Source organism: Euphorbia lathyris, chromosome 10, assembly GCF_963576675.1.
Source record: "Euphorbia lathyris chromosome 10, ddEupLath1.1, whole genome shotgun sequence".
Classification (NCBI taxonomy): Eukaryota; Viridiplantae; Streptophyta; class Magnoliopsida; order Malpighiales; family Euphorbiaceae; genus Euphorbia; species Euphorbia lathyris.
In genome coordinates this window covers 13,080,360-13,152,448 of record NC_088919.1, presented here as the reverse complement: position 1 = coordinate 13,152,448, position 72,089 = coordinate 13,080,360, and the positions used below count along the sequence as shown (strand labels likewise).

Sequence of the window (72,089 nt, the reverse complement as noted above, 5' to 3'; positions counted from 1 at the left end):
TCGTACAAAATTTAATCAGGTCATGCTTCTTATTCCATTGAATTACAGTTAGCTGGTAACTACCTGAAGGAGAAGCAGACATCTTTTGAGCTTACAGTTTCAATGTTTCCAACTGCTGATGAGATTGATGGAAGTACTGAAGCTGTGGCACCTTACATATATGTGGGTCAGTTTGCTAGATTACTTGAGCAAGGAGATGCAGTTATAATGCAGCCGTAAGTCTTGACTAATCAAAACCCTAGTATGCTTTAATTAATCTGTGCACCTAATGTTAGGTTTTTTCTACTTTGCAGTCTTACTGATGAAGAGTACGTTCGTTATGCTATTACAGAAGGGAAAAAATGTCAAGATTCCTTTGAAATTATTGCTCTCCATAAAAAAGCTCATGAAACATATGTAAATCTCAAAGCTCGAAGGATGGCTTCTCTTTGTGGTTTCCAGATGGGTAAGGAATATTTTGCAGTCGATGACTTGAGTAATGCAAAACAATTTCTTGATGGTGTTGCAGCTCTATACCGACAAGAAGGGTGGGCGACTTTATTGTGGGATGTATTGGGTTTCCTGCGAGAGTGCTCTAGGAAATCCGGAGCAGTCAAGGATTTTGTAGAGTACTCTCTTGAAATGGCTGCTTTGCCGGTATCTTCTGGTACAGGGGTACAATCTTTCAGATCTAAAGAATGCGGTCCAGCTGGTCTCGCAAGTGTTGCTCGGAAAGAAACTATACACAAGGAGGTTTTTCAACTTGTAGGTGGAGAAACAGTTGATGATGATAAAAGTGTTCTCAAAGTAAACCGGGATAATCCTTTGCATCTTGAGATTGACCCTGTCAGTCCCCTCAGAATTGTTCTTCTTGCTTCAGTTGCTTTTCATGAGCAGATGATTAAACCGGGTGTACCAACCTTTGTTTCGTTGTCACTTCTATCGCAATTGCCTCTTACAGTTGATATTAATCAATTGGAAATGCAGTTTAATCAATCGGAATGCAACTTTATCATCTTGAGTTCTCATAATCCTCCCTCTACTCCGCCGTCAAATGGAAAACAAGGTTGCCATGTTGAAACTGCTCCTTCTCTGACACTTCTTCCGAACAAGTGGCTCCGGTTAACGTATGCCATTACACCTGGTTAGTTAATTTCTTATATAATCTTAAAATGTTTTCTATTTTTTATATTTTCATTCATATACCAAAATCCATCTCTACTGCTAGGGCTGTTCATGGATAACGTAGACACCGGATTAAAATCCAATTACTTAAGTCCATGGTTTGGTTGTTAAAAACCAACCAAACCCATAGATACTCCTTAGAGTTGGATCGGATTGATTTTAAATATTTAGAGAATGTTTATTTATTTTCTATTGATTATTTTAATATGGCTGTCAAAACCAATACAAAACAATGATCCAACCCAATCCAATCCAATCCAAAAAGAACTACTTTAATAATTTATTTATTACATTGGATTGGTTTCCGATAGAAAACAAAATACAGGCGCGGAAAAAGATTGAAAACTGCCAAACAGTAGTCTATTAGATTGAAGAACTCAAAGAACTAATACGCTGCTAATGAAATGAAAGACAAAGATAGAATAATGAATTGAGCCTAAACTCAACCCCCACAGGATAAATGAGCAGAGCGTAACTCAATGAGCCAAACAACATGATTTTGCATATTCTCTCCCTACTGATATATATATATACTAACTACCACTCTCTCTCTCTCTCTTCACTAGTCAGACCCTGAACAACGTGTCCTCAATTCCCATATTACCCTTATGCCTATTAGCATATTCTCTATCAGTTTCACCCGACTTTGTTATTTTAGCTGGGTTAAATAATTCAGTCACTTTTATACAATTCCAACTTTTCCAATACAAGAAATTTAGATAGACCTTCTTCAATTTTAATTTAATTAATTAGTTATTATTTTTTCCAATTTTTTTTTCCTTTGTTTTCCTACGTTTTTTCATTTTCCTTGTTTTTCTCGCTTTTTCCATCTATTTGAGAAAAACGGAAAAATGGAGAAAAGGGTTAAAAACTGAGAAAAGGAGGAAAACAAGGAAAACTCTAAAAGAGGTGGAAAAGCGAAGAAAAAAACAGATAAAATGAGGAAAATAAAGTAAAACAGAGAAAACATGAAAAAAAGAAGAGAAAAACAATAAAAACTGAGAAAAAACAGGGGGACGAAAAAATGAGAAAACGGAGAAAAAGGGGGGGGGGATGGAAAAACAAGGAAGATGGGAGGGAAAACAAAAAAAAATGAGAAAATGGGAAAAAGAAAGAGGAAAAACAGAAAAACGGAGAAAATAGAGAAAAAAATGGAAAGAAACAGAATAGAAACGATGGAAGTGAGGGAAAACGGAAAACAGGAAAGGATATAGACAAATGGAGAGAACTATAAAACCTGAGAAAATAGAGAAAAAACCTATGAAAACGAGAAAAATGATAAAAACTAAAGAAAAGGGAGAAAAAAGGAAATATAAAGATTAATTACTAAAATAAAATTAGAGTAAGTTTATCTAAATTTGGTGTGTTGGAAAAGTTGGATTCGTTTTGGATTTGAATTATATAATCCAGCTTGGCTGAAACCAATCCAATTTAATAAGTAGATCATTAAAGTAGCTATTTTCAATCTGGTTATGTTAGTTTGTTTGATTTATGGTGTGTCTGTATGCTCTTTACTTAACAATGTCATACCTACTTTTGATTCCATACAGAAAAAAGCGGGAAGCTGGAATGCATATATGTTGTTGCGAAAATGGGACCTCACTTCACAGTTTGTTGCAGTGCTGAAAGTCCAGCTTCTATGGATGATTTACCTCTTTGGAAGTTTGAAGACCGCGTGGAGACTTTCCCGATAAAGAATCCTGTTCTTGCATTATCCGGTCAGAAGGTTACTCAGGTTGAAGAACTAGACCCACAAGTGGATCTTATTTTAGGTGCTACCGGTCCTGCATTGATCGGAGAATGCTTTATAGTTCCAGTTACTGTTGTCTCCAAGGGTCATTCTATCTATTCCGGTGAGTTGAAAATCAATCTTGTGGATGTAAAAGGAGGTGGATTGTTTAGTCCTAGGGCAGCAGAGCCGTTATCTACCGAAAACCATCATGTTGAGCTTCTTGGTGTTAATGTGCCTGAAGGAAAAGATGATTCTCAAACTGCTGTTGATGAAATTAAGAAAATTCAGCAGTCATTTGGTTTGATGTCTGTTCCGGTTCTACAAAATGGAGAATCATGGTTCTGCAAACTCGAAATCAAATGGCATCGTGCGAAACCGATTATGCTCTTTGTATCATTGGGCTATTCTCCAGAAGAAACCGAAACATCTTCGCAAAAAGTGCATATCCACAAAAGCCTGCAAATCGAAGGGAAAAACGCTATGCTAATTAGCCATCATTTCGTGCCACCATTCCGGCAAGATCCACTTCTGCTCTCAACCCTTAAACCTGTACAGGATTCTCATCAACAAACACTGCTACCTCTTAACGAAACAAGTATACTAATTGTCAGCGCCAAAAACTGTAGCGAAGTGCCTCTGCAGTTACATTCCATAGCTATTGAGGCAGATGATGATAACGGAAAGTCATTTAAATTGCAATCCGGAGGCGGGGTTCTTTTAGGCCCCGCTTATCTCATGCCAAGGGAAGAGTTCAGAAAGGTTTTCACTATAATACCGGAGGCAGGATCGTCAAAACTGAACTTAGGATCCGCATCCCTAAAATGGAGGCGAAATTTTCAAATTGAAGATCAGCCTCAGTCTCATTCTAAGTCTAATCCTTCTCTCGAAGCGGCTTGGGTTTTGACTAAACACAAACTTCCTGATGTAAATGTAGAATTGTCTCCACTGATTTTGTGCTTAGAATGTCCTCCTTATGGCATTCTTGGAGATCCATTCACATTACTGGTTAAAATCCGAAACCCGACGAAGCTGCTTCAAGAGGTGAAGTTTTCGCTCGCGGACGCTCAAAGTTTTGTGTTATCTGGATCGCATAGTGATACAGTGTATGTTCTTCCGAAATCAGAGCATGTTCTGGGCTACAAAGTCGTCCCACTCGCTTCAGGTTTGCAACAGTTGCCGCGTGCTACCATAACATCTGCGAGATATTCAGCGGGATATCAACCATCTACAGCTGCGTCTAGTGTTTTCGTGTTTCCGTCTCAGCCGCATTTTAAGATGACTGATATAGGAGGAGAGAAAGAGGTAGAATCTGTTGCAGCTGAGTAGTTATTTTCTGGTATATATTTTTCAGACACTATATGGTTATTTTGAGGTTAGTGGAAATTTGATTTGCATTTCAGGAAGATAAATTTTTTTTTTGTACTTATCTATTAATATAATTAAAGCAGGATACTGAGGTTGCTGATGTGTCAAATTTATAGAGCTTATATGCTTATGTGTAATTTTCATATTATTAATTTTCATCTTTTAGGTTTTATTTATTTTTAATTTTATCTACTGCACTCTCTTTTGTTGTGCTTGAACTGCTATACCCATTTTCTCTCAAAACCGTTTCTTCTACATTACTTTAAAAAAACCGCTACACCCACCGTCCACGGATGAAGTTGAGTATAATCGGAAAAGAGGAATTAATTCTGCATAGGAAATCTTCAAGAGTTTGCGGTTGGTCTTCATCAGAAAGTAAATAATCTGAAGTTTATCCGCACAAATCTTCATTTTCTTTTCCTTGGCATGTTACCAACTTGGTTTGCTCAAGGTCTCTCTTTATTCTTCTGTGATTTCGTTTTTCCTTTGGATTATTTTGGTTTGCTGGTAAGTTTCCCTATTTCTGTGTGATTCCCCTCCCTACCCTCTATTGTATTGTTTCCCTATTAATTTATAATTTAGGTTCTAATGGCGTACGAAGTTGATTTGCTTAATGAAACCCTGTAAGGTTGGATCTGCTGCTGATATTGTCCAGATGTATGAGCTCATTGTTCAAATTGAGCATCCACTTGCCTATCAAGGTTATGGGGTAACCTCACTTTCACTTTCCCTCATTTTGGATTCAATACTAATTGAACTCCTGATTTAGCTGATGGGTTCAATACAGATTAGAGGTATCCACATTTTCTTATTTTTTGCATAAACGATGCACTATGGAGAAAGAGCTCCATCTATTCTATTTCGAAGCTATTTCTCGCGTTGCTGGTGAGTGTGCTTCCCGTTGCTGTCTCTCTCTGAATTTCAGTGATTTGGTTTTTCCTGTTAGTTTGCTTCTGATATGTCCTTGATATTCAATTTTACTTTTGTTATGTATTGTTTTCAGTTTTATTGGAATTAAGTTTCGTTGTCCGAATATTATCACAATATCTAAATAAACAATATATTTGCAACTTCCTGCAAGGTAATATCTATAAGTGTTAGTATTAAGATTAAACTCATGATATCAAGACCATTAGTTTCTATTTTCAGAGCTAGATATATATCAGATGGGAATATCAAAATAATCACCTTTGTTTTCAATACTTGCTTCGTAGCTGCAAAACCATACTTACAATGGTTAGAAAACAAATGGCAGAGTTTAAAACTACTTATACTTCTCCCATTATTTTGCTAGACTTAAATAGAAAGGATCAAACCCTTCACAGCTGCAAAATGTTATTTGATTTTCAATTTTACTTTTGTTATGTATTGCTAGGTTTGATGTTTTCTTCTTATTGCTCTGTTCTGAAAAGCTTTCGTGTTACATGTTTAAACATCAGTCTGTTCTTTTCATTTCCTTTGTTCTGCAATTAAAGGTTGCAAAGAGGAACTGATGCCTCAGAAGGAGAGATGGCTGGAGGCTCTGAGCGTCCCCAAGTCGAGCATAAGAGAGTCGAGGAGGAGGGTGTCTGTGGGTAAAGTTTCTAATTTATAATTAATTTTGCTTCACAGATTTTTAGGGTTTGGATTTTTGGTGAATCAAATACCACGGTCTGATTACAGATGAATCATGATTAGTTAATAACGTTGATTGATAACATTGTGAAAAAATGGCTGCACAAGGTTTTATGAATTCATGTCAAGTAGACCTTGTTTGTTGTGACATTTAGCATGACTTGGTTGTAGGGTTTGATGTTTTCTTCTATTGCTCTGTTCTGAAAAGCTTTCACATTACATGTTTAAACATAAGTCTGTGCTTTTCATTTTGTTTGCTCTGCAATTTAAGGTTGCAAAGAGGAACGGATGCCTCCGAAGGAGAGATGGATGGAGGTTCCGAGCGTCGCCAAGTCAAGCGTAAGAGAGTCAAGGAGGAGTGTGCCTCTAGGTAAAGTTTCTAATTTATAATTAATTGCTTCACCGATTTTTAGGGTTTTGATTTTTGGTGAATGAAATACCACGGTCTGATTACAGATCAAACCTGATTAATTACTATTATTGATTGGTAACATTGTGAAAATTAGTGCACAAGTTTTCATGAATTCATCTCAAGTAGATCTTGTTTGTTGTGACATTTAGCATGACTGGGTTGTAGGTTTTGATGATTTCTTCTTATTGCTGTGTTCGGAAAAGCTTTCACATTACATGTTTACCTTAGTCTTGTGGGAACATGGTGGGGATGAGGATAGGGATAGAGATAGAGATCCTTGTTCCTGCCCCATCTCCTCGCCTCTGGTTTAGTTCATTGTGTCCATGGTTTAGTTCCTCGTATAAGGAAAAACAAAAGCAAGAAAAATGGTCGAAAATAATGAGATTTACCTTCAGTTTGGCAGCCTTCTGTCTGGAAGAACTGATACTTTCTTATAGAATTGTCTCACTCCAATAACGGATGTATGGACAAATAGGATTTGGTGACAAACTTGAGGTCCTATGATCTGATAAAGAGATTGGCCAGTAGACTCAAAATTTCATGTTCCAATGCGGTTGGTTTTTCACAAACTGAAATTGTTCCACTTGGTATGAAAGTTGGTTCCTTCTTTGGTCTTAATGTAAAAGAAGTTGTCTTTCCATCCCGTTGAAGATGGCATCCGGTTTACGAAGAAATGATATTCTTTTTTCTTGTTAAAACTGTAGTGACATCCCTCAACATCTCAGATATAATGGCCATATGCCTGAACATTCTTTCCCATTTAGTTTTTGGCCCCGTTTGGCAATTCTTTCCCAGACCCTAAAAGCAGCTTGCTAAATGCAAAACTGTTTTCCGTAAAATCTGGGAAAGGTACAATTTGTAGCTTTTGGGAAAGTAGCTTTCACAATTTATCAAGAAAAACTCATATTAATTATTACTTTTACAAAAATGGCCCTAACTTTCAATATAACATAATATATATATTTTTTTTCTCGACTTTTAATTTTTTTAATTTTTTTTATCATGCACTTACCAAACACTTAGCTTTCATTATCTTCTATGTCTGCTTATTATTAATTTGCGGATTTTTTCTTCAATTTGACTGTTCTGTTCTGCAATTCAAGGGTGCAAAGTGAAGCTGATGCACCACAAGGAAGCTCCAAATGCCACGGAGTCAAGCGTAAAAGAGTCAAGAAGAAGCGTGCCTCTAGGTAAAGTTTCTAATTTATAAGTGCTTTCTTCACCGATTCTTCGGGTTCCGAATCAAATACCCTTGTTAGCGTATCGATTTTTTTTGCAAATCAGATACCTCTGTCTCATTTCCTAAGCTGCAATCTTTACTTAATAAACTTAAAATTATACATGATAAACATATTTTTTAGTTATTGCTAGCTTCTGTTCCGCTATTAGCATGACTATATTACTAACTTTTAACACGATTCTTGAGCAAAACAGTTTAGTCGCAATCGTGAAATATTATGAAAAGAGCCAGGTTTTCCATTTGCTCTCTTTCATATTTATTTTAACCACATGTGCTGCAGCATTTCTAATTTTACACCTGTTGGTTAGGATGGTGAGTTTGAAGTTTTAGAAGTGCTTCGAGATTACAACTCCTTGAATCTGAGAGCTATTAATTCTGGATTCATATCAGCTTCATTGCTAAACCCAAGAATGCTGATGTCTCTCCAAAACACTTATTTGGTGAATTGGTTAAAGATGATTGTCCAGGGAAATTTCATGCCACATACTGCTCTACATTTGAGCCTAGTGATGACCCTGGTAATGCTAAAATTGGGATAAGGGACCGAAATAGGTTTAAGGTTTTTGGAAAAGGATTAATATAGGCTCCACGTACAAAATAGTACCAATGTAGGTTTAACGTTTAAAAAAGAGTACCAATTTAGGCCTCAATAACAAAATGTGACACGTCATTCATATTATTCGGTTAAGTTTTAATTTCTCTCTCCACCTATAATTGACAGAACTTAACATAGCAATATAAATGGCGGGTCACGTTCCGTTATGGATGCCTAAATTAGTACTCTTTTTTAAACATTAAACCTATATTGGTGCTAGTTTGTACATGAAGCCTAAGTTAATACTTCCCAAAAACCATAAGCCTATTTTGGTACCTTATCCCTGTAAAATTTGCATTGCAGCCTTCCCGTATGTCATATTACAAATTAAGTCTCTTGGTTGCAACTGGGGCAGGGAATCCCTATTCCCTTAGAAGGATTCGCCCCAATAGGGACTGGGAATCCCCGTTATGTGGGGATGGGGAACTCCCTCCCACCCGCATCATGTCCGCACAGGGATTCTTAAAAATATGTATGTGTGGTAAATAATGTACATTGGACAATCTGTAGTTCATATGTATTCTTAGTGCCAGGATGGAGATCCCCCCGGTCCTAGTTACATATTCATAGTAAGTGCAGTAAATTCCATAATCTGGAGACTCTTGCCATTACTGCAATTTTTGTATTGTTTTGGTTGATGTGAACTCTCACCTTGACTATGCAGGATTCAACCACGGCTGTATATTTTGCCCGCCTGATCAGAAATTTCATCCTACCAATGGATATTGTGTTGGTCGTCTACCATGGTATATACCGAAAAGGGTATTTGGTCCTTGTCCTCCGAGATAGTTGTCGAAAGTGGTATGTGTTTAATCAAGTGACTGACTGGTATCAGCGCCAAAAACTGTAGCGAAGTGCCTCTGCAGTTACAGTCAATAGCTATTGAAGCAAGATGATGCTAACGGAAAGTCGTTTAAATTGCAATCCGGAGGTGGGATTCTTTTACGCCCAGCTCACCTCATGCCAAGAGAAGAATTCAAAAAGGCTTTCACTATCATCGCGGAATCCGTGTCCCGAAAATGGAGGCGAAATTCTCAAATTGAAAATCAGTCTCAGTCTAGTCCTCTGGAAGCAGCTTGGGTTTTGTTTTGACTAAACACAAACTTCCTGATGTAAATGTAGAATTGCATTGATGTTTGTATTCAAATCATTCATTTTGTGAGGTAAAGAATGAAGAATTTTTACGAATGAGTCTTATTTAGTGTTAGGGCATTCAGTGTTAGGGTCCGTTTGATTTCGTTGTTTGTTTGGTTTTGTTGTTTGTTGTTGCTAATAGGTAGTAAATATTAGTAGTTGATTTTTCTATTAAAAACCGTTATTTTGAAATATTAGCTAATTGGCTAATTCTAAAACTAATCCAATCCTAATAAAATTACTTAAATAAATACTAATAATATTTATTCTATGCAATTAATTATGATTAGATTAAATTGAATTATTCCAATTAAATAAATAATACTAATTAAATAAATTGACGTATTAGTTTAATTAATTATTCATCAAATGAAATTTCATTAATTTATAAATTAATTAATTGCATCATGTAAACTAAGGGAAAATTACAAAACTGGTTCAAATGGAAGGTTCATTTATATATTTAGATGAATTACTCAACTCATTATATATCTAGACTATTTATTACTTTGCCAAAACACCTTTTGTATATATATATAATACTTAGAAATTTTTTACTCTTTCTTCTTTCTTTTTTCCGTTTGACTTCACATTTTTACAATTTGTGAAGTCTGCAAAGATAATACTACTTCGCAGAATAACTTTTTCTTCGTTTTCGCAAAATGCAAAGTAAAAGTCATGTTATTAAGTAGTATTACCTTCGCAGGTTTCGTAGTTTGCGAAAAATGCGAAGTGGTATATAACATTAAAATCATAACAACAAGAGTGCAACAATAATTCTAACATTAAAATCATAAAATTATCAAAATTTACAACAAGATTACAATGATAATTATAACATTAAAATCATAACATTATCAAAATTACAACAAGATTACAATAACTCAAACCCTGAACTCTAGAATTTTGCTAGAACAGAATGATTAGCAAAATGTTCTTAAGGCACACTCTCTCCTTAGTGTGCTCCCATGACATTTGGGTGAGAGTGTGTTTCGAGAACATTTTGCTAAGAAGCAAAAGGAACTAAAATATTGGAATGCTTCCGGGCTTTACAGAAGTAAGAAAAATTGGCGGCGTCATACATAATGAATGATCTTTGGGATGATAATGATGATTTGTCTTTTTTCAGAAGCAAGAAAAATCGACAAGTTCACCATCTTCATCACATCCCAATCACCCCTCACTGTGATTGATGTTTTTGTATTTAAAATAATAACGGATCACTGTGATTGATGCTTTTGTATTCAACCTTCACAAAAATTAAGTCATTCTAGGGAAATAATGAAAAAAACGCTTTGCAAATAAAGAATATGCGAAGTCTGTGAAGAAAAAGACACTTGGAAAATAATGAGTTTTACTTTGCAAAATGAGATTACATCACATTTTTGCGAAGTCTGCGAAGAGAAAATCGAAAATGGTGAATTTGCTTCGCAAAAAGCGATTATGCGAAGAGAAAAACAAGCCAAAAAAGGATGATTTTTTCTCCGCAGAATCGCTTTCTGCGAAGCAAAATCATCATTTTCCAGGTGATTTTTTTGTTCGCGACTTTATAAAATGTGACGAAAACTCATTTTGCAAAGTAATTTCTGCAAAAAGATGAAGATGAAACGTTAGATACTTACCTTATTTTTGCATTTTGCCATTGAAAATCGACAATAAACATATGATAAACGTAGAAGAATGTTGAATAACGACGCCTTCAATTCGTACAAGACGAAAGAAACCAAAAGACAAAACATGAAACAAGAAGATGAAAGTGCATACCTTCACAAAAACAGAAAGACAAAGAGGGAAAGAAGAGACATGATGAGAAGAATTTCTTGGTGATTCACACAATATAAAGGAAGGGGAAGATGAAAAGATAGACATCAAAGGGAGATGAAACCGATAGAAGGAATAGGAAGATGAAAGGTTTGTGGTATTTTGGAAAAATTACAAATAAATAGTCTAGATATGTAATATGTTGGATAATTGATCTAAATATGTAAATGAAGCTCCCATTTGGCCAAATTTTATAGTTTTATTATAAACTAATTAATTAATTAAATACTCAACACCTAAATCTATTAATCAATTAATTTAATACAAAAATTAATCAATTAATTAACCATCAATTAATTATTTTGACATTTTTAATGGGTGTTAAAAAATTGAACCGGACCGAAATAACCGTCCGAACCGATGAATTTTGGGTTTTCGGTCTAATAGGTTCGGTTTCCAATTTAAATATTAAAATATATCGGTAATATCGGCCGATTCAGGTTTTTTTTTTGAAAAAATAACCAAAATAACCGAAATGAACTGAAACAGGATTAATTAAATTTATTATATATTAGTTATTTTAATTAGTTTTAAAGGTTTTTAATTGGTATAATACCCATTTGGTTTCTAAACTAGGGTTTCAAAGTCAATTAGGACTTTAAACTATCAAAATCATCAATCAAGTCCCTAAACTAATAAAAAATCATCAATTGAGTTCACATTCTAAAAAAAAATCATTAATTGAGACCTCATCGAAAATCATTCGGTTAAATAATTTCCGACCCTCTTCCACAAACCCATATTGAACCAACCAATAAGGATTATTACCGTCTATATTAAAGAGTCACAGTTTCTAATTTTAGGATAAGTTGAGGACTCAATTGATGATTTTTGCTTAGTTCAGGAATGTGATTGATGATTTTAATAGTTTAGGGTCCTAATTGATTTTGAAGCAATAGTTTAGGCATCCAATATGCGTTTTTAATTTTTGACACCCAACCATTCATTTCCCTCCTAAAATGTTAAAACCCTATTTTTATATCCAACAAGTTTGAGAGTGTCTGTTGGTTAAATTAGAAAAAGTGAACAGCCGTTTGAAACTCGGAAGAAGGGTTTAGACAAAGCCATTATGCAGATTGACGATGAGGCCACTGATTTTCCTAGAGGTTTTCTCGATTCTGATGTTGCTGTTTTTCTGCTTGATTTTTGAGAAACTAAGTTAATTCGGAAACCAGAAAGAATTAATCTCTGAATTGTGTTAGTAAATAGTGGACTTCGTTGTAGGAAAAAAAAAACGAAACGGGAACGCGATTTAGTAAATAATGGTTGAATGCTTGAAATGAATAGTGCCTAACAAAATGTGCGAAAAGAAGAAGAAGAAGCTTTGCAATTTTATATGCATTCATTGAATCACATAAAAAAGTTCAGTTAAGTAATCTGCACTATTTTGATTCAGGCGGAGGAAGCTCACTGAGCCACAGAGAACGCGAGGAAATTCGTGCAGAAGTTGATGCAGGATTTAAGGCTCCGGAGATGGTTTTGATGAAGAAAAAAAAGGGGAAAAAATTGCAAACTAAGAGTCATTCTGAAGCTGATGATTTTGGTTCTCTTTTTGGTGATCGCTTGACCGGAAAACTTCCTAGATTTGCAAATAAGATCACGTCAAAGGTACTGACATGAGTTCAATCTTGCCTGCGTTATTTAAATTTTTTCTTGTTTCTCTTTGTTTGTCTATATAGGTTTTAAAGTATAATCTCATATCGTCACTTAATTTGGTGGTTGTTCAATTTGGTAATAGAAGAATTATTGTCTAGTTTTCATGTTTTCATCAACTTAAATGGAGCTCATTAGTATTTAGGGGTTAATATCAAGTGAATGCTGTATGCTAATAGACAAAATTGATATAGATAAAATCAATGGGTTAGGAGTAAGTTGGCAGAATGGAGGAGAATTCAGATTCAGATTTATTATTTGTGTATTCTGGATTAGCATTTAGATCCAGTTCATTGTATGTTTAACTTTTTTTTTTGAACTTGGGAAGAGGGCTTCTTCATTCTCCAATTGTTTAGGCTTGTTACAGCTGTAATTAGTGTAACTAGATTACTGATATACTGAGCAGTAATATAGCTCTCTACTTAGCAGTAATATAGGCCTCTGTTTAATGGAATTCACTTATGCTAGCTATTGATTTATTTCTTATGTGAAAAATGATGATCCAAGGTTAATTTGCCCTGTCAACTTGTTAGTAGCGTGTAATTTAGCCAAATATTTGCTTATATATGCCTCCTTTGGTGTCATTGAGATAAGATAAGAGATGTCATTTCTAGTCTATCTCGAGTTGAGCGTAATCAAGTCAAGTAAAGCTGATATGATAAGTTACTTGGTCCTGACTAGGTTCCAAAAATCCCTGATTGAAATTCAAATTCAATTCTCAGTGCTAGTGCTACATTGGAAAGACTTGCTTGACTTGGGCATTCTTGAAATCTAAGAAAAGCTTTATTGCCAATGCCCATCCTTTCCCTCTATGTTCCGTCAACAACTGAAGAGCTTAAAAATTAATCGAATTTGGGAAGATCTATTCAGGACCACAAACCTTAAATCAATGAAGGGAAACATTAAAAAGTTGATATATACTAAAAAATATAAGAAAGTAATATATTCATTTATCCATGGAATGGAACATCTTAAAATTAAAATGGAGAACATCAAGGCGAGATAAATAACTAGGTTCAAATCTACACATCTAGAAAAGAATCAGGGCACAAATGGAGTAATATAAAAACTCCTACAAAATAACTTGAAAACCTAGGAAATTAAAATGCTCACCTGAAAAGTATTTATGCTTAAGATAATGGATATGATTTAGTATTTGTAGTATTTAGAATTTGTCACATCTTAAAGTTAACTGTTTCCATTTATGATTTTATATATTTCATTCTTTAGTGTGCCTTTTGTCGCTCAGGCTTACCCTTGAACCTTGCGCTTAGGCTCCGTGGTCCTTTTGGGCCTTTAACAAACTATGGAAGAGAGATGAGCAACAAAGTACAGTTACTTTGAATTTAATTATAGAGAAGAATGAGCCAAGTGAACCTCTTAGGTTACAATATTTTAACTCAAAATTATGTAGTTTTGATTGAACTGAATAAATAAAGACTAAACATGTGATGAAAGGGTAAAATTAGTAAAAGCTCGATTAGGTTTGTGCTTATGGGCATTAAGTCGACTATTCTGATTCGTAAACTTAATTAGCCTATGAGCATGACCGACTCTTGTTCAGGTTTGAGTGAATTAAACTTGAGTGTGAATGTGTTTCGAGCCAATGCCAAATAGTTCATGTGTACCCTGATATATTTTGACTCTTAACATATTATTTTCAAGTGTTGTTTTTTTCTACTACACTTTTGAGAAAACAGAAAAGTTGGCTATAAAAACATGTACATTTTGGACTAAATTAGCCATTTACAAGGAGTTCAGAATTAGCCTATGAGATGGATTTATTAATTATGGACTAAATTAAATTCTTGTATGCATAGTTATCAATGGCGGCCTCAGGCACAAAAGGCGCTAGGTTCCAGGTATGTCACCTGAGAAGCCAACAGGCGGGCACTTTTTAAGAGGCACTCACCTAAGCGTGCCTTGCCGGAGGTGTGCCTGGCGCAATTTTATAAAGATCTTTGTAGGTTTAGGATTTTTATTTACTTTTGTATTGTTTTGTTTTGTGGTTGGAAGTTCAGTAATATGTTTTATGTCATTCATAGAGCTGAGCATATATCTTGTTAAGTTCTCTCTAAATGTTCTTGTGGCTGTTTGGGCGGCTCTCTTTTATGTATTTGAGGTATATCCGTAACTAGGTCTTGTTTATTGGAATTATACTTCTATTTGTTTCAGCTGTATCATTTCTTCTCAACAACATAAGTTCCAGATATATGTAGAATTTCTCATATCTTTTCTCTCTCTGATTTCATTGTTGAACAATTTATCTCTCAAGTAGTCCAGTTGCAATATTGAAGTTAATTAATTGTCAAAAACTCCTTGGCGGCTTATGCAGAATATTTCTGCTGGAATGAAGCTTTGGGGAGTTGTTGCAGAAGTAAACGAGAAGGACCTTGTCATTAGTCTTCCTGGGGGCTTACGTGGACTAGTACGCTCCATTGACGCCCTTGATCCTGTTTTAGGTCGTGATGTTGAGGTATATATTATCTCAATTATTCTTTGATTTTTTTTATCACTTTAGTCAATCATTTCTTCATCGTTTTGTCATATTCCTCTTTTCAGGGCGTCGAAGTTAACCTTGGAAGCATATTTGATGTCGGGCAGTTAGTTTCTTGTATTGTCTTGCAGTTGGATGCTGACAAGAAAGATGATAGAAAAAGAAAAATCTGGCTTTCTTTGCGTCTTTCGTTATTGCAGAAGGGCTTGTTAAATTCCATTCAAGAAGGGATGGTATGATGAAAATATGATTTTATGTTAGCAATTCTTCTTCTTCTTATTATTATTATTATTCTTATTTTTCTTCTTATTATTATATAGAAAAACTTTTAGTTTCATTATCTTAATCTCATATTGGATGATGAATGCTATGGTTGAGTTATCTGAGAGGACATGCTATTGTAAATTGGGCATGTTGAATGGTGGTCCTTACCACCTTGAAAAGATATTGATAGACCATTTTCTTTCCGACTTAATTGTGGGTTTATGAATTTGTGAGGGGATAAAGACCAAATTTAACTAAACATTTGAAGGGAAGTGTAGGTTATCTAACCTACAAAATGGTGCAAATTTAACCCCAACTTTTACAAGCAAGATCAATTTTAGCCTCAAGTTATTGAATTTTCAAAAGGCTGGTTTGACTTATTTAACTGTCACTCCAGACCTTCCTAACATCAATTATGTCTATGATATTTAGTGTGTTATTGACACAATTACAAAAAAACCTCTTAAAATGCTAACAACTAAGTCAATCACATAAGTTAAACACAATTTTTTTTTTGTCAAAGGTCTAAGATATTTACCGTGTTACTAATATTACACAATAAAAAGTGTACGAAATTGCTTTAGTTTATTGACAAACTTGTTTGGAAGGTCCGATTTGACAGTTAAATAACATTTAAACCAATCTTTTCAAATTTTCAGTAACGTAGGCTAAAATTGGTCTGGCTTGAAAACTTTAAGGTTAAATTTGTGCCATTCCGTAGGTTAGGGCTAAATCTGTACTTCCCTTGTAACATTAGGGCTAAATTTGGCCATTATCCCAATTTGTGAGTAGCATTTACAAGGTATAACTGCTAGAGGTATGATGGGTAATAGGTTCTTATAAGTAGAGTCCTTCTGTTTCTACTTATCTCCAGCCAATCTTCACGATTACAGGTCCTCACTGCATATGTGAAAAGCATTGAAGATCACGGCTACATGCTCCATTTTGGATTGCCTTCTTTGAAGGGTTTTTTGCCAAAGAACAGCCCTAATGGTAACTATCTTCCTTCTTAGTGACTTGATAGTGTGACTTGTTTTTTTAGTATCTTATCATGTTTTCACGACTAATATTATAGTTAGTTGACTTTGGTTTCTGTTTTAGTCTTCTTTCCTGTAGCTATTTGAGAGTGCTAATCTGTATGTTTGTGGTTTGTGGTTGTTTGGTTTCTGTTCAGTCTTCTTTCCTGTAGCTATTTGAGAGTGCTAACTTGTATGTTTGTGGTTGTTAGAGGTGCGCATTCCTTGTAGATTAGACAAGGAAGGGTTGTCCCAGGTTCCTTGTTTATGTAACTTGAACTTTTTTTGTCTTACATGCTCTTGTAAGCTGAGTTTGATTTTATATATGATTTATTATTGCCATTTTGGTACATTAGCTTTAATCTTCTGTTTTATGTCAAAGGAAAAAAAAACCCATCAGCAACGTATACCTAAATGCTAGAGTATAAGTTGAGCACTTATTAACGGAAGGTTAAGATGTCGTCAGTGACAATAATGCATCAAGAACTAGAATAATTATCTGTAGGTTGAGATAATTAAATTTTGAGGGCACTGCTAGCAGCATCCCAAATTTTAGCTTAGGTTGCAGAATTATTCTCTGTACTGAACCTTATAGAATTGTTTACTTTGTTTGGTTCTGTTTTGAGTTTATCTTTAAGAACTTGTCATGGAGAATGAATAGAAGGTTTTTGTTTTAAGGACTTGGAAACTGCTATTTATTGTTTCTCATGATCTCATTTTGAGACTGGTGTGAAAAATCATTAGAGAAAACCAATGCTTAGATGGTATATTGATTTCACATCTTTGAAAATGGTTAACAAGTTGTGTTTAGGCTCAGGATGAGTTGTTTTCTGTAGGGAACCCATTTTTCTTGGCCATAATAACCATTCAGGACCTTTTGAGACTCCACTCTAAAAGGTGTCGAATGTATCTTTTGTAGATAAGAAGAAAATTTACCCAATTAACCGTTATTATGTTATCTGTACCATCAAGTACACATTTTGTTTTAGCTATTACATCGTCATATCAAAATTCGCCTTTTATATCCATTCTTGGTCGGTATATCTTGTGTAACATTCCTATCTTGGTCTTATGTGTGTTGGTTTGTCTTTGAATTCCATTGATGGCTATTTCATGGTTAAATAGAAGTCAGCTTTTACAACCTTTGTTGCTTGATGTTCCCAATTTGACAAAGTACTCATCCTAACTTGATTCTAGAGGTGGCATTTAGAATCACCTCTCTTTGCTATTATAGAGTTGCATAGAAAATAAAATGTGGCATTTAACATATTTTTTGTTGCTTGATTTCCCTAGCTGTCAAAGTCCCCTTTCCTGCTGGTCCCTTGTTAAGATGTCTCTTTAAAGTCTGTTTATTCTGTTTTATTTTAACATGATTGAGAGTCATACTCTTGCCTATTGGGCAAAGTGAATGAAATCTGGCTTTGACGAGTTAGTTATTGAGTTTCCATTTGCAATGAGTTGCATCTAGAAACACTTCTCTATTCATCAGTTTTCAATCTATTATCTCTTATGAAAGTTCTGGAAATCTGATATTGTTTCCTGTGGTATAGTTTCTTCATTTCTCTACTTAACATGGGTAAACATATGTTTTTTGGGTATATAGAAGGTATTTGAGTTTCACCGGACATGCACAGATATTTACTTCTATTAGACGTCCATTCCCAGAGTCCAAGTAACAAGGTTTTGCTGTATGCATGTTAATTCTAACAGAACAGATTAATTTAAACAAATATAAAGACTTTATTGATTTGGTTTGATAGAGTTGCTGCTTTCATTATATACTGCTTTCAACGTTTGTTGAGGGGCTCTTAGCCCCTGAAGCAGCACATGCTTGAAGTAACAATTTGGCGCTCTGTCAATCTCGGATATTAAGTCTATATAATATTCTTTAGATAGCAGGATAATGGTCTATTCTTTTATAGAATCACCATGTGCACGGCACACACACACATGTGATATCATGCTTTGAAATCTATATAATACTTATAGCAAGTGTTCTTTGATGGTTGTAGACAGCAGCTCTGCGGAACTAAAAACTGGACAACTGGTGCAAGGGATTGTTAAACGAATTGATGTGAATATGGTTCATTTAAGTTCTAACTCTGATGAAGTTTCTAAATTTGTGGTATGTGTAGTTTTTCCACTATTCCCGGTTCTCCTGTTTTTTCTGCTTTTCTAACATTTAATTATCAATCTCTTATCAGTTGAAGGATCTCAAGGGAATATCAATGGATCTTCTTGTTCCAGGCATGATGGTTAACGCCCGTGTACAGTCAACCCTTGAAAATGGGATTATGTTATCATTCCTTACATTTTATTCTGGGACTGTAAGTTCGTTGCAATCTTACCACATCAACTCATGGAAAATAGATTATAGAACTTAAAACTAGTTATGGATAGGTGGCTTTTGATTTCATTTATTCTCTTACATCGATCTAGATATTTTGTATTTTATTTTTTTATCTGTTGACAGGTTGATATGTTCCATTTACAAAATAAATTCTCCGCTTCAAACTGGAAAGATTGTTATAGCAACAATGATAAGGTGTTGTAACTTTCACCCATTAATTAATCTTGTCACCTTCTTTTGACCCTCTTTAATTTAACAATAGGACTATTTATTGCTGTGTATCTTTCTTTGTCATGCTCAATATTTGCTAATATTCTTTTTCCAGTAACATGTTTTTTTCCCCGATGGGTTTGTTGATATTACTAAGATACAACTCTACTATTTTGGTTCAGGTTACTGCAAGGATTTTATTTATTGATCCCTCAACTAGAGCTGTTGGCTTGACTCTCAATCAACATCTTGTTAACAATCATGCTCCTCCGATGGTATGTCTGTCAGACATATATGGCTCTTTAAAAAGTGACCTTTGCAGTTAGAGACTTCCCCAATAATTATTGACTTTACATTTTTAAAGTGAAACCTTTTAAATTATTACAGTCCCAATCTTAGAAAAAGAGATACATACATGGGGAAGCCATTTTTATTTTTGTCTTTCATTTCCAAGTTTGTGAAAAAGCTTGCTAGTCGCCGGGACATGTCCCTGGGAATTATATGGGATTAATCGAGGATTAGTCGGATTTGTATTTTTGCATATATTTTTTAATTTTTCATAAATAAATTATTATATAAATACAATTAAAATATTAAAATGTAAAAAATAATAATATAAAATATTTAAGATAGAAAAGCATATATATTTTAATATTTGTTATATTAATGTCCTTAAAAGATAAAAATGTCCCAACAAAATAACATTAATATCCTTAAAAATAACATTTGATAGTTTTAGGTATTTTCTTTTAGTTTTTGGTTATTTAATAATTTATTTAAAATTGAAAAATTGACATAAAATTCAAGGGCAAAGTTTTAAAAAAGGACTGCCTGGAGCTGCCTAGGCAGCCAAAAATGGGTAAACCTACTCATGCCAACTGACTTGAGGAAATCGGGACAGTGTTCTAAAAATCCCCGCCTAGGTGGCCGCCTGTGCCGATTTTTAGAACACTGAATCATTTCTGCAGGAATGTTACCAATATGTGTTGCCTAATGCTGTGCTGCTGAAATGTAGATTCATGATTGAGTTTTGTTGTGCCCCTATTCTTGCTTTTCGTCTGTATGTCAGTCTAATCTTTTCTGCAGGCTTGACTAAACTCCAAACCCGGTTTCTGATCTTTTGGTTTGTGGCATTAGCTTATGCTTGACTTTTTCTTTGATGAATATTGCTTCTTGAGACTCCGAATAACAGCAGTGTTACTCATTTTGCACTGCAGTGTTTTTGGAGTAATATGAGTTCATCTTTATCTCATCCTGTTTCATCAACGATTTTATGAGCTCATAAATTTGAGATATTATCTCATCTCAAGCTTTGCTTATTAATTTTCCTTCAGATTCTTCTTGAAACTGATGTTTGATTTGAATGCAGCATGTGAATATTGGGGATATTTATGACAGTGCAAAAGTGGTCAGGGTAGATAAAGGCATGGGCCTTCTGCTTGAGATTCCTTCTGATCCAGTCTCAACTCCAGCTTATGTTAGCGTATGTTTCTTTTCTCTTTTTTGTTTATTAAAATGTTTAGATCATTGAAGTTGATTAGAACTTATTGTTCATTAATAAATATCTTGTCAACTACAGATATCTGATGTGGCTGAAAATGAAGTCCATAAGCTTGAGAAAAAGTTTAAGGAGGGAAGTAAAGTTCGTGTTCGAATTCTTGGTTACAGGCATTTGGAAGGGCTTGCTACTGGGCTTTTGAAGGTTAGTTTTTTTTACGAAAAGTACTTCTATAATGCAAACAACACACTGCTCTTTTATTAAACTGGTACAACTAATATTCTGAGTAAAAATGAGCATCTTTGTCAGCAGAAAACAATAAATTGATTGATTGTGATCATTCATCTGTTGTAAAAATTCGTTAAAGTAAGCTGGAAGGGTGGCTGGGGACACCATGACATGTGAATTCCAAAAGATAATCATGTCTTAACTAGTGATGAGGTCTATGCCAGAATAGAGGTGAAGTTCATTCCTGTTTTGCCTTGAAGAGGTTGAAATTTGTCATCTTGTTTGTGTTTCTTAACATATAAAAATAGGCAAAGGGTACTCCCTTTTTCAAGTAAACTTGATTTGTCCATTTATTTTGAAGAGAGTTTGATGCTAGAACTGGGGCTTGATCACTGGTATGCCACCTACCTATGGCAGTTGTACCATTTAGGCCGTGTCCATTTGCTTATACAGGCCTTGATTTTGTTCCTTTGGTTGTCTTATTTTTGACACACTTGTATATATTTGCTGGTGTTAGATGGCTTCAACATTATCCATTATTTCATATAAAGCTCTTAAGTTCCATAGCTGTCTTGATTTGTTCTTATTTCACTGTTAATAGCGCATGGCTTATATGTAAACTATTTTTTATGGTCTCATTGAGCTTTCTAATCTTTTTCCCACTATCTCTAAGTTATTGACCAAGCAAACTCCTTATATATGAGAATGACCTTATATGATGATAAATGAAATACATATCCATATGATAAATTGTTGTTTTCTTTTCCAGTGGGTGTTATTGAATATGTTATTTCTGTTTTCTTTTCTTTTTCTGATCCAGTGTGGCTTTCATGTTTACACATACTTAGGATTTTAAAACAGGGATGGAGGTTGAATTGGTTTCCAAGAAATTTTGAAAGAAGTGTCTGGAAAAACAAAATAACAATTATAGGATTATGTAACTACATTAAAAATTTGAGCAGAAATTAACTGAAGAGAACATGAATTTTCAGCCAATCCATCAATAACTAGTACAAATGCCATCCTGGGAAATTATGATTATTGCAGTACTGATATAATTTTTGAAAACCAAAAGGGAACAACTAACTTCTTAATCATTACTATTTTTTTTTTCAATCTTTTAAATAGGTGTGTAATAATCAAATAGGGGCAATCTAGCACAAATATCGCCCTTGATGCATCAAGCCATTTATCACAGTGCTTAAGTTGACATTTGACAATATTATGGGACAGTAATATATCCTATAAAAGTTACCAAAAATGAAAAAACAGTCATATCATTTAACATATAATAATATAATGGGACATGATAATGAAACACTCGTTATTAAATCATCATAACGTTTGACGTCAAGATATTGGCCTAGATGAATAACTAAGGCCATGACTAATCGGAGTGCTTAACAAAACCTATGCTGTTTTACTATACCTTAGTTCATTCTGCCTTTTCGGTTTGATGTGCCCCTCATCTCCAGTTTTAAGGACCTTGTATATCTTCACCTGTAATTCTTTGCTCAAGCCCGCTCAATTAATTCACTTTCTTATATGCTAGATGGATTCTTTATCTGTTTGTGTACTTACAAGCTGTTGTTCTATTAAATCCTTTCTCTTGATCCTATTTGAATATATTTCTTCACTGGTGAATCTAGGGGTCCGAAGTAAACTGTATTCTCAGATAATATTTCCTCTCTGTCAGTGGTGTGCTTCTATGTTCTTATAACTTCTATGCATTATGTTAGGTGTTCATAGCTCAAATGGCCTTTGGTGGTCCAACCTTATGCTGTGTTTTGATTTGGTTGGTTCTTTGTGTTTTTTTTTTCATCGTGCAGGCAAGTGCCTTTGAAGGCACTATATTCACCCACTCAGATGTCAAACCTGGGATGGTGGTAAGGGCAAAAATCATAGCTGTTAAGAGTTTTGGTGCTACAGTGCAATTTCCTGGCCAGTTGAAGGCATTGTGTCCTCTAAGCCATATGTCCGAATTTGAAATTGCAAAGCCTAGAAAAAAATTCAAGGTTACTTCCTGAAATCATTTTCATTTTGATGCGTACATTTTCTGCATAATAGAAAGGTTTTGAGCCTTACTATATTGTGATCCAGGTTGGAGCTGAGCTGTTGTTCGGTGTGCTTGGTTGCAAGAAAAAGATGATAACTGTGACGCACAAGAAAACTCTTGTATGTTCTTTCTTTCTTGATATATGTCATCATCTAGACATGTAATTTTGATAACTGAAGTATTTTTTTTGGGAGACTAAAGTTAAATCACAATAAATCTCACTGCAGCTCCTGCCATTATTATTGTTTGGATACTGTTCTGATGTACTTTATATTTTACTGAGGTTTACTATCACCTTTCTATGTCGTGGAATATTCAATCATGTCTCAATTTCTTACTGTGTTTGACTTTTTACCTGCTTGTCTTCAATATATGTGAACGGCTCTAGTTTATAATTCTTGATGTGTATCAGGAGATTACTAATTCTTACTACATTCTATTCATGCAAGTGCCACTTGTTATTAGTGTGTGATTCTTTTTATTGATTTGATCCCAGTCTAGTAAAGATAGTTTACATTTAAAAAAAATGAGTAAAAATATTCATTAGTTTGTTGTATTTCATTATTTAATTTCCTTATCTTTATTACTTATTTTTTAAACAGGTCAAATCCAAACTTCCAATTTTAAGTTCATATGTTGATGCATCAGATGGGCTAATCACACATGGTTGGATAACAAAAATTGAAAAGCATGGATGTTTTGTCCATTTTTATAATGGTGTCCAAGGGTTTGCTCCCAGGTTAGTCTCAAGAAATGTGATCAGATGATTATGTTAGTGCTAATTTCCAATTTTTCTCATCATGGTTTGTATGAGCTAGTCCTCTACATGTGTTTCACATGGGACAACAGCCGTGGACATCATATTTTGTACACGTTTTGAAATTCTCCTTTGAATTTTACATGGTTTAATATATTGTTTGTATAATATTCAATTGGATAGAATTAATGTGGCGTTAAAATAAAGAATGTTTGTTTTAGCTATTTGAGTGTGCTGATAGCTCTTCTAATACCCCGAATAGGTACTCCAAGATGCTAATTTTGTAGTTTTTTCTTGTGATGTGAATTTATATTGTATCTAGGCTATACTTACAAAATTGTTAATTATAAATTATCTTTTTTAAGAATTAATCTTTCAAGATAAATAAAATTGTTTAATTATAAATGTAATAAGTATTAAAATATTGCAAATAATAAGTAGACATGATAATGCTCTTAAAAATGTGTGCATATATTTATATAAAAAATTTCATTTTATTTTTAAATTTTACGATTTACCTAAATTTATTGAGAAAAATATAACATATGTTTAGAAAAAAAAATCCTTCATGGTCTTTTATTGTCTCTAAACATTACTCTCATGTACATTTTTCTTCTAGGGAGTACTGTACACTTGTTTTAATGTAAAGAATGCAGTAACTGTTAGAAATTGGAATTATGAACATGTAAGCATCATATTGACATTGTAACTTAGGTAAAATTAAGACATGCCAAAAGATTGCATGGAGATAGGCTGGTTCAGAGGGTTTTCTCTCTTTAGAGGATAACAAGACTAGTTGGTGTGGCATTTCCTTGAGTATTAGAATTAACATAGTGTTAAAAATGCAGTTTTTGGTTTTTAGCTATTTGAGTGTGCTGATTGCTCTTGTAAACCAGATCTGAGCTTGGATTAGAGCCAGGAATTGATGCAAGTACAGGGTATAAAGTTGGACAAGTTATCAAATGTAGAGTAGTGAGTTCTATTCCTGCTTCACGCCGCATCAACCTTAGTTTCACAATGAAGCCCACGAGGTTTGTTTATTTTATTCTTCTACTTCTCTGTGTTATGATCAATCTAAACCAGCCCATTATGCACACGATTCAAGATGCCAACTATTAAACAACTTATTAGAAACACAAGACAGCCAATTAGAAATGTTACCAAATCCCCCGCTCCTGGGGGATGTCCTCAGCGCCGAGGAACATGTACTAGGGTGTATGTGCAACTTGTTTAGATCATGAACTTGGACAAAAGAAAGGAATTTTTTTTCCACTATCTGTGTCAGTACGAATGAATAGGATAGAATAGAAGAAACCCCCATTATCTAAAAAAAGATCTATCATATTCGTCTATTGTGTATCAAATTTATGGTTTCATTGGTGCAAATTCAATCACCTCAATTTTCAATTTAAAACACGAAAGAATTTCCCATTGGTAACAAATGGTTATTCATTAAGCAGGGAAAATCTTATTAAATTAAAAATTAAAAGGTAACATCTATCGAACACAATTAGGCATTCTCAATATATTATTTTATGAGATATTGTGATTTTCCATGGCTGTCTCAACTAGATGCTTGAATCTTCAATCTCTTCTCAAACCCTGCATACACTTGAGTGACTGTAAACCTCGGATGGGTGGTTCTGAAAATGATTCTGTTAATGATTTGTCTAATATATGCTGCTATCCCAAGTTCTACTCAAACTAAACTATTGATTAAAATGGAAATAAGATTAGGATCAATATTTCTCATGGTATTGACTATCAACCATTAGCGATTTGATTAATTCATGACTGTTGGTAATTATTTTTATTGCAATTATATCATTTGCCATGACAGGGTTTCTGAAGAAGAAACTGTGAAGTTGGGCAGTGTTGTTGCAGGAGTTGTCGAGAAAGTAATGCCCCATGCTGTAGTAGTATATGTCAACTCTAAAGGTTGTATGAGGGGCACAATATCAACTGAACATTTGGCTGATTACAAGGGTACTGATCTTTGCTTTGTGAGTAGTGCGTCCTATTATTGCAAGTTTTTCTTAGTTGCGAATCTTAATTTTATATTATGCAGAACAAGCTGATAAGCTGAAGTCGGTCTTAAAGCCGGGATACGAGTTTGATCAACTCTTGGTGTTAGGTATTTTTACATTGCATTGTGAAGGATGTTATTATGTTCCCGGTTTTTTTTCCTTTTAAAATAATTTAGAATCGTAGGGCTGTACTATAAATGCACCTTCTATTCCCTTGATTAATCAGAATAGAAAAAGGGCCTCATGCTCATAGATTATGACTGTCATCACTGTGAGATAAAGTTGTTAGCTGTGCTATGAATTTTCACAGACAACAACTATGCCTCGAGAGCTCTTTTTTTTATTTTCTTTTTTTGTCTTTTAACTTCTGATATGTATAGGAGAATCTCAAATCTTCTTTCCTGCGTCTCTTCCTTTGTCGGGTTCATTTTTGTTGAGGGGGGGAATATTATATTCCATTAAGCAGTATAGCCATGTAGGGGATTGAAGCATGTGTTTACCCTTTAGTAATAAACTATTCTATAGAGTGCTATACGTTAGCCATTCTGTTATCTATGTCCAACTTTGGTTGGTCAAAATGCTTGCTTGTAGGTCATTTTCTAAATAAATCAAGTTGAGCTCAAGGTCAAGTGTAAGCTTGATTATTTTACTGAGCGATCTTGATCATCTGTAATCGTGGATAATATTAGTTATTTTTTTCTGATAATTTTGCAAATGGTTGTATTTATTTCAATGTTATAAAATGTTTAGCATAATATTATTTGGGACCCTTGACACATAATCCTACGTCTTATCTATGCCAAATATGGACAATGTAATCCTCCGCCAAAATTACCAAACACGTGGCCTTGAAATTTATTGCACTCCATGTGAGCAAGCACCATGCTGCTGTTTTGGTGCTTTAGGGGAATCATAGCATCTTAGACATTTACAGTACTTTGCTCTGTTATTTTCTAATATTTTGTCTTGCTGTGTGTTCTATGATAAAAATTGTTAATCTTTTTGTACATACTGATGTAATGATGTAGATATTGGTAGCAAAAGTTTGGTTCTGTCTGCAAAATATTCTCTGATCAACTCGGCTTGTCAGATTCCCTCGGAATTCAGCCAGATTTGTCCTCAGTCAGTTGTCCATGTGAGTACCATGGTCTTCGTACTTTTGCTAATAAAGCTATCTTATTACTCTTAACATGTGTTTACTATTATTGCATGGATGTGCATTAGGAATTGCTATATTTTGTTTGCAATAGATGCAATAGCAGTCAATGAGATTGTGGGGTTAAATGCACCATTGGTCACATGGTTGTCTCAAAATGACCACTCAACTTCAATTTGTCTTCAATAAAACTACTCAACTTTGAGTGGTCTTCAATAAAACTACTCAACTTTGAGTTTTGTCTCAATTAGGTAACTCCTATTTCAGTGATTAAAAGGGATCGAAACGATGACACGGGTAACATATCAGCATAAGTCAATTCAGATCTCAGACCGAAACTATACATGGAATCCACATATGCGCCACCTGGCAACCACATATCGGTTAATTTTATGAAAAAAAACAAAACTGAATTCTTTTCATAAAAATAATGGACACGTGGCTGCCTCGTGTCTTTTCGGTCAGAAATCTGAGTTGACTCATGTTGACGTCTCAGCCATGGCATCATTCTGATGCCTTTTAACCATTGAAAGCCGGAGTGACCTAATTGAGACAAAACTCAAAGTTGAGTGACCATTTTGAGAAAACTATATAAGTTAGTGACCAACGGTGCATTTAACCCTGAGATTATGTGTTATACTTATGAATATCAATTTGCTTTTTTGGACCAGGGTTACATCTGTAACATAATTGAAACAGGCTGCTTTGTTCGATTTCTCGGGCATTTGACCGGTTTCTCCCCCAGAAGGATGGTAAGTTCTGTTTATTTTTATGTTAATAATAGTTCCTGAAATTTTGTCAAAGGGTGTTCAAATTTTAGGACCATATTTGAAAGAATCATTCTACATGGAAGTTTGACCTTGTAGGTGAGGGCCCTCATAATGGGTTTGAGTTCCGGTAGTATGTACCAAATTTTTTGTAGTGCAAATGCACAATCAAGCAGTTCGTTTGTGAACACCGAACATATATATGTTGTGTAAGGCTGCTGCGGCGCAGAACCACTTCTGATAGTTGAGAACTTGATGAAACAGTTTAATGAAGGAAAATTACATTTTTGGCACCTTTATCTATTTTCATTTTTGCAGACAATGGATGACCAGAAAGCTCAGCTTGCAGAGGCCTTTTACATTGGGCAATCCGTTAGGAGCAATATAATTGATGTTAGTGGGCTAGCTGAGACTTTAATTTCCAAAATTATGATTTCAAGGATGTCTAGTGATCAGTCCATTAATTTCATTTTTTAGGTAAACAGTGAAACAAATAGAATAACAGTGTCAATGAAGCAATCATCATGTTTTTCAACAGATGCATCCTTTCTTGAATCGTATTTTCGTCTGGAGGATAAGGTAAGAAGTTGTATGTTGTGCTTACTTTTTTTTTTGGATCACATACTATTGTTTTTAAAATGTAAAGGGTCAATGTTGTCTTCTCAGTTGCAATTCTGTTAATATTTTCATCTTCCGCTAAAATGTATCATTCTGCATGTTATTTCTGATCATCTTTCACTTTTCTCCAGATTCTACAAGTTCAGATTCAATAAGTCCCGACATGAAATGGCTTGAAAGTTTTAAAATTGGCAGTGTGATCGAGGCAAAAGTTAAGGAATCTAAGGATGTTGGAATTGTTGTTACCTTCGATAAATATAATGGTGTTGTTGGTTTTATTGCACACTATCAGTGTAAGTTTTGATTACTGTTCTTGTCGTTATTATTATTTGATAGGTTATAGAGTAATTCTTTCAATTGCTAAACTTGTAACTGCAACAGTAGGCCAAATAGTGGTAGAAACAGGATCAACTGTTCGAGCTGCAGTTCTTGATGTTCTCAAGAGTGATCGATTTGTGGAGTTATCTTTGAAACCTCAGTTTCTTGATAAATCCAGTGAGGAAAGATCAAACAGTCTTACTCACAAGAAGGTAAAGCATTGATATTTTTTCTTGTGTTTTTTTTTTTGTATGTGCTTTGTAAACGTAATTAGATGATAGACAATGAGAAGTGAAGAAAAGAGTAGTAAATGTTGTTTAGGGTTCGATGTTATGGCCCTGGTTGTATTATTGGAACCATGCTCAGAAGGTTAACTTCCTAGAAAGTAGATGAAACAATTTCTTGTTGTACCCTTTTTATAATACAGTGGCCGTGTGAAATAATTTCAAGCCTTTCCTGTATTATGACATGTGCATTAACTTCATAAATGATTTTTTTTAATTCCAGAAACGCAAAAGAGAATTGTCTAAAGAGTTGGAGTTGCATCAAACAGTAAATGCTGTGGTGGAGATTGTGAAAGAGAACTATTTGGCAAGATTTTCTTCTTCCTCATTATAGAATACTTCAAAAGACATGCACATTTCTTCATACTCATGATTTTCCTGCAAAACAGATTTTGTCAATTCCTGAGCATGATTATGCTATAGGATATGCATCCGTATCAGACTACAACACACAGAAGCTTCCTCAAAAACATTTTTTGAACGGACAAAGGTTGATATGTTTTTATCTCTTTGATTATTACTTTTCACAGACAGTACATTATTATGTACATACATCTCATCTTTCTTGTATGGGCATTGGGCATGTTAGTCTTTGTACTTCTCTTTATAAAAAATTTTTGGTAGTTTTATGTGATTAATCAGTTCGAGGCTCGCCAGACAACCTTTAAGTCGATCCTCTTCCTACTGAAGTTTACACTAGGACTCGAACTCGAGGTCTCTAGCTTAAGCGACTTGAGGCCCTGAACCACTCAAGCCAACCTTAATTGGTGTATTTTTCTTTTTAATAGTATGCAGGGGAATTCCATCTTCAGTTTTATTTGAATTAGTTGCTGATTGGCAGTTAACATTATGTGTCAAGGGGAGGAGAATGGAGGGGAAAGGAATCTTTTCCGTTTACCTCAAATAAATTGGCGCACATTTTTTTCTGTTTTCTTTCCATTTTCTTTCACCCTCAAACCAACTAGTGGATTGTAAATTTATTTACCCTCCCTTCACCTTTGTCATTACCTCTCCCTTCTTATCTGCTAAACGGACTGCTAATCATATTCGTTTTTGTAAGATTTCTTTTGCTTCAATTCTGCTAACCATAGTTGGAGTATTATTTACTTTTCTTGCATTATTATTGTGATTTACATTTGGTAGTCCAGCTTATAGTGTTTTTGCTTGGTGCAGTGTACTTGCAACTGTGATGGAAATCCCTAGTCCTTCAAATGCAGGGAAGCTGCTTTTGCTTCTCAAATCAATCAGGGAGGTAACTGAGACATCCAGTTCAAAGAAGGCAAAAAAGAAATCGAGCTATGATGTTGGATCCCTGGTTCAGGCAGAGGTATCTACTGATGTTTTCTTTACATATTTGTAAAATGATTGTGACAGCTAGCACTGACTAAGATTTAAATATCTTCTATTAATAATTTAATATTTTATAGTTACTTTCTTCACTTCTTTGGCTGAAAATTATGTTATATTTGTGTGCTATCATGATATTATTTTCCAGATTACTGAAAAGAAGTCTCTTGAAATGAGGTTAAAATTTGGTATTGGTTTCCGGGGGAGGATTTCTATAACTGAGGTGAATGCTCAAATTAAGTAGATATTAATGTTGCTTTTATGTGAGCAACCTTCAAATGCTCCTCTTTAAAATGTCTCATTGTTCTGAGTTGTGCACAATTTTCTTATTCATCTCATGTGATAGGTGAATGATGACTGTGTAGAGAACCCATTCGAAGGATTTAGAATCGGCCAAACTGTCACTGCGAGGATAGTTGCTAAGGCTAGTAAATCAGATAAAAACAAGCTCTGGGAGCTGTCTGTTAAACCAAAAATGATTACAGGTAGGTAAAATATGGCAATTTTTTTTTTTATTTGTGTTGTCTTTGAGATTGTCCTTAGGCTAAGGTAGTGTATAAGGGTTGAAATATAACTGCCAAGAAGACTAAATGGAACTTTGATTTATGTCTATCATGTAACTTGATATTGAGATCATTTCATTTTGCTCAACATAAATTCAAAACAGTTATGTTTTTGTGTTCTTGATCATCTGCTATTAAGATCTGTTGGTGTTCTAAAGCCTATTTCACTTTATTAAGTTTTGTGGTATTAGCTATAATATATAGTATCTTGCTGGGTACCACAGTAAAAGGAACTCATAAATAACCATTCTAACTTGTTCTATAAAGATGCCTATTATATTTTCACGTGGATTTGAAATGCCTATCATAATTTCCCCTATGATATTTTACAAGTCATAGATCTTGCCTATTCCTGCTGTAGTTGTATGTGAGAATTTCTACAAGTCTGAAGTTTAATAAGCAAATATGTGTGACCACGATTTGGTCCAGATCCAGTGTTGTAATTGTCTACATGTATATAAATAAATACTTACAAAAGAATGCTTACTTGATTTGCGGCTATGATGTCTTAATTGAATCCGATTACATTGCAGATTTTTGTGAATTAGGGGATAAGCTTGTTTCTGAGAATCATGAATTTTCACTTGGACAACATGTTTCCGGTTATGTGTATAAAGTGGATAGTGATTGGGCCTGGATAACGGTATCTCGAAATGTAAAAGCACAACTTTTTATTCTCGATAGTGGAAATCAGCCCAATGAACTTCAAGAATTCCAGAAACGCTTTTTTGTGGGAAAGGCTGTTAATGGAAATGCTTTAAGTTATAGCAAGGAGAAAAAATTGCTGCGTTTGGTTCTACATCCATTTTGCGCAGTGTCTGGTAAACATTTTGATGGCAAGGCCAAGAATATGAATGAGGCTCTGGAGAATGTTCCACATGATCTTGCTTCTAGCCATATTCATGAAGGAGAAGTTGTGGGCGGAAGAATTTCCAAAATACTTCCTGGTGTTGGTGGATTAGTTGTGCAAATTGGCCCACATTTACATGGTAGAGTTCACTTTACTGAACTTCAGGACTCATGGGTGTCTGATCCATTATCTTGTTATCGTGAAGGGCAATTTGTCCAATGCAAGGTGCTTGAGATTAGCAGTTCTGTCCAGGGAACTATTCACGTGGATCTCTCATTACGTTCCTCTTTAGATGGCATGCTTAGTCGGAATTCGACTGAACTCTCAGAGAATGTGTACGTCTTAAAGCTTTTCTTATTATCATATTTTATTCTCTTAAAATTTAATGTTACTAATTAATATCTCAAGTTTGTCCATGAGGCATGTGGCATCTCTGCTTAGAGGGCGCTTATCTGTGCTCGAATAGACATAAATAAGAATAAGAATTTCTGAACTCAAAACTTGCAAGCTTCAATTAATTATGCAAGGACTTTTGTTTGTTGTATAAGTAAAAACGTTTGGTGAACTTCTGACAAGAGAATGTTTAGATGTATATATTATTTTTTTACCTCTCTTTCATGGGATTCCCCAGATTTGGTCATTTTCTCCTAATTATAGCATCGTGTTTACTGAATAATCCCTTGTGATTTGTAGGGATGCTCCTAGCCAGCGTGTTGAAAAGGTCGAGGATCTGCATCCTAATACAGTTGTACAGGTATAGAACATTATTTTGTTCTCCAGACCTTTATTGTGGAAGCTCTTATATTTTACTGCATTCTCATGTGAGCCAAAAGTTATCTGATTTCTCAGCAACACTATCAGTTAATAAATAAGGTCAATTAGTGTAATAATTGAATGCAATTCAGGAACATGTAGGATAGAATAAATTCTACATTCTTTGTATGATCGTATATTTGCTTTAAGGAAAATCCCTTTAGAATCTAAAATCTCTTTAGAGACTAAATGTACATCATGTTGAACAATCACTTTTCTACATTTGATATGGTTTATAGTTAAAAAGAAGAGATTACCTTCTCTGAACGAGGACGCTTTCACTTGCACGTCCAGAATATTGATATCTTCCTAGTTTAGTCAATTATCAATAAGTTTAATTGGGAGTACCTTCAATTAGTACAACAAATAATATTTTAGTGTAGGCTTTCATTGATACATTTTTAGAAGTGTTCATACCAATTATGTCACTGAAGAAAGATTCCCTGGGAATGTGCAAGATGTTGATTGAGCAACAATTCCATGAAAAGTTTCACGGAAAAACTGAGGCCTGCCATGGTCGGTGGGGGGGAATGTTCTGTAGGGGCATTTCTTCATTCTAAATTCGTCTTTTATTGTAATTAGGTAGAATTAAAAATGTTATATAATAGTAATATATTGTGATTCTAGAAGAAATGTTTTATACCTTGGGTTGATATTCTCATCTGAGGCTTGTTGTGCTAATCAGTTAATCCTTTTATTGTTTTGTAGCATCCATTAATCAAATGTTTGTTGCTTATCATCTTTTTTTTCTTTTCGCTGCCTGACAGGGTTATGTCAAGAATGTGACACCCAAAGGTTGCTTCATTTTGCTTTCGAGGAAGATTGATGCCAGAATTCTCATCTCACACTTATCTGATGAATTTATTGAAAATCCTGAAAAGGAATTTCCCACCGGCAAACTTGTAATAGGAAGGTAGGTGTATTTCTCACATATTCCCATCCCGTGGGTGGTAATTTGTAAACTAATGTGCTAAAATAACTTGATTTCAGGGTAGTTTCAGTGGAACCTTTATCTAAGCGAGTAGAAGTCACTTTGAAAAAATCGAATGCATGCGGTGCTGCAAAATCTGGACCTAATGATTTGAGTCATCTACATGTTGGAGATAAAATTTCTGGCAGGATTAAACGGGTGGAACCATATGGTCTTTTTATTGCAATTGACCACACAAACTCGGTAAGGAATAAGTTATTTTTAAAAAGTTGTGGATATATTGAATAAGTAAATGGGTTTTAAATGGAGTTGTAGCCTCCTCATCATGGCAATTGTGAATGATATCCTGGGCTGTCTACCTTATCTTGAAATTTCCCAATGGAATAAACAACTTGAGATATCTTGCCCCCAGTTGAGGTATCTTGCTTGAGTTCTGTATATGGCGGACAGGCGTAGATGTATGAAATTTGTTTTGTCTTATTTATTTTTCTCTGCCCTGTATGCCTTTTAATCTAAACAATGCCCTTTACGCATTCTGACTTTTTGTGCTCTTTTAATAATGGCCTAGGTTGGATTATGCCATGTTTCAGAGCTTTCAGATGATCACGGGGACAACATTCAAGCTAAATATAGAGCAGGGGAGAAGGTCACTGCAAGAATTTTGAAGGTAGTGGTTTTCAAGATCTTGAACACCACATTTCAATGTATTAGTATAATATATATGGTCTGGTTCTCCATCAGCAGATTATATCACTCTGTTTAGATTGGCTGTAACAATCTGATTATTTTTGGCATGTGCTGAGTATTTTCATTGATTCATCAATGCCGTTTCATAGGTGGACGAAGAAAGACATCGAATATCTCTTGGAATGAAAGATTTGGAAAATGGAAATTATGTTGGAATTCTCCCTTCAGAAAAAGAGACTGCGGTGGCCATTAGTGAAGATGATGGTACTGATGATGATGGTGATAATAAGTCACTCGACAGCAGTTCACATGGTCTAGAAATGATGGACTTCGAACTTGAAAATGAAGAACCTTCACTTCTCATACAAGCAGAAGCAAGGGCTTCAGTTCCTCCACTTGATGTCACCCTTGATGATGTTGAGCAGTCTGATACAGATGATGTAGTTGACCAAAATCAAGAGCATATTGACGAGGAGAAGAACAATAGACGTGCAAAAAAGAAAGCAAAGGAAGAAAGGTCATTTTTTTTTTCTAATCTTGCAAGTTTAAAGTTCTCTTATGAGATGGGTTATATAGCCAGAGATGGATGAGAAGGAGGAGGAACCCATACAGCCGACTCCAACTAGTGGATTAAGGCTTGGTTGTTTCGTTATGTGATGAGTTATTTAGTCTGGATCACTGTTGTTAGAATCTTACAATTCACTATTCGAATCCTACAATTCGATTCAGCTCTATTTCGATTTGGATCTTCATCACTGTTCATCAAAAACTTCAACAACACTAACTACTAAATCCACTATCCTCTAATCCGGTATTGTTATTTATCAAGTTATCAACTCAAACTAGTTTCATTCCATCAGAAGGAGTCAGAAGTTCAAGCTCTCCATCTCCACTAAGTTATTAAACAGAGTCCGATTTGTGAATTAGTTTTATTAGGATTGCATTTGCATTAGATTTGAATTGTAAGTACTTGGTTGATATTCTTTTTTGACATTAAAATTGCATTTATAGACTAATATTTGATAATATTTTGAGTTCAACATAGAAAATATTTTATTTTTTTATAAGATTATGAATTTGACTGAATCTTACAATTCACGAGTCACGGTTCACAAAATGTGAATTTCGATTCACGAGTCTCGATTTGACAACTATTGTGTGGATATAGTTTAGACTTATCTTTTTTATCATCATGACTTGGTAATTTTGATCCTGAAAACTATCCCTGCAGGGAGAAAGAAATTAGTGCTGCTGAAGACAGAGTGCTGGAAAACGATAAACCAAGTACTGCTGATGATTTTGAGAAACTGATCCGCAGCTCTCCTAATAACAGTTTTATTTGGATAAACTACATGGATTTCTTGCTTAAATTGGCTGACATTGAGAAAGCTCGCTCAATTGCTGAACGGTATGCAAAGTGCTGGCCTTCTTCCTGAAAATTGCTTAAAAACTCCTTAACAGTCTGAAAATTGTTGTCGATCAGAATATCAGGTCATTATGGGAGGCTTAAATTTTTTCATTTGTCCTGGATTGATAATTATGGTTCATGTCATAAGATGTGGCTAAGTTTTACGCTGGCCGCCACAAACCTACCGCAACCCTCCTTTGTCCGGGCTTGATTTCACGGTTTTATATGATGGTTCATGTTAGCCGACCCCGAATCATTTCGGGACTAAGGCTTTGTTGTTGTTGTTGTTGTTGTCCTGGATTGATAATTGACGTCCAATATTTGTTTCTTTTACTTATGAAGGGCTTTGAGAACAATAAATGTCCGGGAAGAACACGAGAAGCTTAACATTTGGCTAGCCTACTTCAATTTGGAAAATGAACATGGAAATCCTCCAGGGGTAGCGTAAACTAACTCAAGTTATTCACTGATATTAATAAAAAAATATATAATTATATTAGTTATTTTTTTTAGGAAGATGTTAAAAAAGTTTTTCAAAGAGCACTACAGTACTGTGATCCCAAAAAGGTCCATCTAGCACTTTTGGGAATGTATGAAAGGACCGAGCAGCATAAGTTGGCTGATGAACTTCTTGACAGAATGGTCAAAAAGTTCAGAACTTCATGCAAGGTAACGTGTGGTTTTCTTTGCAAGTTTTTCCTCCCTCCATTGAGGATTGTTTGGCAGATCATTTGACCAAAGCTTTCCTTGAAATTCCAGATATGGCTGAAGCGGGTACATAGACTTTTGAAGCAAGAGCAAGAAGGTATTCAGGCTGTTATTCAGCGTGCTCTGTTAAGCCTTCCCCACCATAAACACATCAAATTCATCTCACAGACAGCTATCCTAGAATTCAAATGTGGGGTTCCTGATAGAGGGAGGTCCATGTTTGAAGGAATTTTGCGCGAGTACCCGAAAAGAACAGATTTATGGAGTGTGTATATCGATCAAGTAAGATCATCTACTTTGGTTGGTTATTCAACTATATGTGTACCTTTGAAGTAAATCTTATTTGGTTCTGTTACTTATTCTGATGAACAGGAGATCAAACTTGGAGATGCAGATGTTACCCGTGCGCTCTTTGAGAGGGCCATTAGTCTGAGCCTCCCACCTAAAAAGATGAAAGTATGTTCCATTCCTACGCATGATGTTCTTGTTTTTGCTGTCACTATGTTCTTATATATATATACTTGGCAATTATCGTGTTCGTGTCGTGTCATTTTTGGGTTCATGTTAAAAAGGGTAAACCCAAACCCAACCCAAAAACTTTCGTGCCACAATCGTGTTAACCTGTTCGGTTTAGTGTCGACTTCGTGTCGTATTAATGATAATTTTTAAAAATATAAGAAGATATGGTATTTTTAAATACTTTTGGGAATCTAACAATAATTTTAAATATTCGTGTCATTTCGTCGTTTTTGGGTTAGCATATCAACCATAACCCAATCCAAAAATTTGCGTGTCAGTTTCGTGTCAACCAAAAATGACACATTACCTACTAAGCTAAACCCAAACACTAAAATTGCGTGTTGATTTTGTATCGTGTAGTTGGATTATGTTTACTTTTGCCACCTCTACTTATATATTCATTATCGGCCTATGCAGTTCCTATTCAAGAAATATCTCGAGTATGAGAGGTCTCTTGGTGATGAAGATAAAATAGAGTCTGTGAAGCAAAAAGCAATGGAATATGTGGAGACTACACTGGCTTGATTGTGATCAGTCCTCCTTCCATCTCTGGTTTCCAGTTTCAACTTGCAATCACATAGAGTGCAATTGTCACTGTCGCTGACGAATTCTATAGAAGGTACCGGAGTAAAATGAAGCTTACTGAGGTTAGCATGAGTTTGGTTCAATCACAGGCCATGGAAATAGTAATTCGTTTTTGTTGGAGGTCTGATTAGAATCTAGAATTGGGATGTAAATGTACAACAATTTTGACCTTGTTTGGGTTTAGTGTAAATTTGTAGCAATGTAACGCTTCGTGCTCCTTAGGTTTTTATGTCTGTTTCAAAGTAATGAAGGAAAGCTTATTGAGGTTAACATGAGTTTCGGTTCAATCACAGGCCATTGAAATAGTAATTTTTTTTTGTTGGAGGTCTGATTAGAATCTAGAATTGGGATGTAAATGTACATCAATTTTGACCTTATTTGTGTTTAGGGTAAATTTGTAGCAATGTATTAATTCATGCCCCTTAGGTTTTTATGTATGTTTCAAAGTAATGAAGGAAATATTACTGAGATTAACATGAGTTTCCGTTCAATCACATGCCATTGAAATAGTGAATTTTTTTGTTGGACGTTTGATTAGAATCTAAAATTGGGATGTAAATGTACATCAATTTTGACCTTTTTTTGTGTTTATGGTAAATTTGTACCAATGTAACACTTCGCGCCCTTTAGGTTTTTATGTCCGTTTCAACGTAATGAAGGAAAGATTGCTGAGGTTAACATGAGTTTCGGTTCAATCACAGGCCGTTGAAATAGTATTTTTTTTTTGTTGGAGGTCTGATTAGAATCTAGAATTAGGATGTAAATGTACATCAATTTTGACCTTGTTTTTGTTTAGGGTAATTTGTAGCAATGTAACACTTTGTGCCTCTTAGGTTTTTATGTCTGTTTCAAAGTAATGAAGGAAAGATTATTGAGGTTAACATTACTTATGAAGGGAATATTACCGAGGTTAACATGAGTTTCAATTCAATTACAGGCCATTGAAATAATAACTTTTTTTTTTTGAGATCTGATTAAAATCTAGAATTGGGATGTAAATGTATCAGTTTTGACCTTGTTTGTGTTTAGGATAAATTTGTAGGAATGTAACATTTCGTGCCCTTTAGATTTTTATGTCTGTCTCAAAGTAACGAAGGAATGATTCATATTAAGAATCAGAATGTATTGGAATGGATGCAGAACAAGTATAAGAATGTTACTGTTCAACAGTTGAAACCTATGTTATTTGAGTTGGGGGGCTGTTATCTAGGAAAGAAAAATAATATCTTATCTCACTCTCACAATTACATCTAAAGCGTATATATATATATATATATATATATATATATATATATATATATATATATATATATATATATATATATATATGGATTTGGATCGTCTCCTGTTGAACTAAAACAGGAGACATCCTGTTCTTTAATCCAAGCCCTTCATTTAAGATGGAGGGGCAGGATTAAAACATACTATTTTTTGTTTTTTTGTTTTTCTAAAACTACCTCTACTTTTCCGATTCTCTCTCTTCTATCCCTTTCTCGCCTTGTTTTTTTAATTTTTTTTCATCTCTCTCCTTCATCGTGTTTCTGAGAATAACTGGTTAAAGGAATTGAAAAAACATTACTCTTTGTTTTTCTTTCTAACTCAATTCTTACTCTCAACCATATAAAAACCATCAATTCTCTTTCTAATTCTCAGATTAATTAACCATCAATTTCAAGTTTTTGATCTCCTGATTCTAATATTGCTTTTGTTTTCCCTAGTCTTGAAATCACAATCTGATCTGTATAAAGATATTTATCTTCTGTCAGTGTGTTACTACCATCTCTCTTCTCTACCGGTATAGAATTCAACAGAAGAAACATGAAGAACCTGATCCCATTTCATATTTATAATTCACTCAAAGGAGAAAAGAAAACTCAAAGTAAAAAAATGGATTCTTTTTTAAATTGATTCCGGTAAGTTTTCTGGTATGTTTTTTTTTTCTCTTTGATCACTTCTATAATTACCATGGCTTGTACACTGTGATATTAATATAATTTGATTACAAATGGATATTGTTATGATTCTTTGGTGATAAACCTCTTCTACCCAGATGAAGGCCCATGGAAGAAATAAAGGCATTAACAAAAAATGAAGTTATTCAATCTTAATGTTTTGACAATGTTGTTGATTTTTAGAACTGGAATGAAGGGCTCTTTTTTCCAGATTTCTTTATATCAGTGAGGAAGACAATTAAGATCATCGTGACAACGGTGAGAAAAAAGAAAAAAAAAAGAATACATTTAATAATATTAATTATTAAATAAATTAAAATATAATAATATAATAAACTATCAATCCTAGCCCTTCATATTAAAGGAAGGGGTAGGATTTAAGCAACTGATCCTCTCCTGTTATGGTGATACAGGAGAGGATCCGAATCCTAATATATATATATATATATAGCTTGAGAGAATCCATGCCAACTTTTCCTTAGATATTGGCGGCTGCAATTGAAAAGGTCCTACCAATGAAATTTCTACTTATCCGTAGTTTAGGCACATGAGAAAAGGATCCCACAAAAAGTAGTTTGTATAGTACAAAATAACATAAAAAAAAATATTATTCCGCTTAGAAAAATCTAATTAAGCATTTACAATTTATTTCAGATTTTTCTAAATTTGTTTTGGCATCTGCGGCTTTATTTTGCACTCTTCGTTCTAATTAGAGTTGAACCGCCTTAAATAGAGCTGATCCGGATCTAATTAGAGTCGAATGATATAAAAATTTATCATTTAGATGCACATCTCAACACAATGGGGTATATAAAAAAAAATTCAGAAAATATCGAAAAAAATTCGTACGAAATAGAAATTTGGAAATAATAGAGCCGAGCCAGCTCTATTCGTACTTTTTGGTACATTTTTAGATTTTAGGGAATTTTTTTCTCGATAAATACCAAGCCAAATTCACTGTTTTATGGACAAAAAAATTAGAGAAAAAATTGATCTGGTTGATAGAAATACCTTTAGAATTGTTGGAGAAATTTTTTTTTTATAGAAAGAGAAAACAAGTAGAGAGAAAGTAGCATTTTAATTAATTTATGAGTTTTAAATCAAAGTTGTAGATTTGATTGATTCATAATCAATAACCCAAAGCTTTCTACCTAATTTCAGGTCTCAAATTTGGAGTCGGAAATAATTTGGCGGATTGAAATCAAATTATTTTTCTAGTTAGATTTAATTATTTTTAAGAATTAAAGTGAAATTTTTTAAAAGTTATTTTCTGGAAAAAAGGAGTTCGATTGACTCTGTTCATCAAGAACAGAGCCATGAACAGAGTCGGATCAAGGTTTCTTGATTCCATGCTTGACAAATAAAGATGGATTCCCCCCACCCCACTTGGTTGTTAATGCAATTTTTTATTTTTATAGATGAAAGTTCTACTTTCATTCTCAAGGATTCCAAAGATATCAAACACAATATTTTCCATATTGGAATATACTTCAAGAGTACTTAGGTAATTGTCATAATCTTTCAAGATTTCTACTAGAATTAGTGGTATTTTATCGGCAATTATACCGACTGCTATAGAATTTCAGGAGTGAAGTAACAAGCATACAAGGTTCCAATATATTCTTCGAAAAATGGGGGTAATTGTCGTAAACACTATGTTTTTTAGGATAATTTTCTCAAAACTTCTTCAACATTTTTTGTGATTTTGAACATCATTTTACTATTTCCTCAATGTAAGGTTTTATATCAATTTCTCCATAATTCAAACCTTGAATATGTGGTGAAGCTCTTAGCCTAGTGGTTGAGAACTTACCTATACATTGTGAGGTCATGGGTTCGAAACACATCCGGGTCTGGTGAGGATTTTTCTTTCTTCTTTATAATATAAGCGCATTGCGCAATTTTTTTTAAAAAAACCTTGAATATATTTCATTTATCGTATCCTGTTTTCAAAGATAAGTTGTTTTTTGCAATTGTTTGAACGAATCTGAGAATCGGAAAGTCCCGACTTCTCAAAATAATAACAATTATTGATTTGTTATTTTTTCATCGTAGTAATTATTTAGGGTCGAAAGTGAAGTAGAATCTCATGAAATGAACTGGTTAAGTGATATTTAAGATATTTTGAACTACGGTAAAGTAGATATAAGAGTCCACGAACTCCTTTTCTAAAGGATATGGTAGTCCCATTGTAGCGTTTGTTGTACCAATTATTTATCGGTATGTAGTAGAAAAAATTAAATGGCTACTCTTATTATTCTTCGAGAATCAATTAATTTCCCATTCATAATCAAAACCTCAAAAGCAAGCACGGTATCGAATTATCCCACCCTTGAAAATCCACATGACCCATTCCTAAGGAAACATGGAGCTAGGAATAGTGACCATGAGGAAAAATTGGAAAAATCACCTCGTGTGATTCCTCGCGCGTGACCTACATGTCGCTCATAATGGCGACTCTACTGGGGAAGCAGTTTAACTACACTAAGTACCTAACTTCTAGAGAAAACGATCGAGGAGTGGGTTAATTGCATTATACTTTCAACTACACTGAAAGTATAACTTCTCAAATCAATTAATTAATCGAAAAGTATGAGTTTCAATATTCTTTCGATCTAAATTCATAATATTTTAAAGCATTAACCAGTTCATTTCACTACATTACATGTCACTTACCCCTATCAGCCACGATGTACATGCACGTACTTACCCTCTATGCTCCAAACCTTTTGGGAGGTATGCGCACGTACATCACTTATAGCCTAGTACCGTTTACACATTGCTTAATTCTTGAATAGGGAAGTGTCAGGTATATTTTGCTATGAGAGCCTTAATGACCCAAGCCAGGTTAGTCCTAAACTCACGAGGCATTCATAATTATTTCCCTTAGGATACCAAAACATATCAAAATATTGCATGAGAGGCGCATTTGTCCTTCCATGTTAATGACAAATAGACCCCACCTAAGAAAGCGTTTTTGACCAATTGATGGAGAAATAAGGTTATAAGGGAGCACGTTCCTTAATTATTACATATGATGTTCTGATAAGTTTTCTCGTGTTTTGTTTACCTTTTCCCTATAAAAGTAATCCATGTGCAAAGTAAATCCATTCATTAAATCTCACATTTTGAGTCATACATATCCCGTGCCATGCATTTTCCTTTTTGTGTAAAATCACCCACTGTTAGGCCACATTCCGTTAGTAGTATGTAGTCCCATACATTCCCCATTTCAGTAAAAAATTAGTTCATCACCATTTTAGTTAGTCGTACATATCCTCGTATATGCCCTTCGGTGAACACTCGATCCACCATCATTCTATTAAGTCGTATGTAGTTTCGTACATTCTGCTTTCGATGAAAAATCAATTCATCATTATTCCACCAGTCACATGTAGTCTCGTACATTTTCTTCAATGTAAATTCAATACGCCTTTATTCTATTCAAATACAGATTTTATATGTGATTAGTCATACATACATTTCCTCTTTGGTGAAAAATCAATTCGCCGTCATTCCATTAGTTGTATGAATCCTTGTACATTTCCTCTCACAAAAATATTGTATGTAGTTTCGTGCATTTCCTATTTCGGTCAAAAATCAATTCGCCATCATTAGTCATACGTAGTCCCGTACATTCCCTCTTCGGTGAAAAATCAATCCATCGTCATTCTATTAGCTATATGAATCCTCATACATTCCTTCAGATAAAAATATTGTACGTAGTTCCATATATTTCCTATTTCCGTGAAAATCAATTCGCTCATTAGTCATATGTATCCCCGTATATTCCCTCTTCGGTGAAAAATCAATTCACCGTCATTTCATTAGTTGTATGAATCCTCGTACATTCCTTCTGATAAAAATATCCACTAGTCGTGATGTGAGCATGAAATTTTTCCGACCCTAATGATGATTCTATGTTATCAGCTCATGGTTTTATGTAGGCAGGCTTCACGTCATGTTGTGCAAGGATACGAGCCAGGACCCGAACCCTGTTTCTTCATTTGAAAGCTTGTTTTTTATCAAACCATCAAACTTGTGTCGTTTTAGAGTAAAAAATGCAATCTCTGCCACGTCAGTAGCCGACCGGCTACATGCATAGTCGATCGCAACCATCGAAGCCGAACATTAATGATGGACATTTCGAGCGATTTTTAATTTTCTACCCTAACCGATACTTAAAGGAAGAAAACTGCCAAGATTCGGGACATACACATTTTTATACATATTTAAGAGAGTTTGTTAGGGTGAAACTTAGTGAAATCAAGTGAAACTTAGAGCTATTGAGTGTGAAAGTGAGTGAAAACACCACTTTTAGTCAATCAAAGTGCATATTTGAGAGTTTAAACACCAAATCAAACACTAATATCTGTTTATATAGTTGAAACCGGGTTCACAACAACCTATTTTCACTATATTTTCAATCCTTGAAGTCACTAAACTTTTAAGAATTACAGTTTTTGGGTTTAAATTCTTCATTACTATGGCATTTTGGTTTTAAAACTTATTTGGAGTCATTCTTTTCTGATCTTCCGGGGTCCTTTTCCACTCAACAATCTTCGGGTTCACTGATCGGGTTCCTATAGCTTCGTATCTGTGCGGTCAAACGCATAACAAATTGGGAAAACGCTCTAAAGGCAAATTCTGATGGGTTTTAAAAGCCTATGTTTTTTATTTGCTATTTGGTTTTCCCTTTTTCGTGTTTTTTCAGGAATCTAACCTTGAAGGAAATTTGTTGTCTATGACAGGTCACCAATCGGTGACTCCTATTATCGATCGGATGCCCAGTGGCTGATCAATGATAGAACCAGACAGACAGAATTCTGTGTTTAGTCCGAGTAATTTAGGATTTTATTTGTCTTCGGTAAATTTACATTGTTTTAATTTATTATGATTTTTAAGGCAAGATAAAATCAATCCAGGAGTAACAGGGGTATTTTGGTCTTTTCCAAGGCATTAAACCGATTAGAACTTTAAACTAGGTTGTGGATATAATTGCATGTTATGTGTTAGATCTTTAGGCTTTTGTGAGTCCTATTTGATCGAGTCCAGCATCGTAGTTAAATCCGAAAGACGGATCCAAATGTCCCGCAACTTATGTTTATTGTTTTACAGGTTTAATAGTTTATTTAGACATAGATTTGATGTATTAGGCTAATTGCGCCCTTTGTATCGTGATGTAATATATTTTTTTATCATTTCAGTATTTATTTATCACTTTTGAACGTAAATCGATAATTAACTAAATTTGATTAGAATGTAAATGGTATTTTAATAAGAGATAAGTCTACGAGTTTATTAATCAGACCCTTAAATAGTTTATGTCATGAACCTCACTCTAAAGAGATGGCATGTTGTGAGCCCATGTGCCATCTGATATTTTACATGTTCCCGAATATTAAAGTTCGGGTAGCAACTCTAGAATAATTAATCTAACATCAAAACATGATAAAAAAAAGGGTTACAAAATGAATCAATTGCCTATAAGGGACACGTTAAGCATCGTCCTTAAAAACAGTAAGTGACGGTGTAATGTAAAAACGAAATCCAAATTTATTAAAATCCCATGAGAAAGGATAATTCGGGTTTCACAGCTGCTCATAGTGGCGACTCTACTGGGAAAAAAGTAAATGACTTAAACAACATAAGGGTTTGATGATAAATGACCTTAAAATTGTCTCTTTATTAAAATATGTCTGTGGCGTCACTTCTCGGTTTACACCAAATACCTGATTAGCCACGTTTTGTCAATGTCTACATTTCTATACGCACCTAAGAAGCCTTGGCGTGTACATGGTTGCAAAACACTCATAGTTGTACCCCTACAAATTGCTAGAACTCCTAAACAAGGAGAGGCGTAGATAAGTATATCGGGCTATGGGAGCCTTTGAAAGTACTGTTGAAACACCTTTCCACATGATTTTGATTTGACAAAATTATTTAAGTAATGATAAAAATATTCTAACACATTAAATTTAAATGCTTTGATTTATTTACACTAAAGTGTTTGTTCAATGTTGAGTTTAAATTGTTTACAAGACATTAAGATTAAAAAGGCCAAAGGCCCATAAGTGGAAGTCAAGCCCAAGTCAACACATCAAGACCATTCGGCCCAAAGAGTTCAAAACGAAGCCGTATCAAGTAAAACGATGACTCGGCGAAAGAAGGATCGAGAAGCCTTCGAAGCAAAAGCTTCAAGTGGAAGTTGCTGAGTTGGACGACAATGCAGTCTAGACAGCGGCAGACAACGATCAACTTCTAGACAAAGTATTTCTACTTTGGGAAAAGTTCAAAAGGCGTAGGAAGCTGTCTCGTGGACTTTTCCTTAAATGTCGAAACATTCTATCGAGGACTGACAAAGACAGAAGATGCAACAATCCTATTGGCCAACGACGCTGAGCACGCCCAGAGTGACAACGACAGGAAGCCGTTTCCCTCCAATGGTTATTTCGAAATTCGAAATGACCGTTGCCTCAAGTGTCTCTATATAAAGGCCATCCATTTGCTTCAATCGATGCAGATCTTCAAATAGTCGAAACGCTGAACAAATTCATACTTGAAGTTCTGTGAGAAAAGCAAAGCAAATACCTTACACCAATTTCCAATCTTTGTGTAAAAGTCTAGAGTGATTTCAATTCATCTAAAGTGTCTTAGCATTTGTTGTTTAGGACAAACACTTTATCATTTCTAGAAGAATAGAAAGGAGAGGCTGAGTACTCGGTTATAGTACTCAGCGGTAGATATAGAAGTGAGTAGAGGAAAAGAGGAAGGTACTCTTGTATACTCAGCTTTTATTGTAAAAGGTTTCGTGCTCTACCTTTAAAGAGCTCATTAGAGAATTCAAAAAGCTTGGAACGCGTTCCGAGGACTGGACGTAGGCGGAGAGGCCGAACCAGGATAAGTCTGCTGAGTATTATCCTTCTAACCCTTAAACTCCTTTAATATATATTGCTTGCTTAAAACTGACTAAGTAAAGAACTCACGCTGAGTTAAGTTTGCTAAGAAGCTGAGTTCCGGAATAGACTCTAAGTGCTATTTCCTGACTCAAGTAAGGAAGCAGACTTAGTCACAAGTTGACTAAGCTTGTGTCTTGAAACTACTTAGTGACGATGTGTAAACCTTTTCATAAGAAAAGGAGTCAGCCTTAACGGATAAAATTTTAAATAGTTCCTATCCCCCCCCCTAGAACTAACTTGTCACGTTATAAGGGACCAACAAGTGCCCCCCAACCAGATCGATACAAAGCTTATATAAGCAGTGATGCGCCTCCGAGCGATCGCTCTAGAGACTCACTAAGTGATAGGTGCACCCTGTCGCTATCAAGTAATAAATCTGGACAAATCCAGGTATGGAATCCACAGGATTTATATCGGAAGTACCAAACTACTAGGCTTCTAATATTATCTAGGCTATGGGGGTTTGAGATTGATGTTTTTAAGTTAAACTACTCCTACTTAGATTAAAGCTATTCCTAATTAAGTTAAATCTACTCCTAAATGATCTTTAGTAAGGTAAATGAACCTGGAATGAGATGGGGTGATGCGATAATATCAATTCCAGTTCTAATTTAACATTCAATTGTTAACCTAATCCGAGTCACTAAAGCCTAAGGCGATTAAAGCGACTTATCCTTCTATGGTTCCTAGCGCGTGATTCCCTTGTAAGGCCGAAACTAGCTCTGAGGCTCAGCAATTTAGGTCTTATCAACTATAAGGTTGTCAATCCTATAGGTCTCTGACTTAATCAGATTCGACTCGCAATATGTGCCTAGACGATATTTGGATATTTGAATGAGTTAACCCAAAAAGGCAAAGCATAAGCAGAAAAGTGATAACAATCAATTGAATAAAATAAAATTTGTATTAATATTAAAGATGAAGTAATATTGTCACGGAGATACAATTAGCCTATGATTCATAGAATTGATTAGAGGCAAACAAATATAAAAGAGAAAGAAATCCCTTTCAGGGAACTTATCGACCAGTGCAGACGTCTTCCTAAGACTTGCAGGATGGAAGCCTCGAATAATCCTCTTGGAGCGCGGAGGTTGGTGTTCTTCAATGGCAGACGGAGAAAGGTGGAGGATTCTTCAAGGTAGGGTTAGGTTTTTTTTACAAAACTAAAGATATTGAATACAATGATAAAATGTTCTATTTATAGTTGTAGTTTTGTCCCGAAACCTAGTCTAACTTGTTTCCCAGTGCAGGTGGAAGAGTGGGGGCAAAGATGTGGAGACGTATGGCCGGGAATCAGCTAAAATGCCGATTCCCGTAGGCCAGCTCGCTGAGCTGGCTTGTAGAGGCCAGTTCAACGGGCTGGTGATGCCCAGTTCATTGGGCGACTCCCGGGGGTCCTTGAGGCGTGATTTCAACCCGAATTTGATCCCGTTCAACCTGCACACACACATAAAACTCCAAAAAACATTAGTCCAAAGGATAAATTGACCCCCCAGTCGTTAGATTTAAGTAAAAACTCCTTTTGGTGTGACCTTTGGTGGAGCAATTAGCCGAAATAAATAAGATGAAGTTCACGTATGTGCTATTTTTGGCAATATTTTCCTGAAAACAATAAAAAATGGCTAGAAACTACAAAGGTAAATAGAACATGTGGAGAACTAAATAATACATACACATGCATAAAAGTGCGAGAAACGCTCGCTTATTAAGCAAAAACTAATCAAAACTATCCTAAAAACCGTACCTAAAGATAGGGTTTTTTGACCCCTATCAAACCTCCTCACACTTAAAACTTCATGTGTCCCCAAGTAAACTAAAAACTAAACATGCAATCACTGGCCAAGCTAGAAAAACCTCCTGGTTTGACTAGGTGCCTGACACAATTTCAAACATCTGTAATTACATGCATTCAGAAGCGCAAGTTAGAGACACGGTGTCCAAAAGCTGCAGTTCAATTATCACAGGTCATATTTTTAAGAAATAGACACATGTTCAACTAAACGAGCTTTAGGGGATAGCTAAGTAAAACACCTCACCATTAGTAGTTCACTCAATTCACACAGTTTTTAAAGTGGCTTAAGTGTTTACTCTCGGCTTATGTTCTTGCTTAAGATTACGGTGAATTTGCATGTTCATCCAAGTACCTCTACTTTGCTACTTAACTCCGACAGTATAAAAAACAACCTCATAATGGGGTTGTAATGTGGTTAGAAAAGGGTACAGGTACAAAAGGGTTAAAAATTTGTTTAACAATAGAAAAACAGGGTCTCAATGGCTTTTAGCAAACACAAAGGGATCATTTGATTGGTCCTTTTAAGCAATTGTGCTCGTTCACCTTGTAGATACCCATTTTTGTCCGGGCATTTCTTAAACTTTAATTGATTATATTTGGAATTCTAACAAATTCGTAAATTATATTAAAAATGCAAACTTTCTATTACAAGTATAATTTATTAAGAAAATTATATTTTATACCAATTTGGGCGCGACACACCTTTTAACCTTTCGGCTTGCTCTTAAAATGCCATAAACAAAGGAAAAGTGCTAAAATAAAACAAAAATTTTATTGGAGTTTTTGCAAAAATTTGGGTTAGGAAACAAACGAAATGATAGTTTGCAAAAATAAGGGTTAGAAAAGAAAGAAAAACTATAAACTATAAAAAATTAAGGCTCAAATGGGCTTCCTAAAGTTGATGAAAAAGATAAAAATAAGGTAAAAAAAATGTTAATTCTAAGAAGGCTTGTTTCATTGTTTATTGTCTCAAATCAGTGCGTGCAGACTTAACTCATTATTTAGTGCAAAATCTGTAATCCTTCACAAATCAAAGCACACACATAAAAATATCAAGAAAAATAGCTTTTTGGTGTTCGCTCTTGGGCTCAAATTCAGCTCACACTTCATTGGGTTCTAATTTTTGTGTTTATTAGTTCTCCCCAAGCTCAAGTTCAATATCACATGCCTTCAATTCTTAAATTATCTACCTAAGTAATGATTTTAGCATTTCTTCCAAAGTAGGGTCTAGATGTGATCTTAGCTCATGTGTTTACAGATACGAGGATTGTGTCCTACACCTAAACTAGTTAGCATGCATTATTAGATTCGATTTCCAATCCTTAAAGACAAATAACGAAGTTTAGCTTCGAAGAAAGTTGGTTTTTTAGGTCCTAAAATATGCAAAACACACAAAAATTACTTAAAATACCAAGAACTAAACTAGACACGACGCAACAAAAAATTGAAAATTTATACAAGTTTTTGTAAGTTTGTATACCCTCCTTCCCACACTTAAAATTTGCAATAAGTTCCAACATTGCAATTTTAACCAAGAAATGTACATGTAAAGATTTAGTGTGGAGAAGACAACTCACTGGCCGGTGTGGTGCCAAAATCTCACTTATTGAGCAGGTATCAGGGACTATGTCGACATTGGACTCATTGTCTGACATCATGATTGGATGGATCTTCTTAATTTGCATGCTCCTGTGAAGAGTACGTTTAAGTTCAAGGTTAAGAGGGACACAAGTTACACCCGCTGATCGAGTATGCATAAGCTGAAAAAAGATGAATAAATAGAGCTTCAGAAAAGTATAATTACAACAATCAACAATGTTTATGCACAACTATTATCCAATTTACAAGGGTGGTAACATGATTTACAGTTTGTACAACTAAAAGGAATTTACAAGGAACTACTATGTTCTACATTCCATATCTATAACTATCTCAAGTTTAAACTATAGATTAACAACAACAGATTATAGCTATCGTTCATATGTGCAGAATTTTATAACAATACAGAAACAAATAATACAGATTTTTACCATGTAAGAAAAATATAAACAGGAATACCGTACATATAAACAAGTAATAAAGGTAATAATATGAACAACTATATACAAGTAGAATGCCTAAAGTAACAATTTCGATTTTTGGTTCGATATTGCTGGAAAATAAATCCCCGGCAACGGCGCCAAAAACTTAATGCGCCTCCGAGCGGTCGCTCTAGAAACTCACTGAAGGATAAGTGTACCCCGTCGTTATCAAGTAATAAATGTAGACAAGTCCATGTATCGTATCCATATGATTTATACCGCAAGTACCAAACTACTAGGCTTCTAAGGTTATCTAGGCTATGAGGGGTTTGAGATTGATGTTTTTAAGTTAAACTACTCCTAATTAGATTAAAGCTACTCCTAATTAAGTTAAATCTACTTCTAAGTGATCTTTAGCAAGGTAAATTAACCTGGAATGAGATGAGGTGATGCGATAATATCAATTCCAATTCTAATTTAACATTAAATTGTTAACCTAATCTGAGTCACTTATGCCTAAGGCGATTAAACCGACTTATCCTTTTATTGTTCCTAGCGCATGATTCCCTTGTAAGGTCAAAACTAGCTTTGAGGCTCAGCAATTTGGGTCTTATCAACTATAAGATTGCCAATCCTATAGGTCTCTGACTTAATCAGATTCGACTCGCAATATGTGCCTAGACGATATTTGGATATTTGAATGAGTTAACCCAAAAAAGACAAAGCATAAGCAGAAAAGCGATAACAATCAATTGAACAAAATAAAACTTAGATTAATATTAAAGATGAAGTAATATTGTCACGAAGATAAAATTAGCCTAGGATTCATAGAATGAATCAGAGGCAAACAGATATAAAAGAGAAAGAAATCCTTACATGGAACTTGTCGACCTGTGTAGACGTCTTCCTAGGACTTGAAGGATGGAAGCCTTGAATAATCTTCTTGGAGCACGGAAGTTGTTGTTCTTCAATGGTAGAAGGAGGAAGGATTAGGATTCTTCAAGGTAGGGTTAGGTTTTTTTTACAAAACTAAAGATATTGAATACAACGATAAAATGTTCTATTTATAGTTTTAGTTTTGTCACGAAACCTAGTCTAACTTGTTTCCCAATGCAGGTGGAAGAGCGAGGGTGAAGACGTGGAGACGTGGGGCCAGGAATCAGCTAAAATGTTGATTCCCGTAGGCCAGCTCACCGAGCTAGCCTATAGAGACCAGTTCGACGGGCTGGTGTAGACACCGAGTCGGAGGACCTGTGACGAAAACATGTAACAAGGCGGTCGAAGCGGTTGGTTCCGGAAATTTAAAAAAAAAGAAAATATATAATAAAAGAAAAAGGAAAAGGTTAATGGGATTCGCGCAAGTGGGCGGCTCGTGAGTGCTCAACGATGTGATGCGAGCGCCTAGCGGCAGCCGACGCGTGTCCGACGACAGTTGGACGCGCGCCCGGCAGCGCGGGGCGCACACTCGATGTCCGCTGGGCGCGCACGCCCAACAGCACGGGACCCACGCTCGACGTCCGCTGGACGCGCGCGCCCGGCAGCCGCTGGGCGAGCGCCCAGCGATGTTGGGCGGACGCCCAACGCTCGTTGGGCGAACGCCCAACGTCTGCTGGGCGCGCGCCCAACAGAGGTTGGGCGTACGCCAACATAAGTTGGGCGTCCGCGCAACTAGTGTTGGGCGATCGCCCAACCCACCGACGCCCAATTTTAATCGGGCGTCGCCCAAAGTTTCTGGGGATCAGTTGCCTATATAAGGCACGGATCCCCATGCATTTAGGAGGAGAATTTTTGGAGAGCTTTCTCACTCTAGACATTTTTAGAGAGAGAAAGTGAATTTTTTTTTTAGAAAAATATTTTTTTTTTCTCAAAAAGTCCGAATTTCCCAAAAGTTATTTTTACTAAAAAAGGCGAAAAACACAAAAAACCAGAAAATCACAACTCGTGGAATCAACCGACTTCGATGGTCAAATACCGATCTTGAGGTATTATCCGCGGACTAGACTCGTTTTATTTATTTTATTTATTTATTCTAAAGTTTTATTTACTTAGTTTATTTATTTATCACGTCTTATTTAAATTCCCGTATTTATTTATTTTTGTCTCGTGTTAAATAAAGGTTCGGTTTTGTTTTGAAATAAAAACCTCGTTTTGATATCCCAATACGAACTGTGATCCGATTCAAAGGTAGTTCGGGTATTAAAAACGTTGTAATTGTAAGTTTTAAAAAATATTTCAAAATAACATTTTAAAATAAAAACGTCGTTTTAGAAATCTCCGTTGTAGACTATGATCCAATTTTGGTAGTTCGGGGGTCCAAAACGATAGAATATATCTAATTTAAAGCTTTTGAATAAATCTGGAAACTGTTGGATTAATTCTGTAATTTTCTGTTTTCTGTCACTAAAGGTAGTTTACAGACGGATTTTCGTTGGTAAAGCTGCTGAAACTTAAAAAATCCTTTTCCAACCCTTTTCTCATCTTTTTGACATTTATTCTTTATAGGTATATGTATAAATATGTAATATATTTATTAAAACTATTTTTGGGATATATGGGTAATAATTATGTATTATATATTCATCTATTTTTCATTTAAACTTCATTTATATCGATTTGGTTCTTTGTACAATTATATGTATATATATAGTTTTTTTTCGGGTTTTATTTTGAGAGTATTGGTTTGAACTTTTGGAATAATTAAGTGATAAATGCTTTTGGATTATTAGTTATCTATATTTAATGAATATTTGGGGGTTATTTTCTATATGCTTATCATAATAACTATTTTGGGTTAAATGCTATTTTCTTATTTATGAACCTTATTCATTATTTTTACACGTTTTTTAATTAGGATGATAAGTATACTATACTTAGTATTATTTTCCTTTTTGTTAGTACACATCAATAACTATAATGTATATCATGTTTTACCTTATTTTTAATCTATAGGCGTAAATATCATTTTTACCAAAATGTATATATTTCAAAGGTGTTTGGTGGGGTGAATTTGGATTTAATTTGTTAATTGTTGTAATTATATTCAAGTAAGGATTAATTGAGTGAAAAGAGGAAAAATAAATCACAAAAAAAAGCATTGTTATCAGAACCGGACCGGACATCAAACCGGATTTATAAAAGGGTCACGGGTCACTTGGTTGGACCGAATGGATCGGATTGGTTGGACCGGATGACGTAATAAATAAATAAATATTTATATATATTAAATATATGTAATTAATTTAAAATTACTTTTCTAAATTATATATATCAAAAACAAATTATAAATAAATTTTGGTTTTTTTTTTTGAGCTTGGGACTTAAGTATATAACGAATAAGTTAGAGTAACTTGAAATATATTAACGTATTCTATGTCATAAAATCTTTTTAACGGTATATTATAAACTCAAAACAGACGAGTAACGAATTATAATTTGATACTCAAAGTAAATCACTTAAAATAGTTTTGAAAGGGATAAAAGGAATTATTAATGCATTTAAAAGAAAAAAGCTTTTCAGAAATTTTATTTTTAAATATGTAGAAATTATTAATGTATTTTTTATGGTAAAAAATAAAAATATTAATGCATTTTAGGTAGAACTCAAAAACTAAATATTTGAGTTCACTTGGTTTTTTCTATTTACAAATGTTTAATGGCTTCTTTTATTTGCCCAGGGGAAGAAGAAAAAAAAAACAAACTTCAGCCAGGCATGTCCGTTGAAAGAAAGAAAAAGCAAATTAAAAGTCCCACATCGGATTGTGGGGTTAAATGCACCATTGGTCACTGAACTTACATAGTTATCTAAAAATGGTCATCCAACTTCAATTTGTCTCAATAAAATCACTCAACTTTGAGTTTTGTCCCAATTGAGTCACTATAACGATTTTAGTGATTAAAAATCATCGGAATGATAACATAAGTGATACGTCAATATGAGACATCTTATATTTCTAACCGAAATGACACATGACATCCACATAGCGCCACATGGCTACCACGTGTCAATTATTTTTATGGAAAAAAAACTAAAATTTAGTTTTTTTCATAAAAAAAACCCGATATGCGGCTGTCACATTTTGTTCCGATCAGAGATTTGAGTTAACTCATGTTGACGTGTCATCCATATCATTATTTCAATGCATTTTAACCATTAAAATCGACGGAGTGACCTAATTGAGATAAAACTTAAAGTTGAGTGATTTTATTGAGACAAATTGAAGTTGAGTGACCATTTTGAGACAGCTATGTAAGTTCAGTGACCAATTGTGCATTTAACCCCGGATTGTGAGGAGAAGATGAGATAGGAGAGCAGCTATAAATACAAGAATGAGTGAAGGATAGTTTGTTAAGGCCCATATCTAAAGTAATCACTTTTAAAGTGGGCGGATATTTAAGTTTAATCAAATTTGATTAAACAAATTATTTTTCTCAAAAAACCGGAGCCATTCCGGTTTCCAGTTGGACCTCTGGGTCACCGGTTAATTCCGGTTTCCAACGGGTTGTTGTGAATACAAAAACCTAGTGTGACTCGAACCGGAACAATATCCGGTTCCCGGTTATATCGGTTCGACCGGCTGGTTCGGTTTGAGTCTGATAAGAGAGTTTAATTTGTTTGTTTAAATTAAAGCTTTTCTAGATATTTCTAAGGTGTAAATTACATTTTCTTGTCATTTTTAAACTATTTCCAATAATACATCACGTGTTGAATCCGTTCCAACGACGGGTTAAGCGAACAACCTTGTAATTAAAATTGTTTCTTAAATTGTAAATGATGTAGTTTTGAATCGTTTTCCTAATTAAATGGTTTTTGTACAAAATAAATTGATTTGTATGCTTAATCACGTTTTTGGAATTAAAGTTCTTTATTCCACGTCTTCAAACACTCGAGTCGTTCCAACGGCGATTCGAGTCGATGTTATGTAAATTAACGGGGTTTTGAAACGTACCTAAATCGTTCCAACGATGATTGAGGTACGAGCCATGTAAATAAACTCGTTTTCGGGGAGTGAGTTTAGTGTAGAGTTAACATGTAAATCAAAGCACAAGACACACTGTAAATAAATCAATTCTTTCTTCCCCCTCTCTTTCTTATGTATTCTGAATCGATGTAAATGGGTGATTCTTTTACCAAAATGGCTTTCCATAATATATGCTCAAAACGGTTTTCAAAACGAGAAAGTAAAGGTTTCAAATGAATTTTAAACTTAAAGAAATATGTGATTAGTCCGTTATCGCCTAACACGCTGAGTAGGAGGCCGGTGGTTCATAACCGGGCGATGTCGGGATGCCCAGTAGCCTTTCTCCGGAAAGGAGCTAGCCTTCTCGACTCGTACCTAAGTTTCTCGAACCCTCACCGGTCTCCCGCAAGGGATCGGTGTTCATTTTCCCATTCGTGGGTGGCGACTCTTCCATACTCCGTGTCACACCCGACCCAAAACGGCATCGGATATGAACGGAAAACAACATAACGAATTTTTTAAAAGACTGAAAGACGAAACTATTTTCTAATAGATAAAAATTATCATTTGGACTACCTAAAGTTTTATTAATTATTTGGCTTGGATTCGATAATTCTATCAAGCTTCCTACGTATCCCGAACATCTTTGAATCTTTAAATCGGGAATCAAAGCCACGTAGTTCTACCTATTTTAGGTAGTTCTCTTAATTAGGTAGTTCTCTTTAACTTACGAACTCGTTTTAGCTTTTTGACACGTTGATTGACACGCTAATAACTTAATTGTATATTTCACTTTGTTATATATATAATTTAATATATATAAATCATTTTATCAAACGAATCAAATCGAATAACGTTTTATCAAAACTAATCAAATCTAAACACGTTTTATCAAAACGAATCAAATCTAACAACGTTTTATCAAAACGAATCAAATCGAATAATGTTTTATCAAAACTAGCTCATGAACAAATAAACGTTTTATCAAACCATTTCGTAATCAAATAAACCCGTAATCAAATAAATTGCTTTAAGAAAACAATTCGTAAACCAACTCATAATCCAGCAAACATAAAACATTATATTTCAAATCATCAAGCATTGAAAACGTAATACAGAATTTGCGTGTCCATCCTCGAATTCCACCCGTGTAGCTTATCATAACATCAATCATATCAATAATCGAGATATCTCATTCATATCTCGCCTTGCCTAACGTTAGGACTACCAGCCGTGCACTCTAACCATACAGCCGATCCAAAACGTCATCGTAGGAATTGAAAATTAATCGGTGTGATCCATTGACAGCTTTCCAAACGTTTTTCCCCAAAACCTCTCTTTTTCCTTCCATATTTATGTATCTTATATGAAATTGTATCTTTGTATTTTTAGTTTGTTTTGTTAAATTGACCTAAAGTTTTATATCTTTCAAAACTCCTCAAAAACACCATAAAAAATATTCCTTTTACCATATATATATATATAAATTCATAAATTGCTATTGAAGGATAAGAATAATGACATGTGGCAATTAACATGCCAAATGTCCACTTTAATATGTTAAAATTCATGGTGAATGACACATGCATTATAAATGTGTTTTGATATCAACACATGTCTACCTAGGTGTAAATTAATTAAATTATTATTATTATTAAATATATAATTAAATTGAAAAAAAAAACAACTATTCTATAGTTGTATGAAATTTGGAAAATTTTTATATTGATCTTTTTAATTTATTAAATTTTATAAAATTTGTCCAAAGGCTTTAATTTATATCTGAAAACATTAAATTAAACTCGATAAATTAAATCCGATAGTATATTTTAAAATTCATAATAAATTAACTTTATAAAAATTATATTATAATATATCGAAGATTAGAATTTCAGACACGGACGTTACACTCCGAGCTCTGGTCCTGCCGAGCAGCTTGATTCCATGATTGGTTGCTTTCGGCGCCAATCACCGCTTACGTCGCCATGAGGTGTCCACCCCTCGGTCCGCCCGGGAGATTAGGCCGTGGCACCTCGTCTAACAGCTGGTGATGTCCAGTTCGTCGAGCGACTCCCGGGGGTCCCCGAGGCGCGATTTCAACCCGAATGTGATCCCGTTCAACCTACACACACGCACACACAACTCCAAAAAAGATTAGTCCAAATGCTAAATTGACTCACCAGTGGTTAGATTTGAGTGACCTTTGATGGATCAATTAGCCGAAATAGATAAGGTGAAGTTCACGTGTGTGCTATTTTGACAATATTTTGCCTGAAAACAATCAGAAACGGCTAGAAACTACAAAAGTAAGTAGAACGTATGCGGGAAGTAAATAATACGTACACATACATAAAAGTGCGAGAAACGCTCGCTTATTAAACGAAGAATAATCAAAACTATCCTAAAAACCGTACCTAAAGATAGGGGTTTCGACCCCTATCAAGCAGTCCCAGTAATTTCCCTTGGGTCACCAAAACATGTATTTGGTTACTTCGAGAGACAGATTTATTTGTCCGAGTTGATGAATAAATTAAACAAATTTCTAGAAAATAAATTGACCATATTAGATTGGAGGAATAAGGTTGGAAAGATGTGTCGTTTATACACGCTTGTTTAAGTTACTCCTAACCTGTTTGTTGATCTTATTTCAATTTATGTACCTATTTTCATGTTGTCAGTACCGGTGTCATGTGTTGTCTATTTAGAATGTCCATGCTAACACTTTTTGGCAGCCATTTTAGATATTTTATAGCTCTGAGTCAATTTCGTTTGGAGTCTTTCCTTATCTAGAGGCATATCAAACGTGTCGTGACATGACAAACATGTCTTTACCACACTCGTTACATAATTTGTAAACAAAGGTTTAGTCGTCTTCCAATATGTACCATCCTAGTATACTATGTACGTAGCCAAGTCTTGTATACGATTGTCTTGTATCAATATTTTGGTTCATACCCTATATGTTACCTATATATTGTTTGTATGGTTAAGGTGTAAAAATACCTCTAACGTTTTAGGTCAGAAGCAATTTTATCTGTAATGTACAAAATGATGTAATTTTACTCATAATATTGGAAGCCAAGAGCAATTTTAACCCTAACGTTGATAAATTGCGTCAATTTCAGAAATAATTCATCAAATTGTCTTATCGGTTATGAATTTTGTCATCGAAACTTCACACGTGTATCATTTTACCAGTAACAAATCACAAACATATGTTGGGATGTGAAAAAAATAAAAAATAAAAAAATATACTGTCTTTTTGTATGAATTAGACAAAAAAAAAATTCACCAAATTTATAAATATTAATCCTCAATTCTATTATTAAATTATAAAAAATTTGAAATCCTTTTTTTTAGAACCAATTCTTGTTCAATTGGTGCAGAATAAGGAATAAAAATATATGTGTTTTATAATAGTGTCTGAAATTGATCCAATTTATCAACGTTAATGGTAAAATTGCTCTTGGCTTCCAACATTAAAGGTAAAACTACACCATTTTAAACGTTAAAGATAAAATTACTTATTTTTGCAGCTTAACCCTTGTTTGTATATACTTGAGTCATGTCATTGTCCAAAGTTTTTATCTTCTTACATGGCTTAGAGATTTGAAAGTTCTATGATCATGCCTCCATCTTGTCCACTCCAGTTTGATGTTGCCTTAGACGAGGAGACTGAGTTGGCTGATCTGGTTTAGTTTGAAATGCCGGATGTTCCTATCTTTGATGGTTCAGGAGACCTTTTTACTCGTCTCAATACTTAGGTTTAATAAGCATTCAGCCCCCTAAAGTTGTAATTTATTTTCATCTGGTCCCCTCAACTTAGGGGACAACCTCTCAACCCCCTCAACTCTCTACAAACATCACATACAGCCCTCTAAACTTGTAAAAAATTTTCACATGGCCCCCTCAACTTAGGGGACAACCTCTCAACCCCTTCAACTCTCTAAAACCATCACATATAGTCCATAATTTGTATATTCAAAACAACACTTATCTAAAAATTGTCTTTCAATATAGTTCTCCTATTTAATTTTTTTAAGGAATTAACTCCTATTTATAGTGCTCAATGTCGCCTCAGAAGTCGGAGCTACACGTAATCAGCTCCCTATTATGTCCCCCCACACTCTTAGTGGCGAGCTATGAAGCACAGAAACACTTCATGATATAAGTTTCCTCGTTTCTGGTAGATGTGGGAAACGGAAACTCTCGGAAACTGATATAAAACATTTATGGACACATTTCCGTAACTACCCAAAATATGAAAAGCGTCTCTAAATTTTTAAACAATTTTCCCTACCTATTTCGATTAAAATTCTGGAAATTCAAACTTTCTATTTTATAATTTCTATTCAAATCTAAGATTAGAAAAATTGAAATTTCCTATTTGAGAGATAATTGTTTCCCTATATCATTCAATTTAAAGAACTTACTCATATTTCTTTCTCATAAAATCTTTGTCTCTTGAATCTCGATTGGGCTTGAACTTTCTTTCTCTTGTTCTTCAATCTTGTTTTTTTAATATATTATTATTATATTTGTAATATTTATAAATATGCCTCTATATTTTTAATATTTACATGCTTTCCCCACGTTTCCGTTTCCTATGTTTTTCAGAAATTACGTTTCCCGCATCTGTTTCCGTTTCCGTACAACAGAGGTGGCGAGGCTTTGGAGTGGTTCCAGGGTCAAGCAAAGGATGTTCGTCTGAATATTGGTGCCCTGATTGTGGCTTTCATGGATGATTTCATGCATAATCTTCTTCCTTCTATGATGCTGACTGATATGGTCGAGATGAGCCAAGACATGGACCAGTCATTCCATGACTACTACATGAGGCTAGAGGCGGAGACAGGGAGGGGACCGGGTCCCTCTGGCCGCCGGAACCACTATGGTCACGAATGGTTTTGGTCCTCTAATATTAGTCTATATGTAGTAATGTTTCATTGTTTAAAGGTAGATGAGATGGTTAAAAGGGCCCCTCCGGCCGCCAGAACCACCATGGTCACGAATAGTTTCGGCCCCTCTAATATTAGTCTATATAGACTCTATGTAGTAATATTTCATTGTTTAAAGGTTGATGAGATGTTTAAAGGTAAATGGATGGGATGGTTAATTAATAATGTTACAATTATTAATTTATTTATTTATTTTCATAACACTTTTGAACTTATTTTTATTATGTCTTTTTTATTAAAAAAATTAATTTCTTATTTTTGAGACTCAAACAACCTAATTTCTAAATTAAATTTTACAACTAAAAATAAAAAAAAATGCAAAAATAATCTTTTAAGAAACTAGCATTGAACTAATAAAAAAAATTAAATATATCTCATTTACGTGTTAGGCTTGTCGAAAATTCAAAATTTCAATATTTTGGACCTATTAGGTACTCCCTAAATCCAATTTTTTTAATTTTTTTAGGTCTGTCTAAATCCATATTTCTAATTTTTTCGGTCTGTTAGGCTTTTCTAAATCCAAATTTCTAATTTTTTTTTATCTCTTAGGCCTCCTTAAATCCAAATTATTAATTCTTTTTGCCCGGTAGGCCATTTGAAATCAAATTTTTTAATTTTTTTATATGTTCAGCCCTCCCTAAATCCAATTTTTTACATGTTAGGACTATTAAACGAAATCTAGCTTAAATTTGAGAAATTGTACATTAATACGTAAAATTGGTTATTGACCATTCAAATTATAACACGCATATAAAAAAAATCAATCAAGTTCGATTTAGCGAAAAAAATCGCCCCACAACCGAGTAATCATGTATTCGCCACTGGTACTAAATAAGGTTTATTTGAGTAGTTAAGAATCTCAAGTCGCTTAAACTAAATCTAGAGTTCGAGACTCTAATAAACACATAAACAAATAGGAAATAAAATAATCCAATAAAAACTCAAAAACTGGAAAAGCGATTTATGTACATAATAAGCAAATACAATTACATAATGATAAGCAAATACAATTATAGCATAGCTTGATAATTGTATTCAAGTTTATCCTTAACCTCAGTTAGCTCTTTATGATAAAACTATATACTTGAAATCCATAAGGCATAAAGAGAATTTGATAAATTGAACAGCCTCTAAGGATGGTAAGCTATTATGACATCTTTAAGATGAATCATATGCATGATTTACCTTTAAATTAAAAATAAATCTATAAGGGGGTGTTTGTTTACCTACTTTTCACCTTATGTTTGCCTTTTCATTTTAAAAGGCAGAGTTTTAGATGTTTGGTTAGTCTCATTCTATTTGCATTTTACAGTTGAAAAACAGCATTAAGTGTTTGGTTAGTGACCTCATGTTTGCCTTTTACACCTGAAAAGCGGCCTTTTACAAAAACAGAGAATCTTTGCTTTTTGGAAAATCAGTTTTTTCCAACAGCAACAGCAAACCGTAACAGCAAACAGCAAACAACAACAGTAAACAGTAGGTAAAACAAACGGACCCTAAATTAATACATGAAAGACCTGAAAAAATTTAAGGTGAGGAAGGCTTGAAGAAGCATTAAATCATAAAAGAAATGTATAGAAGTCCCTTCAGATGGAATGGAGAACTAAATATTAAATATTATAAACTTTATATCTACATGCACCGTTTGGTGCAAAATTATAGAAACAATTGTATGCCAAAATAATTTATAAATGCACGGAACAACAAAGTAAAAAATACCAACAATTCTATTAAATGGATATTTTATTTAAATTGTTCTATTAAATTTTTCAATTATTATTAGTATGATCAAAGATGTGTTTAAACTTATTCTTTCACGGTGTGAACATTCCATAATTCTCCTCTTATTTATACAACTCATTTCCTCGGATTTCGATTATTCTATTGTTTAAAGCCATGTTTTTCTAAACTCTGGTGGCTAGTGTAAATACACAAGCAATGCACATGATATAATTTCATTAATATTTTTTAGTATTTGACATGAATAGTGACACCTTGGAAATGAAAATTGAAATTAGTCTACAACAACTAAAATTGACCAAAATTTCATTGTTATCCGGATTAAATAGAAAGAATAAGGAAATTTGCTTTTTAGTTTTTTTTTATCAATAATTTATTGCCAAAACACAAAATGAATACAACAAAAACCTATGAGTGAATGACCGGTTGAGAAAGCAGTTTGAGGAAATATAGTAGACATACCAGTTTGAAGAGAATGTACGCTAAAGGTGGTAACAAAAAAATGAATGCAGAAGAGATTAAAAAAACTAACTATAATTCTACTAAAATGAGAAATTTATACACCTTTAGGAGCATCAATTAATATATAGAATTGATACATAATAAGGACTAAAAAGACCAGAAATTACAGCGGCCATATGTATTTTTTAGCATAAATCCCCAATTCTTTCCAAGCAATGATTTTGTTGTTTCTTGGACCAATATATTCGACAAATAGATATTTCTTGTATATCATTACAATAAGAGTTTTCCTTACTCGTATGCAATTCTTCTGAACTCTAAAATACCACTGTCTTTGAGTTAGTGATTCTGTAGTATTTGAGAAGAAGATTGATGCAAGAATTAACAAATAGCGGTAGCTGGAATCATCACGTTGCTCAATAAAATTATAAATCTTGTTATCTGAAAAGTGGCCCTATAAGAGGCCATTGTAAAAGATTAAAATGAGTTCAAAAAATAAGATATAACCCGACTTGTCCGACTTTTCTGCCTTATCCGATTTGTCTGATTTATTCTGATTTGAACCGCCTATGCGGAAGAAAATTGGGCTCCCAACTTATTTTGACCATTTATATAAAATTGGGCGGTGTTGTAAAAATCAACGATATATCGGCTGATTAGTCACCGACTTGACCGATTTTTACAATACTGCTTGAGAAGGACTAAGGACATGTTGCTCATGTATAGAGGTGGAGAACTTAAAATTGAAGGATTTCCAGATGCTACTCATCTAATAGATTAGAATGATTACAAATCCCAAACAGAATACATGTTTATCCTAAATGGGGTTTGGTTGGTTGGAAAAGTTCCAAACAAGGAAGCATTGCTTTCTCATCGATCGAATAAGAGTACATTGCAGCTGCAGAAGCAGCAAAAGAGGTGGTTTGGATTAGGAAGTTCATGACAGAACTAGGAGTGATGCCTGACATTATGTATCTCATTACTCTATACTGTGATAACAATGGAGCCATTACACAAGCAAAGGAACCATGGTCTCATAATGGATCCAAGCATTATCTCAAGCGACATCACTTTATCAAAGAGATTATAAACATGAGAGATGTGACAGTAGAAAAAGTACCCACAGAGGACAACGTTGCAGGTCCGTTGACGAAGGCCTTAAACCAAAGAGTTCATGATCGTCATTTTAATTCTTTTGGGATTAGTTTAAGAAACAATTGGCTTTAGTCCAAGTGGGAGATGTTGGGGTTTAGTATCCTATAGACAATTGTTGTAGAATATAGACTATTTGCAAATGAATTGTTGATTATCGTTTGTTTTTATAAGATATAGTATGTTTAACTATATAAAGGCATTAATCTTTTATCAGAACTAATTAAGTTAATTAAAAGAAATTCCAAGTTTATTTAAGTGATCATAAAGTGTTCACACAAGCATGAAGTGACACTAAACTTTATAATAAACCAATAAAACTTAAAACAGCCCCACATTAAATAATATATTTATGAGATTAACATAGTGCTGTTGAGACTTGTACGTAATAATGTCTTCTATTGTGAACAGAGAGCTGATCTCACAAGTTTTAGATATGGAGATATCTAGACAATTACGTGGATCCGATGAAGGAGTTCATTAGGATTAAAGACCTGACTTGAGATAACAGGATGGATGGATTTATCCGAATGTCACCTATTTCATCTCAAATGGTATTAGTAGGTATACGTAATCATCAGACTCAAAAAAATAATAATTAGTGATTCTGGATTCTGGAGTGTGGTGCTTTGACTCTGTTCAAATACGATCCACTACAGAGGGAATAAAGTAATCGCATGATAGTTAATGTTAGATTGAGCATTCGTCACTCTTGATATATAGGAGATATATCCATGGCCTCTTGTGTAGAATTAACTGAAAATCCTTGCAAGGTGATCGGGTTAAGAGTAAAAATGGAGATTTCACTTAACCTATCTATTTAGAGTTAATTCTACTTGAACAAGTAAAACAAACATCTCATTATATGTAACTTGACATATTCCATAGTTACAGATGCGTTTAAGGCTATAGCTGATGAAGGATCGTATTACATTGGACCTAATACGGAAAGGTAAATATCAGTATCAACCTGACTTCTTATCGCTGTGGGGGAATGTTTACGGTTCTGCTAGTTATAGTTATCGAACTCATTCCGTTATATATTTAGTTAAATTTAATCATGTTGAATTAATTTCAATAAATATATATGGCTAGCAGCGGTAAAAAACTAATGGGTTGTACACTCTTCTTTCCGTCGTTCCACCGCCGTCGCTGCCAATGCCCTCAACAAATCTCTGCTTCTTCCACTCTTCTGCTCTTCTCCATTGCACGGTACTTAAACTCATTATCACTTTTCTTGGACTGCGATTTCCCAATTTTCCAAGCCGTCGGTGCAGAAACGGACATGAGACTATATGATTGTTCTTCTTCATATAAGGATTTGTGCCCGCACGGTCTGCAATCTTCATCAACAATAACACTAACGGGGTAAAATCGGACGCTCCTTTTAACTCCATCGCGACATTTCTCCGATTTACTTAAGCATGATCTTGAAAACAATGAAGTTGAAGAACAAATCGATGTCCGTCCTGAATTAAACTTCCACTCTTGGTCTACGGAAGGAGGATTTTTGGATTTTTTTTTTTGAATTTGTACTAGGGAAGATTGAATTGATGAAATTGGAAAGCTTACCATCGAGGGAAATTGGTTGTTTTAACTTCTTGAGATTGTTGTAGATCTTTAATGCTCTTGATTTGGACTTGAATATACTCTCATTGATCTTAGGAGTTTCGTCAGTAGAAGAAGTGTAAAGATAATCGCCAAACAGAGTAGTCTCTATTTTATGTGTGGCGGAGCAGACACGGTTGTTCTAACAGGCTTATGCCTAATTGGTAGAGCAGAAGAAGATGATTTTGATTTTAAAGTGTAGATGGAATCTGTATCAGAGGATGAGAAACCGCCGGAGCTAGAATCGGAAGAGAAAGAAGTGGAGCTGAAGAAGATAGCATCCTAGTCTAGATCATAGTGCGATTTGGGAATGTTGTGTTGTGTGGTGAGGTTGTGATCAATCCATTTGTCAAAATTGAAAGTAGGAAGGTTGGTTTTATTAGGCATTGTGTGTGTAGAATTTGGGATCTTGATGGTTATTAGTGTCAGATTCAGAGATAGAACGGTTGATTTGATCAAGGAGAGTAGATGAGAAAGATGGGTTATTATGCATCATTTGATTTGGAGAAGAGACTAGAAAGATGGATAAAATCCCTAATACGGTTTTGCTCCTGGTCAAAAACCTAGTCAAAGTGCCACATCATCCCAAAGTAACGGTGTTAGCAAAAAAATTCATTTTTTTTCTAACATCGTTTAACACATACCTCTGTTTGTATAAAAAAAATGCACAAGTTCGCGTTTGCAAATCAGTAAGACCACAAGCATTTTTTTGTACTTATCCCTAAAAAATGCTCATGAGCGGCTCGTCTCATTTACAGCCCTACCATTGTTATCAAATTTTGTTTCTAATATTCTATTTTAATTTGAATAAGCAAATGTTAAAGGTCCTGTTTTTTTTATCCTACCGATAATAGATTTTGAATTGGAAACAACATAGAAGACGACTTCGTGTTGTATTTGTGTATAGGGGTGAGCATGGTCCAGTTCGGTCCAAAAACCGAACCGAATAAAACCGAACCAAATTGTCAGTATTTTTTGGAACCAAACCAAACAAAATTGTAATTTGGTTTGATCCGGGCCGAACCAAAATATTTCAATTCATTCTGGTTCGGTTTAATATTATAACCGAACAACAATCAAATTTGTTAAGTATTTTTCTTTTGTTAACACTTACAAATATTATTAAAATAAAGCCTATATGCAATGTGTTGATCGGCGAAACACAGTGTTTCGAGATTTCTTGAAAAAAAAATAAAAAAAAAAATAAAAATATAACGCAGAGATACATCATAATATCTTCTTAAAATAAAATACGTAAGATATTGATATAACCTCTCAGGGGGGTTTTGGACTTCAGAATTTAATGAGGGACCAAGTTTTTGGCTCGATTGGTCGAATCACACGAAAAACCATGCTCATACCTATTGAGACCGTTTTCCCTTGTTGAAATTAAGGATGTTGTGTTCTCTATACACCTGAACAAGAATCCTGGTATTGATGGATTTAATCCATACTTTTATCAAAAAATTTGGGATGTTATAGGTGACCATATTACAACTTCTTGTTTGAACTCGCATAGGCTTTATTGAGATAGATAAACCAGAAAGACTCCCCCTTCCGATAACCGTATATGAGAATTTCATCTCGTATAGCTCAAACAGAACCACCAAAATACTAGTTCAAACAAATATGTGTAATATAAACTTTTTAATCATGTGATTCAATGATGTAAGTCTCTATTTTTGTATGCCAATATTATACAAATTCCAATGTCGAAGCCATCTTTTAGATTTATATCCCTATTTTACATCAAAAACACTTCACTCTAACTCGAATTATGATGAACAAGAAAACAGTAGAAGTTTGGGACTCATTGGCTGCTCCTGATACTCCAATATTTCATTCAAGATTGATTACTGAAATTGTAAGTTTTATTTGTTTTTTTGAATATGATGTCGGTTCAAAAAAAAATTGTATACCATGAAATATGAACAAATGTAATTACGCGCGTTAGACATGGGCTTTGAGGAACAACTCAAAAGCAGACCCGCGTTATGACGCTACAGTATTGTTTAGACTCGGAGTACAATTGAAAAATGACAGCTCGACGGGACCTGTGTCGAAGAAAGATTCGCCACCCAGATTTTAGGTCAGAGAAGGTTAATGAGATTCCTTGTGAGAAGCAAGTGGATTCGGGAAGTTAGGTACGCTTGGAGAAGGTTAATATTCATTCGAAAAGAAATATTAAACACTTCCAAAGTCGCCCAGTGAACCCACCTCATACAAGCAGACAATTAATAACTCTTTTGTTTTTTAAATTCATTTTGTTTGAAAAAATCAATTTTAATGGAATATTACACATGTACACACAAAATAAATAAATATCAAAATATTATCATCCCAAAAGCAATGAAATAATTACAAATTAAATACAATTACGTTCGGGCATTCCTGAATATTTATTCCTAACCAAAATAACGTTCTCACATATTTCTACTAACTCAAAGTAAAAAGTTAGAACCAAATAACATAGCTATACAATTAACTATGATGCATAAATGGACTAAGGACTAAAATGAATAAACTTAAATTGTTTATTCTGGGACCTGATTGAAAGAAAGAGAAGACTTCAAATTAAGGACTAAAGTGAATAAAATAAAATTACTAAATTTTGAATTAAAACGGTAAAATATAAGTTTGTTAAAACATGGATTAAAATGAACAAAAAGGAAAGTTATTAGATTGAGGATTAAAATGAATAAAAATAATGTTAATAAAATGAATAAATAAGAAAGTTATTAAATTAGGGATTAAAGTGAAGAAAAAATAAAGTTATTTGATTATGGATTAAAATAAATAAAAATAAAGTTCTTACATTAGGGATTAAAATGAATAAATATAAAGTTGTTATATTGCGTGTTGAATAAATATTTTTTAAAACACAAAACAAACAAAATCTGCCTAATATTTGTCATTGATGGCATATGTTAAGTATATACTAAGTAAACGTCAGTATCAATCTGGCTTCTTATCATTCTGGGGGAATGTCTACGGTTCTGCTAGTAACGGTCCTTGAATTCATTCTATTATATATTTAGTTGAATTAATTCCAATAAATATATACGACTAACATCGATAAGAACCTATTGGATCGCATATGAGACTTAGAATCGGATGACGAAATTGTAATTAAGGGACATGAAGTGTATGGACCGATTTTTGTATATATTATGGATAGAATAATTTAATTGATAATTATAATTTAAATTATATGATTATGTGATAATATTGATTAGAAGGTTTAATATTATTATATCTCTAGTTGAGGATGTGAAGTTCAACGGACGAGTTCCAGGTAGTACCAATTCCAAACGTGGAAGACTCTCTGATTGCATTTCCATAACCTGTACATGGAATGCGATATGTTAGGTATCTCCCCTTCAAATATGACTCTGTTCCTAGTATCCCAAATTACCCATACGACATTAATTACACCAGCGGGCCATAACGCAACGATTTGACTGCTAAACCGATGCTCCGAGGTGAGTAGAACAGTTTCTTCCAATTACAACATAAAATGAATCCGTCGGCCAAACAAAGCACCCAATGCTCGCCAAATCTCCTCAGAAAACGGACAGGTCATGGAAAGATGATAACTGGTTTCATAATCAGCTTCACAAAGGCAGCAGCGCGACGTGAGGGCGAGACCCCGAGCCCTTAATCGATCATGTGTTGGCAATTTCTGGTGAATTTCTCTCCAACGGACCAGAGACCTAGCTGGTGGTATATTCCTAGCCCAAACAAAATGATGCCATTTGACAGTTGGGGCAGGCTGATTCAACTAAGCGTAAAACAGTCTGGTACTGAACCCGCCATTCACTGCCGGTTTCCACACGCAGAAATCATAATCCTCAGCACTCCTAATGATATTTGCAATATCCGCCATCAAGCTAGGCGGGAGCGTCGGGAGATTGTTCCATCCCTCATTAGTGAGGAACTCATCTACAGTCGAAGTAAGTTGCCTCCGCTCCGTTGCAGAAATCCCGATCTGCTCTGCGATAGGAGGGTTTATCCATGGGCTATTCCAGAAGTTTAGTGCCGAAATTCTTCCTATCCACCAGCAGCAGTGCCCAATCAATGTGTGATAGGATTGTTTTATTAAACACCAAACTGTAGAGTTAACCACCACTACTCGTGAGAAATCCACAAGCAAAATCCGCGATCTCAAGAGACGAAAACAATATTCCTAACCTTGAATGAACCCCCATGCCATTTTCCCCAACATTGCAGCATTCAGTTTCATGAGATTCTTTAGTCCCAACCCTCCCTCACAAATCGGCTACAACAAATGCGCCAAGGGACCACGACTAGCTTCCTATCGACGGTCGATCCAGACCAGACAAAATTCCTGATGCTCCTGCAGAGCTGCTTGAGAAGCGCGACTGGCCACCTATACACAAGGAAAGAATGGATAAAGCTGCCATGAATCATCGAATTAACCAGTGCAATACGGCCTGCCATTGATAGGTTTCTCCCTTTCCATTTTGAAAATTTTGCAACCAGTTTATCCTTTAGACATACAAGGTACCTGGCCCTCGGAGCCCCAATGAACAGAGGAACTCCTAGATACCTAAAAGGCAATTCACCTCTCCGAATATTGATTGAGTTAGCCAGCCACAGCGCCCTCCTAGGGGTACTGCTAGACCCAAGGTAGAGTTCAGATTTAGTACAGTTAACCTCCTGACCAGATAAAGCACCATAGAGAGAAAAGGCATTTCTGATACTCTTAATGTCCCCAAAAGAGGTGTGGGAAACACATGTGTTTTAGAGTATCCCATCGATTGCAGTTTGTCAGAAACGTTGAGCCTGGAGATCCATCGACTCAGGAAATCTTCCGTGATCCCAAACAAGAGAGGCTATATGGGGTCCCCTTGACGGACGCCTCTTGAACACCCAAAATATCTTGTAGTTCCAAATCCAGATAATACCAAGATCCTACCCGAGGAAAGAATATTCAGAATCCAGTCCCTGAACTTAAAAGAGAACCCAAAAGCCTCTAGAACTGCAAGCAAAAAGTTCTAGTTTAGCGTATCAAAAGCTTTCCGAATATCAATTTTCAGAGCCATGTTTCCTCCAAAACATCGCTTGTTGAGCATATTCGTGCCTTCAGATGCAATAGCTATACACTGATGAATGCTTCTGCCAGGTATGAAACCATATTGGTTGGGGGAGACTATCCTAGAAGCAATTTTCACGAGCCGCCAAGCCAATAGTTTAGCAATAACCTTGTAGCCAAAATTACTCATAGCCACAGGACGATACTGGTCAAGGGATATTGCTCCATCAATTTTTGGCAAGAGCGCCATTATGCTCGAATTGAGTCCGGGAGTGATATAGCCCGTGTTGAAGAATCCACGAACCATTGCCGTCACATCCTCACCGACAATGTCCCAGAAAAACTGAAAAAATTCCCCCGTGAACCATCTGGTCCCGGTGCACTGTTCCTGTCCCTTGAGAGTATGACTCCGCAGATTTATTCCATGTCAGGACAGCTCACAAGATCTTCATTTTCAGTATCAGTTACAAGCCGGCGAATTACTTCAAAGACCTCTTCAAAGGAACGCCACCTCTCCGTATCATTACGGAACAACGACGCATAGAATTCTCTTACATGATTCGCAATTTGCTCCTTATCAGTTGTAAGGTTACCACTGATCTGAAGAGCTTGTATTCCATTGGACGCTTTCCGGACAGTAGCCATTCGGTGGTAAAAAGTCGAGTTCCTATCCCCATCCCGTAGCCAGGTAATACGGCTTTTATCACGAAGATATGTTTCCTTCCTCAGCAGCGCTAAATCCAGACAAGCATGTGCTTCCAACTCTTTTTTGTGCAGCTGATCAGAATACCCTATCCTTACAATATCCAATTGAATCCCAGTCAGGGTGTTGTTCGAATCAGAAATCTCCATATCAAGATTACCAAATGTCTCCTTATTCCACTTTCGCAGAATCTTCCTGAGGTGTTTAAGTTTCCCACTAAGGTGCTGCATTGGAGGAAGCCGTTGTTGAGGACTGTTCTAGAAATCCCGAATAACCTCCTTGAGCCCTGGGTGGCCGATCCACATATACTGGAACCAGAATCTAGATGGCACCCTATTAGAATTATTGCACTGGAGAATGATTGGGTTGTGGTCTGATTGATGCCTTGCCAAGGCGGTGCTGTTAAAAGTGTCCCAAAAATCTGCAAATTCCATCAAAAACATCGTTCTGTCAAGTCTGCTCTCTACCCTCGAGTTCCCACGCCTACCATTGCTCTAGGTATAGAATAGACCAGAAGCCGCAGTGTCCATGAGATCCCCTGTATCCAAAAAGTTACGGAAATCCCTGCAAGGCCGTGGCGCAGACGCACGCCCTGTTTTTTCATGAGAGCCAAGTACAGTGTTGAAGTCCCCTAGAATGGCCCATCTTCCCTTCAACAATGCTAACTAAACTAGTATGTTGTCAAACATAATTGCCCGTCTGTTAGCCCAGACACTACCATAGACAAAGCAGAGATAGTTTGAGCCTCCGAAGCACTGCAAATTAACCAAAATATATCGATCGCTCTTCTGACAAATACTGACTGAAGAAGCGAATCTAGAAACAACAAAGACCCAGAGGGTTGGCTTATCTTTTGAGTTCATGGCAACTAGCTGTAGTCCTAAACGAGACCAAAAATTTGAATTAATTGTTTCATATTCCACCATAGGTTCTGCTAAACATACAAAATTCTGCTTATGCAAAAAACATAAATTAACAAGGTGACGCTGGGTATCCTTATTCTGGATACCCCTACAATTCCAATAAAGGACATTCATTTAAACCTTACTAGTACCTTAGTTGTCCATCTAGGTCGGACTGTGGATCCATCTGCTTGTTTACGCCTTTCTTTCTGTTTGACACCCTTCTTTTGCACTGTCTCCCATTCCTCAGTGTTTTCCTCATCTACTATATCGGCCCATGACTTGTAACTCAATTGCAAAGGGGTGACAGCGGCATCGTTTTCTTTTTTAAGATCATCCCCTTCATATACTGTTATCTCCAAACCAGTTGCAGCAGGTTTCGTAAACTCGCATCCGTACAAATTGTCGTTTCCTAGGGAAGGAAACCTATCTGGCATTTCTTCACAATCACTGCCATGCCCCTGCGGGCTATTCGGGAGTTTGGATTCAGCTGAGATGTTAGCTTCATGCTGCGTGTCCTCAAGGATGCGCTGGATTATGCTAGTAACCGGCACCTCTTGCCGAATAATTTTTTGTTTCTTCTCTAAAACCCAATTAGCATCCGCTTCTTTCCTTCCATCTGACTGAGGCGGTTTATAG

At 34.9% G+C, this 72,089-nt stretch overlaps 3 protein-coding genes and 1 pseudogene across 4 annotated transcripts in view; 3 read left to right on the top strand and 1 right to left on the bottom strand.

The window, feature by feature from the left end:
* LOC136209826 (uncharacterized) overlaps positions 1-4,363 on the top strand; it is a 7,956-nt gene extending 3,593 nt beyond the window's left edge. Inside the window, exons 7-9 of the mRNA XM_066001424.1 lie at positions 49-215; positions 294-1,123; positions 2,715-4,363. Of these exons, the coding sequence (XP_065857496.1) occupies positions 49-215; positions 294-1,123; positions 2,715-4,222 (2,505 nt within the window). The 3' untranslated portion in view covers positions 4,223-4,363. The remainder of the gene's footprint in view (positions 1-48; positions 216-293; positions 1,124-2,714) is intronic.
* A 233-nt stretch (positions 4,364-4,596) lies between these two features.
* LOC136209827 (uncharacterized) lies at positions 4,597-9,436 on the top strand. Of its 2 annotated transcripts, XM_066001425.1 has the most exons (7): positions 4,597-4,768; positions 4,890-4,970; positions 5,049-5,146; positions 5,737-5,835; positions 6,147-6,245; positions 7,391-7,477; positions 8,787-9,436. In XM_066001425.1, exons 2-7 carry the CDS (start codon positions 4,921-4,923, stop codon positions 8,909-8,911), a joined length of 558 nt encoding a protein of 185 aa, XP_065857497.1. In that variant the 5' UTR covers positions 4,597-4,768; positions 4,890-4,920; the 3' UTR covers positions 8,912-9,436. The 2 variants fall into 2 exon arrangements, with proteins under 2 accessions (XP_065857497.1, XP_065857499.1); XM_066001427.1 differs by having other exon boundaries at positions 4,597-4,962; positions 8,787-9,435.
* Positions 9,437-12,087: 2,651 nt separating this feature from the next.
* LOC136209752 (rRNA biogenesis protein RRP5-like) lies at positions 12,088-37,644 on the top strand. Its single transcript, XM_066001334.1, has 40 exons — positions 12,088-12,183; positions 12,474-12,685; positions 15,066-15,206; positions 15,293-15,460; positions 16,385-16,484; positions 18,520-18,632; positions 18,712-18,834; positions 18,981-19,052; positions 19,250-19,342; positions 20,437-20,550; positions 20,647-20,769; positions 22,623-22,808; positions 22,894-22,968; positions 23,452-23,588; positions 24,503-24,637; positions 25,447-25,592; positions 25,675-25,740; positions 26,662-26,768; positions 27,461-27,541; positions 27,875-27,949; positions 28,034-28,152; positions 28,316-28,467; positions 28,556-28,704; positions 29,000-29,083; positions 29,166-29,266; positions 29,950-30,103; positions 30,272-30,346; positions 30,470-30,608; positions 31,220-31,871; positions 32,230-32,290; positions 33,117-33,262; positions 33,340-33,523; positions 33,849-33,947; positions 34,117-34,484; positions 35,199-35,375; positions 35,718-35,814; positions 35,889-36,044; positions 36,135-36,365; positions 36,456-36,539; positions 37,020-37,644. The coding sequence occupies exons 1-40, from the start codon at positions 12,147-12,149 to the stop codon at positions 37,125-37,127; spliced, it is 5,640 nt and encodes a 1,879-aa protein (XP_065857406.1). The 5' UTR covers positions 12,088-12,146; the 3' UTR covers positions 37,128-37,644.
* Positions 37,645-64,345: 26,701 nt separating this feature from the next.
* On the bottom strand, positions 64,346-65,282 carry LOC136208020 (protein BIG GRAIN 1-like B; annotated as a pseudogene).
* Between the last annotated feature and the right edge of the window lie 6,807 nt (positions 65,283-72,089).

What these genes read in the sequence shown, in the direction of transcription:
- LOC136209827 (XM_066001425.1), top strand. Translation starts at nt 4,921, where the DNA reads ATGAGCTCATTGTTCAAATTGAGCATCCACTTGCCTATCAAGGTTATG. An exon ending in GAGGAGGAGGGTGTCTGTGG is followed by an intron (nt 5,836 to 6,146) that starts GTAAAGTTTCTA and finishes CTGCAATTTAAG; the next exon opens with GTTGCAAAGAGGAACGGATG. An exon ending in AAGAAGAAGCGTGCCTCTAG is followed by an intron (nt 7,478 to 8,786) that starts GTAAAGTTTCTA and finishes TTGACTATGCAG; the next exon opens with GATTCAACCACGGCTGTATA.
- LOC136209752 (XM_066001334.1), top strand. Translation starts at nt 12,147, where the DNA reads ATGCAGATTGACGATGAGGCCACTGATTTTCCTAGAG. An exon ending in GCCAAAGAACAGCCCTAATG is followed by an intron (nt 16,485 to 18,519) that starts GTAACTATCTTC and finishes TGATGGTTGTAG; the next exon opens with ACAGCAGCTCTGCGGAACTA. An exon ending in GGAGGATTTCTATAACTGAG is followed by an intron (nt 30,347 to 30,469) that starts GTGAATGCTCAA and finishes CTCATGTGATAG; the next exon opens with GTGAATGATGACTGTGTAGA.